The sequence below is a fragment of the Lampetra planeri genome, chromosome 64 (assembly GCF_965212315.1).
Source record: "Lampetra planeri chromosome 64, kcLamPlan1.2.h2, whole genome shotgun sequence".
In the NCBI taxonomy this organism is placed as follows: Eukaryota; Metazoa; Chordata; class Hyperoartia; order Petromyzontiformes; family Petromyzontidae; genus Lampetra; species Lampetra planeri.
This window is the reverse complement of record NC_136170.1, coordinates 748,819-813,033: the sequence shown is the minus strand read 5'-3', so window position 1 is coordinate 813,033 and position 64,215 is coordinate 748,819. Positions and strand designations below refer to the sequence as shown.

Sequence of the window (64,215 nt, the reverse complement as noted above, 5' to 3'; positions counted from 1 at the left end):
GCTGTCCCCTCGAAGGCGGTAAAGCTCGGTAAACGTAGAATGCTGGGCCAACGTGGGGGCCAAACGTCAGGCAAACGTCGGGCGAACGTTGGCCAACGTCGGGCTAACGTAATGCCAACGTGGGCCACCATCGTTGGGGCTGTGGTCAGGATCCCATCTGCGGCCTGGTGGCCGCTGTCGGGCGTCTCACCACAGGGAGGAGCCGTGCACGGCTGTGGCAGCGGCCGCCTCTTGTGCGCCTGGAGGCACCACAGGTTCGAGTCCGGTTCCCCGACGGAAAACCCGGACGGACTTGTTGCGAACATTCCCCCAACCCACCAACCCCCCCCCCCCCACGTCGGTTGTAAATAGTTTATTATTTATTTATTGTGTGTCTCTTTTTTTTTACCGAAGCCGTCGCTCACTCGGAATTCCAAATATGGTGATAAAAAAAATACATTCCCCGCCCCCCCCCCACTCCTGTCGTGAATGAACTAAGTTGGCCACCCGGGTAAACATGCCAACAACGTTGGGGTCAGACGTTGGGTCAACGTTGGGTCAACTTTTGGGTCAACGTTGGGGGTCAACGTTGGGTCAACGTTGGGTCAACGTTGGGTCAACTTTGGGGTCAACGTTGGGTCAACGTTGGGTCAACTTTGGGTCAACTTTGGGTCAACGTTGGGTCAACTTTGGGTCAACGTTGGGTCAACTTTGGGTCAATGTTGGGTCAACTTTGGGTCAACGTTGGGTCAACATTGGGTCAACTTTGGGTCAATGTTGGGTCAACTTTGGGGTCAACGTTGGGTCAACGTGTGGGTCAACTTTGGGTCAACTTTGGGGTCAACGTTGTGTCAACTTTGGGGTCAACGTTGGGTCAACGTTGGGTCAACTTTGGGTCAACTTTGGGTCAACTTTGGGTCAACGTTGCGTCAACGTTGGGTCAACTTTGGGTCAACTTTGGGTCAACTTTGGGTCAACTTTAGGTCAACGTTGGGTCAACTTTGGGTCAACGTTGGGTCAACTTTGGGTCAACTTTGCGTCAACGTTGGGGTCAACGTTGGGTCAACGTTGGCCCAACAAGTTCCATGTTTTACTGGGCAGGGGGGCTCGGCAGTGGTAGAGCGAGCGGCTCCGAATCGGAGGTTGCGAGTTCAGTTCCGGGTTGGTGGTGGTCTCCGCTCACTCGGCCCATCATCCCTCCAGGCCAGGGTCGATAAAATAGTCACCAGGTCACAGGGGTGGGGGGGGGGGGGGAAGATCGACATGGGTTTGTCCGACGGGTGCTGCATTCTTCCCCCGACCATAGTAATGTGGAATTTCCGGATCGTTTGAGCAGCAGGAAAGTCGCGCGTGGTGTGTCACGAGACCTGTGATTGACAGCCGTGGTGAGGTCACGTGACCCTGTCGTTCACAGCTGGATTGCTGCGGGCAGCCGAAACTCAACTACAACCAGCCAGTTGTCGACTTACTCTCTGTCCACCGGAGTACACCAAGGTAACTGTCGTCACACTCACACACAGCATTTTTATATGTCTAAGTACTAATTACAACCGGGCAGACTTTAGGTCAACATGTAGTGCATCAATTCAGAGACGCGACTATGAGTTTATTCTAGCCCTCACGGGCACAGGGATAACGACAGCAGGGTCAGGGACAGCCGGCACGCTGCCTGGCCTACGATGCCGAGGACAGGAGGGCCCAAGGGCGATGACTAAGACGTAGACCAGGGGGTGGGGGAACGTCCGGCCCCGTGGGCCGTACGAGGCCCGCAGAATCATTTGGTGTGGCCCTGCCAAGGCAACCGCAGACGGGACTCGAAATTCAACAAATCTCGGAGCAAACCTGGCAAAGCAGTTGCCAGTAGCAGGCAACATCATCAACACCAGCTCACATCACACGCCTCGCCAAAGAGAGAAGCTGTTCCAGCCATCGCATTAGGGGCGAGTTAATGAAAGATGTTTGACCAAAATATAACAGGCAAATTTTTTAAGTTGATAATTTTGTATGGCCCCGCGAATGATGTTGTAAATATCCAAATGGCCCTTGGCAGAAAACAGAAATATCCAAATGGCCCTTGGCAGAAAACAGGTTCCCCACCCCTGACGTAGACAATGTGTGCGTGTGTGCACGTGCATGCCCGCGTATGTTCTTGACTTCCTTTCTTTGCTCGCTTGCCGCAGAACTGCGTGGACGAAATCCGCAGCTTCCTCGGGACGAAGGTTTACATCGTGGCCGGCCTGGCGCTGGGGGTGGCAGTCATCATGGTGAGCACACGGGGGGGGGGGGTGAGGGGGGGTGTGGTGGGGGGGGGGGTGATGGTCTCACCCCAAACCGACGACAACAACCACAATAACAACAGCAACGAGGACAAACGTCGCGACGTAGTAACTAACAGGGATACGCGATCACCGAGGGATTTACGATCGCGGAAATTGAAAACAAGGTGAGGCCCCATTGAGCTGTCCAGCTCTTTGTCAGGAGCGACCTGCCTGTCGCAATGATAGCTCAACCAAGTGGCCTACCGTCATCATCGTCTGTAAAATTTATTCTAAATGTGGAATGGGAAAAACCGGAGGACCCGGAGAAAAAATCCACACAACCACGTTGAGCGAGAGAGACACGCAAACTCCAAATACACAGCAGTAGCAGCAGGCGTCAGGGTCGGGATCGAACCCACGACCTCCTGTATACCAGGCGAGGTAGTTAACATCTCCTAGCCACCGTGATGATGATGAAAGAGACACCCAAACTCCAAATATACAGCAACAGGAGTCAAGGTCGGGATTGAACCCACGACTTCCTGCAGACCAGGCGAGGTAGTTAACATCTCCTAGCCACCGTGATGATGATAAGAGAGAGAGACACGCAAACTCCAAATATACAGCAGCAGCAGGCGTCAGGGTCGGGATCTAACCCACGACCTCCTGTATACCAGGCGAGGTAGTTAACATCTAGCCACCGCGCAAGATGACGCCCCCACATGCAGTTCCCACCTCTTGCGGAATCGTGAGAATGCCGTGACCACGTCCCAGTTGTTTTTATCTCAAGAGGTGGCAACCCCTCGCCCCACCCACCCTGCTCACTTCCGCACGCGGTGGCCGCACATTTTTATTGTCGCGTTCCCGGTACGATTTCATCGCCACGACATCACCACTCGAAAATACAAGTGCCTCGTGCATTGGGGAAACTGGGTGGATGACGTGGTTCCTTGCGTGTGTGCGTGTGTTCGTGTGTGTGCGTGTGTGTGCGCGTGTGCGCGTGCGGTGTGTGCGTGCGTGTGTGCGTGTGTGTGTGCGTGCGTGTGTGTGTGCGCGCTTGTGTGTGTGTGTGCGTGTGTGTGCGTGTGTGCGTGCGTGTGTGTGTGCGTGCGTGTGTGCGTGCGCGTGTGTGCGTGCGTGTGCGTGTGCGCGCGCTGTCTTTTTTTTTTTTGCAGATCTTCGGCATGATATTCAGCATGGCCGTCTGCTGTGCCATCCGCAACGACAGCCCTTACTGAGAAGCTTTGCCAGCGTCTCGGCACCAGCTAGGCCAACATTGGCCCGGCAAGCTTTAGCCTGGCCACGGTCTGGCCTAAAGCCTCGCTTTATCTGGCTTGGCCCATCTCAGCCCAGAAACGTCATGCCCAGCCGCGTTCGTCCCAGCCCTAGCAAAGCCAAGCTCAGCCTAAGCCTGGCCTGCCGAAGCCTAGTCCAGGCCGGACCAGTGTTGACAACCGAACAATTTTTTGGCACTAGATTTAAACGACTATATGAGTTTCGATAGCAACAAAAAATTTAGTTCTCGTCAGTCTACCGAGTGTAATACTGCGCGGAATATTGTCGAGCGACACGGTTTCCAATGAAGGTATCCCTTAAGGATCCCGCATCATTTTACCTGTCACCACATTCTCCGGATCGTGTGACACTTTTCGGAAAGAAACGCCCAAGTTTGTTCCCAGTCAGAGATGAAATTACGCGGATCTGGTCACGCACACACACACACGTGTACTAGCAAACACACGTGTACTAGCTAACACACGTGTACTAGCAAACATACGTGTAGATGCAAACACACGTGTACGCACACGCACACACAAACATACTCACACACGTGTACGCCCCCCCACGTGTAACACGCAAACACACGTGTACATGTAAACACACACACGTGTAGATGCAAACACACACGTGTACGCCCACCCACATGTACACCCAAACACGCACATCTGCCGGATTGCAAGGCGCACCACCAAACGTTTCCTCTGGAACACAGGAAGCAAGTGCGTGTTGTAATCTGGAGAATGCGGTAACGCTGCCTCAGTCGTCAGCCGGCGTTGCTGGCAACTTGAGAATGCCTGCCTAGCGACGTCAAATCAGCTGCCTGAGGATCACTCGGCGACTTCCTCAGCCTTGTCAAGACCACCGACTCAAAAGAACTGAATGTGCCCCATTGTCGTATTAGTTTATCGTCATTTGCAGATTGTGATTGGTCGTTGCCCCCAGGGCCGTTTGCGAGTGGGGTTCCCGGAGTATCATGGCCGGAGCCTTCTCCACACGCGGGGCCTCCCAGAGGCGCATGACAGCGGCTAACGACTCGTGCCTGTGCCGATGAGTCCCGGTGAGGATGCAGCCGATTAGCGCGGTTGGCTACGTTCGGTGCGAGATAACTTGGGACGTGCATTCTGCAGGTTGCTTGTGTCTTTGTTTCACTTCTATCCGCGGAATGGCCGTGTTATCCCAACTTATTTCTTCTAACTGCTCGTTGTTGTTGTTGTGGTGTTTAATTTGTTGTTCTGCCCCCTCCCCGTCGCGCCTCCGATTTGGCCACGGTTGCCTACGTACGGCGCGCAAGATGACTAAACGGGCCACGCATTCGGTTATTTTGGTGGTGACGGCGGTTCCGGACACAGCCTTCTTGCCCGTTGTTCAATCTTATTTAAGCAGTTTCGCAAGGGGGCTGCCGGGGTCCTGAGCAAAGCGAGCAAAGCCGAGGCAGCCAGCCAGCGTTGTCGGCCGAGCAGCCTCGGAACAAACTTTTAAATTTAGTGTTTTTATAGGAAATGGACTCTACCGATATGCTGAGTAACGGGAGAGGAAATCTAGAAACGCAACTGCGCAGCAGCAAATGTTGCTTTGCGACAAAACGAGAAAGAAAAGTGCCTTTGCCGTTTTATTTTTTAAGAAACTCGAGTCCCGATGAATCTTGAAAGCATATAAATGATGTATACGATTGTTTGCACGGTGCTGTTTTGTGCGTGCGTGCGTGTGACACCGAGAGCGGCAGGCAAAATGTTGCCTTAAGTTTCTGTTTATTTTTGGAACGTTTTTAAAGTTGGGTGCCCCGTGACCCGAGGGTGAAATATAACTTGACCCGAAAGGTCAAGTGGGGGTGGGGGAGAGGGGCAAACGTCTAAAAATAATCTTGATTTGAAGTTTTCGTGACTACAGGAATCCATACTCGTTGGTTCTTTCGGTAAAGTCACGTGGGTAGAAATAAAATAAAAAATAAATCACGACGTTTCGATTGCAACACATGCAATCGTCATCAGGTGGTAAAACCACAGGAAAAAAAAGGTTTCCCCCCCAATATATATTATTACGGCCTTGCCACCACCACATCACCACCACAACCAGCATCACACCACCACCTTCAACTCCCCACCACCACCTTCACCAACTCCCCACAACAAGCCCCACCACGTTCACCACAAGCACCACCACCACACCACCACCACCTTAACCAACTCCCCACAACCACCACCACACCACCACATTCACCAACTCCCCACCACCACACCACCACCACACCACCACGTTCACCATCACCACTACCACGTTCACCACCACCACCACACCACCACGACGGCGACACGAGGCACGGAGCCGCAGACTCGCCCACGCCCCAAGCCGGTGGCGACGTCTCATCGGGGGCGACTCGCACACACATACATACATACACTCACATACACACTCATACACACTCACATACACACACACACTCACACACTCACTCACATACACACACTCGCACTCACACACGCTCACTCACACACGCGCACTCACACACGCTCACACACTCACACACACGCACGCACGCGCACTCACACGCACACACTCACACTCGCACACGCACTCACACACGCGCACACATGCTCACACATACGCACGCGCACTCACGCACACACACATGCACACTCACACAAACACGCACGCACACACTCACACGCACCCGCGCGTGTCCGAGGAGCGCCCTCGTGACTCCTCGCTCGAAGCCGTCGACGCTCCGCGAGCTGCCACGTGCCCCGCGTGACGCGCAGCTCTCGGCCCGCGTCACGTGCCCCACGTGACGCGCAGCTCTCGGCCTGGGTCACGTGCCCCGCCTGACGCGCAGCTCTCGGCCTGCGCGTCACGGGTGAGTCCCGCGGGGGGGGTGGAAGAACAGGATCGCGACGGCGCTGGGGGGGGGGGGTGGAGGTGGGGAGGGTGGGGGGGGGTGGAGGTGGGGAGGGTGGGGGGGGGGTGGAGGAGGTGGGGGGTGGAGGAGGTGGGGGGGGTGGAGGTGGGGGGGGTGGAGGAGGCTGGTGGAGGAGGTGGGGGTGGTGTTGGAGGGCAGGAGGAGAATGGTTGCGGCAGGAGCGATGCCCCCAAGGATGAGAGGAGGAGGGGGTGGAGGAGGGGGTGGTGAGGGGGTTGAAGAGGAGGTGGGGGGTGGAGGAGATGGAGGAGGTGAGGGGGTGGAGGAGGTGGTGGTGGGTGGAGGAGGTGGGGGGGGAGATGGAGGAGGTGGGGGGGTGATGGGGTGGAGGTGGGGGGTGGAGGAGGAGGTGGGGGTGGTGTTGGAGGGCAGGAGGAGAACGGGTGCGGCAGGAGCAATGCCCCCAAGGATAAGAAAAGGACGAGGGGGAGGGAGGAGGAGGGGGGTCCCTGACACCCCCCCCCCCCAGGTGCGTGACGTCATTTATGGACGGCCCCTTTTCTCTCCGGGCATTTGCCGGTCACTGCGACCCACAAGTCGATTGCCACATGGGGGGGAGGGTGGGGGTGAGAGAAAGGGGGGCTGGGGTTCCATTTTATTTTTAAAGCGAAACAAAAACAATCGCCAAGAGACGAGAATCTGCCTCGAAATAGAGAAAACACAATAACACGACAAGACGAGAGGTTTTATTTAAAAAATAATGTTTAAAAAATATATCAATTTTTACGATATAATATAGTGTTGTCGTCAGTGTGACATTAGTATACCAAGTTTGCAGTCGATACCACATTGGGAAGTGGGTTAAAATTGAGTTACAAGATTTGAGGCTACGACAACAACAGGCAGAGTGAGTTAATAAAACAGGAGAACGTCACCCTCTTCATTCATAGACGAGTTCCTGCCAGCATCATCGTCGTCCTCGTTGAAGAGGTAGTAGCATCATCATCATCATCTGTTAACATCATCATCATCGTTCTCCTTGTTAAAGAGGTAGTGACATCATCATCATCTTTTATCATCGTCATCAACGTCGTCATCAACATCGTCATCAGCATCGTCATCAGCATCGTCATCAACATCGTCATCATCAACATCGTCATCAACAACGTCATCAACATCGTCATCAACGTCGTCATCAACATCGTCATCAGCGTCGTCATCAACATCGTCATCAGCATCGTCATCAACATCGTCATCAGCATCGTCATCAACGTCGTCATCAACGTCGTCATCATCATCGTCATCAACATCGTCATCAACGTCGTCATCATCATCGTCATCAGCATCGTCATCAACATCGTCATCAGCATCGTCATCAACGTCGTCATCATCATCGTCATCAGCATCGTCATCAACATCGTCATCAGCAACGTCATCAGCATCGTCATCAACATCGTCATCAGCATCAACATCGTCATCAGCATCCTCATTAACATCATTAGCATTATTAACATCGTCATTAGCATCCTCGTTAGCATAATTATTAGCATCATCATTAGCATACTTAACATCGTCATTAGCATCCCCATCAGCAGCATTGTTAGCATCATCATCGGCATCATCATTAGCATAATTAACATCGTCATTAGCATCGTCGTCCGCCCTGTAGAAGAGGTCGCCGCCCCCGCTGCTGCTGCTGCCCCCCCGTCCAGAGACATCCACCCCGGGGGAGATTGAAGTCCTCCTCGGGGTGTCGCTGTTCGTTTGGCCTCACGTGGTGTGATGTTTTAACTCTCCTGTCCACCCGGCGGCACTCTCAGGGTGACGACGCATTGACGTGCACTGCAAGTCGATGGCTGGGTGGGGGGATTAGTGGGCTAGTGTGGGTGGGGGAAGGGTGAGAGGGTAGGTGAGAGGGTGGGTAGATAAGTGGGTTAGTGTGGGTGAGTGAGAAGGTGGGTGGGTGGTAAGTGGGTGGGTGGTAAGTGGGTGGGTGGTAAGTGGGTGGGTGAGAGGGGATGTGGATAAGTGGGTTAGTGTGGGTGGGTGGGCGATTAAGGGGATAGTGTGGGTGGGAGGGAGTGTGGGTGGGTGAGTGAGAGGGGAGGTGGTGGGTAGATAAGTGGGTTAGTGTGGGTGGGTGAGTAGGTGAGGGAGTGGGTGGGAGAGTGAGTGAGAGGGTGAGTGGGAGAGTGAGTGAGAGGGTGAGTGGATACGTGGATTATTGTGAGTGGGCACAGGTAAGTGATTGGATGGTCCATGGATAAGTGTGTTTGTAAATGGATGAGTGACTGAGTGGGTGGATAAGTGGTTAATGAGTGTGAGTGGGTCGGTGAGTAGGTGAGAGGGTGGGGGGGAGTAGGTTTGTGAGTGGGTGGGTGGCTGCGTGGGAGTGGTTCAGCGGCTTCGTGTGAGTGGGTGAGAGAGTGAGTGGGTGTTTGGCTGGGTGGATGGGTGAGTGAGTGAGAGGGTGAGTGGCTGGGTGAGTTAGTAAGGGTGAGTGGGTGTTTGGCTGGGTGGATGGGTGAGTGAGTGAGAGGGTGAGTGGGGGAGTGAGAGAGTGAGTAGGTGGGGTGAGTGGCTGGGTGAGTGAGTGAGTGCCTGGGTGAGTGGCTGGGTGAGTGAGTGAGCGAGAGGGTGAGTGGCTGGGTGAGTGGGTGGGGTGAGTGTCTGAGTGAGAGGGCGAGTGGGTGAGTGGCTGGGTGAGTGGGTGGGTGGGTGAATGGGTGGGGTGAGTGGCTGGGTGAATGGGTGGGGTGAGTGGCTGGGTGAGTGAGGGTGAGTGTGGGTGAGTGGGTGAGTGGCTGGGTGAGTGAGGGTGAGTGGATGAGTGTGAGTGGATGGGTGGGGTGAGTGGCTGGGTGAGTGAGTGAGGGTGAGTGGGTTAGGGTGAGTGAGGGTGAGTGTGGGTGAGTGATCGGGTTGACACCTGTCCTAGTTTTCCCACGATCGTCCTATCGAGTGAGGCAGCTGCTGCCCATTTACATCACGCGCCTTGTCAGTCGTGTAAAAGTAATAATTCACCACTCAAGCCAAAGACAAAGATCCCCCGTATAGTCTTAGCAGACTTTTAGGGCAAGCGCTGTTGGCGTGTGGCACCTATGAAGGCGGACACAGTACAAGGAAGGGGGTGGGTGGCCAGCACCACGCCCGGCCGCCTTTGTCTTCCCAGTGGCGATGTTTACACCACACCGCAACAGGTACACATTTGAGGCCGGGGAGACCCATGACTTTAGGGGAGACCCATGACCGATTCAGATGATCGTCACTGCTGTTGGTCGCAAGGTGCGCCACCACTCCACACTTAAGTTCACACAAACTCCACTCACTCACTCTGTAGAACAGGGGGAGATCATACAAACTACACTCACTCTGTAGACCAGGAGGAGATCATACAAACTCTACTCACTCACTCTGTAGAACAGGGGGAGATCATACAAACTCCACTCACTCTGTAGAACATGGGGAGATCACACAAACTCCACTCACTCTGTAGAACATGGGGAGATCACACAAACTCCACTCACTCTGTAGAACATGGGGAGATCACACAAACTCCACTCACTCACTCTGTAGAACAGGGGGAGATCACACAAACTCCACTCACTCACTGTGTAGAACAGGGGGAGATCACACAAACTCCACTCACTCACTGTGTAGAACAGGGGGAGATCACACAAACTCCACTCACTCACTCTGTAGAGCAGGGGGAGATCACACAAACTCCACTCACTCACTCTGTAGAACAGGGGGAGATCACACAAACTCTACTCACTCACTGTGTAGAACAGGGGGAGATCACACAAACTCCACTCACTCACTCTGTAGAACAGGGGGAGATCACACAAACTCCACTCACTCACTGTGTAGAACAGGGGGAGATCACACAAACTCCACTCACTCACTGTGTAGAACAGGGGGAGATCACACAAACTCCACTCACTCACTCTGTAGAGCAGGGGGAGATCACACAAACTCCACTCACTCACTCTGTAGAACAGGGGGAGATCACACAAACTCCACTCACTGTGTAGAACAGGGGGAGATCACACAAACTCCACTCACTCACTGTGTAGAACAGGGGGAGATCACACAAACTCCACTCACTCACTCTGTAGAACAGGGGGAGATCACACAAACTCCACTCACTCACTCTGTAGAACAGGGGGAGATCACACAAACTCCACTCACTCTGTAGAACATGGGGAGATCACACAAACTCCACTCACTCTGTAGAACATGGGGAGATCACACAAACTCCACTCACTCACTCTGTAGAACAGGGGGAGATCACACAAACTCCACTCACTCTGTAGAACATGGGGAGATCACACAAACTCCAATCATTCTGTAGAACATGGGGAGATCACACAAACTCCAATCATTCTGTAGAACATGGGGAGATCACACAAACTCCACTCGCTCACTCTGTAGAACAGGGGGAGATCATACAAACTCCACTCACTCACTCTGTAGAACAGGGGGAGATCACACAAACTCCACTCTGTAGAACAGGGGGAGATCATACAAATTCCACTCACTCACTCTGTAGAACAGGGGGAGATCACACAAACTCCACTCACTCACTCTGTAGAACAGGGGGAGATCACACAAACTCCACTCTGTAGAACAGGGGGAGATCATACAAACTCCACTCACTCACTCTGTAGAACAGGGGGAGATCACACAAACTCCACTCTGTAGAACAGGGGGAGATCATACAAACTCCACTCACTCACTCTGTAGAACAGGGGGAGATCACACAAACTCCACTCTGTAGAACAGGGGGAGATCATACAAACTCCACTCACTCACTCTGTAGAACAGGGGGAGATCACACAAACTCCACTCACTCACTCTGTAGAACAGGGGGAGATCATACAAACTCCACTCACTCACTCTGTAGAACAGGGGGAGATCATACAAACTCCACTCACTCACTCTGTAGAACAGGGGGAGATCATACAAACTCCACTCACTCACTCTGTAGAACAGGGGGAGATCACACAAACTCCACTCACTCTGTAGAACAGGGGGAGATCACACAAACTCCACTCTGTAGAACAGGGGGAGATCATACAAACTCCACTCACTCACTCTGTAGAACAGGGGGAGATCACACAAACTCCACTCTGTAGAACAGGGGGAGATCATACAAACTCCACTCACTCTGTAGAACAGGGGGAGATCACACAAACTCCACTCTGTAGAACAGGGGGAGATCATACAAACTCCACTCACTCACTCTGTAGACCAGGGGGAGATCATACAAACTCCACTCTGTAGAACAGGGGGAGATCATACAAACTCCACTCACTCTGTAGAACAGGGGGAGATCACACAAACTCCACTCTGTAGAACAGGGGGAGATCATACAAACTCCACTCACTCACTCTGTAGAACAGGGGGAGATCACACAAACTCCACTCTGTAGAACAGGGGGAGATCATACAAACTCCACTCACTCTGTAGAACAGGGGGAGATCACACAAACTCCACTCACTCACTCTGTAGAACATGGGGAGATCATACAAACTCCACTCACTCACTCACTCTGTAGAACATGGGGAGATCATACAAACTCCACTCACTCACTCTGTAGAACAGGGGGAGATCACACAAACTCCACTCACTCACTCTGTAGACCAGGGGGAGATCATACAAACTCCACTCTGTAGAACAGGGGGAGATCATACAAACTCCACTCACTCTGTAGAACAGGGGGAGATCACACAAACTCCACTCTGTAGAACAGGGGGAGATCATACAAACTCCACTCACTCACTCTGTAGAACAGGGGGAGATCACACAAACTCCACTCTGTAGAACAGGGGGAGATCATACAAACTCCACTCACTCTGTAGAACAGGGGGAGATCACACAAACTCCACTCACTCACTCTGTAGAACATGGGGAGATCATACAAACTCCACTCACTCACTCACTCTGTAGAACATGGGGAGATCATACAAACTCCACTCACTCACTCTGTAGAACAGGGGGAGATCACACAAACTCCACTCACTCTGTAGAGTCGTACCCACGCCACCTTCTTGGCACAAGCGTCACCGCCGATGTCGACCGTGACCCCCAGCCGGTGCGTGGGTGCCAAACGTTGCCAAAACGTTGGGCTAAAAGGGCAAATCGCAGCACGCTTGGTCTGGTCGGCAATGCTTGGAGTTTGACTGTCGGTCCGTGAAGTCGTTAATCCCGCAGCCTAAGCAAACTCGAACGCTTTTGTCCGCTCTTGAATTATTCTTCTTGGTTCGTTCGGTAAAGTCACGTAGAAGGGAAGTAATAAAATAATAAAAATAAAACATAATAAAACAATTCTCACGACGTTTCGGCCACAACGCAAGCAGCCGTCCTCAGGCGAAGAATGAGACATTATCAAGCTAGGAGCTTATATAGGTGTAGCGAGGAGGAGCGCCTACACCTATATAAGCTCCTAGCTTGATAATGTTCTCATTCTTCGCCTGAGGACGGCTGCTTGCGTTGTGGCCGAAACGTCGTGAGAATTGTTTTATTATGTTTTATTTTTATTATTTTATTACTTCCCTTCTACGTGACTTTACCGAAAGAACCAAGAAGATGAATCCCTGCAGTCACGAAATAAGCTTTAAATCGAAATCTTGAATTATTGTGGCGCGTTTAAAAAAAAACCCAAAAAGTTAACCCGTAAAAACAAAGTTTTTCACTATAAATCCTTCATATGCGTGGCATCGGTTTTGTTTTATTATTCATTTCTGTTTTTCTTGAGTAAGAGTTTCATTTTTATCACATTGGTATTTTAAATTAAATATGAAAAAAAAAATCCTAAAAGGTGGAAAATTTTGGGAAAAAAATTTCACGAAAATAAATTGTCACGCACAACGAGTCTGTGTGCAAAATGTCTGCTCGATTGGATCACGGGAAGTGGGTTAAAAAACGACCGAAAGATTTGCACGGTCGTAAGCGCGCAAGCAAGCAAGCAAGTGAACTTAATATAAAGGATTTAAAAAACACGATTCCAGTTGTGAGCAACTTTCTCGCAACTGGTTGCGGAGACGCCCACGTCACGAGCGATTCGGGTTGCGTGCAACTGATCGCGCGAAGTCTGCTCGCTTACGGGCAACTTTTGACGCAACAGTCAGTGGAAGGCCCTGCAGGGGGTGGGGATCGTTCGTTGTTGACTGACCAGGCAGCCACAATGTTGTGATGCTGCTGCTGCTGCAACACAATGTTTAATGGGACCTCCTTTGCAAGTATCATCTGGTCGAACACCATGTGAGACGAGGCTCTAAAGAAAGCTGTCTCTGGTGTGGACCAATCAGTTTCAAAGACAATGCATATATTATCAGAGTGTTGTTTTTTGTTTGCATTTGACTGCGAGTATTGTGGTTAATGTAGTAAGCATGATTCCTTGCGAAAGGTGTCAGTTTTGTTGCCAGAAAAAAGGGGGAAAACCCTATTAGTTACAATGTTGTTCACCATCACGTGGTAAAGCAATTAATTTACACGTTACCCCCCCCCCCCCCCCCCCCCCCATTTAATGATCTTAAGCTGAATATTTTCCCCAGTGAGGTTTATTTAAAAGAAAAATGAATAAGCGGTGGGAAAAAGCATGTTCGGGGTAAAATTCATTGGTGGTGGGTGGAGGGGTCACAACACATCTGGACCAGTCTGGCACGTGGCCCCCTGCTGCCTGCTGCCATCTGCTGGCTACTAAAGAGTGGAACCTCAAAGCGACACAAATGTTGTGTCTGACGAAGGGGGGGGGGTCAAAAGTCATCCAAAATCGCGTGACGTCATTTATGGACGGCCCCAAGTATACAGCAGCAGCAGGCGTCAGGGTCGGGATGGAACCCACGACCTCCTGTATACCAGGCGAGGTAGTCAACATCTCCTAGCCCCCGTAGCGCCCCTAATAACCCTAAAAGTATACCTAGTAAACCATCCCATCCCACAATTGCAACCCTGTCTCTTATCTACTACTCACTTACAGTTAAACAAAAAACATAGTTCAGTTTGAGTTCATATTCTGGGTTATTTCGGTAAAGTCACGTAGAAGGGAAATAATGAAATAATAAAAATAAAACAATAAAATTCTCACGACGTTTCGATTGCAAAACAAGCAACCATCATCAGGTGTGAAAACCACAGCAGCCGCAAGAACCAAGAATATGAATCCCTGCAGTCACGAAAGCTTTAAATCGAAATGTAGTTTTGAGTTTAATCATTTTTAGTGATTTGTTCACATTTCCTATACTTTGCACTCTTATCGGTGTATTTTTTGGTATCGTTTGTTGTCGTAACGCGCTGACCCCGTGCCTCTACTGGACATCTGTGAGGAAAAAATAATAATCTTTGTAGCTCATCGGATTTCTGCAGGATCGAGAAAAATATAAAAGTCAATCTCGTAACTCGTTACGTCTCCCGCGGTGACGTCATCACGCACACGCCGCGGTGACGTCACGCAGCGGCCTGCTGGGAACGCGGTGACGTCATCACGAACGTGGTGTACGTGGTGACGGCATCGCGCAACCCCGACGCCTCGAACGGTAGGAGCGCGGGGACGTCATCGCGCACGGGCCTGCGGAGCCGTCATGACGTCATCGCGCAAACCGCCCCCCCCCTCCACCCCGTCTCGCGTACGTGGCGATATCATCGCGCTCCCGCCTTTCGACGCGGGGGGCGGGGCGGAGGGGGTTTGCGTGACGACGTCACCGGCCCTGCGCGCGAAGACGTCACCGCGTTAGCGCGTGATGACGTCAGCGCGACGACGTCATCACGTTAGCGCGCGACGACGTCACCGCCCCTACGCGCGACGACGTCACCGCGTCCGCGTGCCTGCCTCGTCGCCGTGGCAACGCGTCTCGCCGTGCACGGGGCCGAGGTGTCCCTGCGGCCTGCAGCAGAAGTAGCAGCAGTAGTAGTAGCAGTAGTAGCGGCAGTAGTAGTAGCAGTAGTAGTAGCAGAAGCAGTAGTAGTAGCAGCAGTAGTAGTAGCAGCAGTAGTAGTAGCAGTAGTAGTAGCAGAAGCAGTAGTAGTAGCAGCAGCAGAAGTAGCAGCAGTAGTAGCAGCAGTAGTAGTAGCAGAAGCAGTAGTAGTAGCAGAAGCAGTAGTAGTAGCAGCAGTAGTAGTAGTAGCAGTAGTAGTAGCAGAAGCAGTAGTAGTAGCAGAAGTAGCAGCAGTAGTAGTAGCAGAAGCAGTAGTAGTAGCAGCAGTAGTAGTAGCAGTAGTAGTAGCAGAAGCAGTAGTAGTAGCAGAAGCAGTAGTAGTAGCAGCAGTAGCAGTAGTAGCAGTAGTAGCAGCAGCAACAGCAGCAACAGCAGGAGCAGCAGCAACAGCAGCAGCAACAGCAGGAGCAGCAGCAGTAGTAGCAGCAGAAGCAGCAGAAGCAGCAGTAGCAGCAGCAGTCAGCAGACGATGACGACGGCGGCGACGGGGAGCGGCGGCGATGGATTCGGGTGGACGACTTGGTGGGGGCTGAGCCCGGCGCTCGACTTGCAGATGCAAGGTGCGTTCACCCAGCAGTGGAGCGAGCGTGGCTGGTGGGATGGCGGACGTCTGTGGGACGTCGTCGTCGCTGGCGCGCATCGATCACCCCGTGCCCCTAATACAACTCAACGTTCATCCCACAAAGTCCCATCACGAGGGAGAGACACAAAGATAAAGATCCCCCGTATAGCTTCTTGGTTCTTTCGGTAAAGTCACGTAGAAGGAAAATAATAAAATAAATAAAATAAACATACAATAATTCTCACGACGTTTCGGCCACAACGCAAGCAGCCGTCCTCAGGTGAAGAATGTAACACCACCAAGCTTGGAGCGTATATTTAAGCTGGGTTGGAGGGGGGAAGAAGAGCGCCTTGACAAAATAATTTGCATATCAAGAGGAATTTAGCATATTTATGGGAAATGCGTAACGAAATATGTCAATGGGAGAGTGGTGAAAGGAGACTTGCAGCGGAGCAAAGAATCCATTCCCTGTGGAGAATACAAGATACACAGTCAATGCCAGTGAGTGGACTGCGGTCTGAAAATCACCGTAAACGTGAACACAATCAGTTAAGATCCGAAATGGTTTATTACGTCCTTCCAATGATTGCTGAGCCAGAATCCATCTTCTCGGTTGAAATTGTCTCTGTGTTTGTATATGTGGATCGCCTCATGAACGAATCTCTCATGGTAGCCAGATGGCTTGCAGAGAACCTCTGTCTTGGAGAAGTCAATGTCATGTGAGGTAGGACAAACACCTCAGCCGTGGCAGATCACTGTTACAATTCAGTGGGCTCACATGACATTGACTTCTCCAAGACAGAGGTTCTCTGCAAGCCATCTGGCTACCATGAGAGATTCGTTCATGAGGTAGGACAAACACGGGGGAACTTTGTCTTTGCTGCTGCTCACAATCATCATCATCTTTTATTTTAGACTCGCCAACAGCACTTGCCCCCAGTCTGCCAAGGCTATACGGGGGAACTTTGTTTTCGCTGCTGCTCACAATCATCATCATCATTTATTTTAGACTCGCCAACAGCACTTGCCCCCAATCTGCCAAGGCTATACGGGGGAACTTTGTCTTTGCTGCTGCTCACAATCATCATCATCATTTATTTTACACTCGCCAACAGCACTTGCCCCCAGTCTGCCAAGGCTATACAGGGGAACTTTGTCTTTGCTGCTGCTCACAATCATCATCATTTATTTTACACTCGCCAACTGCACTTGCCCCCAGTCTGCCAAGACTATACGGGGGAACTTTGTCTTTGCTGCTGCTCACAATCATCATCATTTATTTTACACTCGCCAACAGCACTTGCCCCCAGTCTGCCAAGGCTATACGGGGGAACTGTGTCTTTGCCGTGTGTCTCCCTCTCTCTGGACAGGCCACAGCAGCAGCATGGAGGGCCGCAGGGCCGACGGGCCTGGCGGCCTGCCCCAGCTGCACGTGCTGGTGGCCGGGGCCTCCGACGGGCGCCACCTCCTCAAGACGGTGGCGCAGGCCCACCGGTGGCCCCGAGCGCGGATCCACGTGAGCGCTGCCATCGTCATCGTCGTCATCACGACCAGCGGCATCATCATCATCACTGCCATCATCATCATCATCATCACTGCCATCATCATCATCACTGCCATCATCATCATCATCACTGTCATCGTCATGGTCACTACCATCATCACAACTACCATCATCACTACCATCGTCATCACTACCGTCGTCATCATCATCACTATCATCTCTACCATCATCATCACTGTCATCGTCGTCGTCACTACCATCTTCACAACTATCATCATCACAACCATCGTCATCACTGTCATCGTCATCATCACTGCCATCATCACAACTACCATAATCACTACCATCGTCATCACGACCATCATCATCACGACCATCATCATCTCTACCATCTTCACAACTATCATCATCACGACCATCGTCATCACTACCATCATCATCATCATCACTGCCATCATCATCACTGTCATCGTCGTCGTCACTACCATCTTCACAACTACCATAATCACTACCATCGTCATCATCATCACTTTCATCACTAGCATCATCATCACCACTATCATCACAACAAACTATGGGTCTCTGTGTGAGTCTATGGATCTCTGTGTTAGTCTCTGTTTGAGTCTGTGGGTCTCTGTTTGAGTCTATGGGTCTCTGTGTGAGTCTATGGGTCTCTGTGTGAGTCTGTGGGTCTTTGTGTGAGTCTATGGGTCTCTGTGAGTCTATGGGTCTCTGTGTGAGTCTATGGGTCTCTGTGTGAGTCTATGGGTCTCTGTGTGAGTCTGTGGGTCTCTGTGTGTATGGGTCTCTGTGTGTGTCTATGGGTCTCTGTGTGAGTCTATGGGTCTCTGTGTGAGTCTATGGGTCTCTGTGTGAGTCTATGGGTCTCTGTGTGAGTCTATGGGTCTCTGTGTGAGTCTATGGGTCTCTGTGTGAGTCTGTGGGTCTCTGTGTGTATGGGTCTCTGTGTGTGTATGGGTCTCTGTGAGTCTATGTTTGTATGTTGAACTTCTTTTGCACCACTGTACGCAGCCAGCCGTGCTAATCGCCGGGAAGGACAACAAACTAAACACACAACAACAACAACAGAGTTTGCCAAAACTCGGCGATATACGTATAACAAAAACAGCGCTAACGAGTGTCCCGCCGTTGTTGTCGACCGCGTGTGGACGCAGTTCTACGTCTTGGAGAGCTTCCTGGAGCTGTACGGGAGGCAACTGCTGCTCCTCACCCTTGCCCTGGAGGCTCCTCACCGCATGGGCCTGCAGGGTGAGCCACGTGGCCTCCTGCGTCATAACCCTACCGCTGTGTGAAGTCACAACGACGACAGTAACAATGATAACAGCGGTCCCCTATAAACGCCGTATTCAGTTTTTGTGACTGCAGGAATTACTCTTTGGTTCTGTCGGTAAAGTCACTTGGGTTTTAGAAAAACACATTCCTGCGGAGGGAGCTGGTAGGAACACGTTGGGTTGCTCGGTCAATGGCCAGGGTCAACGGCGGCGTGGTGTATTCCGCAAATATGGCCGACTGTGAGGGCGGGCACAAGCCGGCGTGAGACGGACACAATAATCCCCTGTGGGCTGGTGTGACCAGGAGGTTCCTACCAGTATAACACCATGTTAACATGTTTTCAGTCAATCGTTGAGTGTTGCCGGGTCTGGCGGAGGTTAAAAAGCGATGCGGTGCGGTGGCTCCAGTGGCTTTGGCCACGATGATCGCTCTTTGAATGGGTGAGTATTGAGTGAGTGAGTTGGTTAGTGGGGAAACTTAGTGAGTGGGTGGGTGGGTGAATGAGTAAGTTGCTAAATGAGTGGGCTGGTGAGTGAGTTGGTGAGTGGGTAGGTGAGTGAGTGGGTCTATAAGTGAGTGGGTGAGTCCTCCACGGGGAGAGAGACACGCAAACTCCAAATATACATATTCTTGGGTTTTTTCGGTAAAGTCACGTAGGTAAAAAATTTAAATTAATGTTATTTTATTTTATTATATTCTTTTATTTTATTTTACTTGTATTACTTTTAATTTTAATTTTTTACCTACGTGACTTTACCGAAAAAACCCAAGAATATGAATCCTTGCAGTCACGAAAGCTTCAAATCTAGAATCCAAATATTCAGCAGGCGCCAGGGTCTGGATCGAACCCACGACCTCCTACATACCAGGCAAGAGGTAGTTAACATCTCCTAGCCACTGCGGCTCCACTGGGACTTACAGCAACATCGCCAGTCTCACGTGAAAAAGCTTGTCGGGACCCTCCTGAAAGAGAATCAGAATCCGCGTGTGTTGATGTACGTTGAACTTCTTTCGCACCGCACGTGGCCGACCGCGCTAATCGGAGGAACCCGTTAAGCCACGAAGCTCTGTTCTCACAGATGCCCAGTAAATGGGCGGGTCGTCAAAGAGCCTTGGGGCTCGGTGCACGAAAACAACAACAACAACGACGACAACAACAACAACACTGGTCAACAACAAAAAATTTGTTTTTTCTGGCCTGGACTTTTGCAGCTGTTTAGACTAATTTCAGGGTGCTGATTCCAAATCTGATCTCAGATTTGCTCTATCACATCTCATTTTTATGCTATCGGCATACCCCATTTTCATTGATTTTACCCAAAATTAACTCCGTCACTTATGATTCGAAGTTGTTGCGAGTCAGTGACTGCTTTAGTGTTAAAATACGGTGCTGTATTTTTAGGATAGTGTGTTTTATAATATCATGTTATGTAGATATCCACATCTACTTAATATTTTTCTTCCGCAGTTTTTATTGAAAATGCAATATTTGATATCTCAAAAACCTGATGTGATGGACAAAAACCGATGCCAGATTTGGAATCGGCCAGAAAAAGTGTGTTGACCAGCGTAACAACAATTGCCTTGCAGAGAAGAGCGAGCTGTTTGTGGAGCTGTTTGGCAACAGCCTGCTGCGTCCGCACACCGCCACCTACCTACGCCAGCAGGCGCAGCTGCTCGTGGAGGTGGTCACCGACCAGGAGCTGGCTGCCCGCCGGCTGCCCTGGCTCGACTTGTCGGCCCTGAAGGTGAACGCACTTTGTCTACGTCTTTGTCTTCTTCGTCCTCTCGAGGGTGACGCGATGAGGCCGAGCGGTCGCGGAGCTCGCCAGCTTGGTGCGTCTCGGGGCTCTGGGCAAGGGCGGCTCCCGCCTGCTGGTTTCTTGCGGGTGTCGTCATCGTCACACGCGACATCATCACACGCGGCGACGTCACTCGCGACGTTGTCACACGCGACGTCGTCACACGCGGCGACGTCACACGCGGCGACGTCACACGTCGCGTCGTCACACGTGACGTCATTAACGGCAGCGTCGTCACACGTGATGTCATCACACGCCACGTCGTTACACGCGGCGACGTCACACGCGGCGTCGTCACACATGACGTCATCACACGCGGCATCGTCACACGCGACGTCATTAACGACAGCGTCGTCACACGTGACGTCATCACACACCTCCCCTGCCCTATCCCCCACGCACCCCTCTACCGTGACCACCCATTCCTCATCCCGTGCACGCCCCTGTCCATCTAAATAGTCGATTTCGTTCGTACCTCGTAGCATGGCCCCAGCTCACGATGTCACCTCGTCTGTTGCCCTTCACCGCGCCTCCGGTTGGCTCCGGTTGGCTCCGGTTGGCTACGCGCGGCGCCAAAAAAGTCACCGTGCCAGACGGGCGAGAGTTACGATGGAAAGGTGATCAGAGGGGAGGAGAGGGGGCAGTCAACAGGACGTGAGGTGGTGCAAATGAGATTACAAGATTTTGGAGAATCAATAAATTGTGCTTTATACAAATTAGATACGAAAGCAACATCTGGGCCGCCTCCTCTTCACCAGACCACACTAACCAGCGTGGGGAAGTACGGTCAAACAGACCTGCGTGACCACCTTACCCAGTGTGGGCGAGATCGTCATCCATCTAGCAGTGGATTGGCAGAGGGCTGTTATTATTAGTTTCGTTGGTGCCTCGCCCGAGAGAACGAACTCGGGAATCGTCGCAATCGATCGGTCGGGTCACATCAGCCTGCTCCTCCCGCCCGGCAGTTCAAGGAGCGAGACCGCCTGGAGGGCATCTTCACCTTCTGGCGGCGGGGCGAGGCGAGCGCCTTCCGGCCGGAGCGCCTGTGGGACGCGCGCTGCCGGCGGTACCTGGGCGCACGCTACGACGCGCGGCACGGAGCGTACGACTGGGACCTCGCCATGAAGCTGCACGAGCGTGGAGTGAGCGGATTACGCAGAGACCACGACGACACCCACCCACCCCACACACCACCTCACCCACACCACCCCACACACACACCCACACACACACACCCACCCACACACCCCACACACCACCTCACCCACACACACACCCACACACCCACACACCCCACACACACACACTCACCCCACACACACACACACACCCACACACCACGCACACACCACCCACACACACCCACACACACACACACCCACACACCCCACACACACACCACACACATCCACACATACACACACCTACACACACCCACACATACACACCCACACACACACCCACACACACACACCCACACACACACCCCACACACCACCCCACACACACACACACCCCACACACCACCCCACACACACACACCCATCCACACACCCACCCACACACACCCACACACCCCACACCCACGCACCCACCCACCCCACACCCACCCCACACCCACCCCACACCCACCCCACACCCACCCCACACCCACCCACCACCCACCCCACACCCACCCACGCACCCACACAGACACACCCAGCACCCCCCACACACTCACCCACCCACCCCACACACACCCCACACCCACACACCCACCCCACACACACACACCCACCCCACATACACACACACACCCACCCTACACCCACCCACCCCACACCCACCCCACACCCACCCACACCCACCCACCCCACACCCACACTCACCCCAGTGAGTCTGTGGGTCTCTGTGTGAGTCTATGGGTCTCTGCGTGAGTCTGTGGGTCTCTGTGCGAGTCTGTGGGTCTCTGTGTGAGTCTACGAGTCTCTGTGTGAGTCTATGGGTCTCCGTGTGAGTCTATGGGTCTCTGTGTGAGTCTATGGGTCTCTGTGTGAGTCTATGAGTCTCTGTGTGAGTCTATGGGTCTCTGTGTGAGTCTATGGGTCTCTGTGTGAGTGGGACTCTCCGCCGTGTGTATTTGGACTCTGACCTTCGCCCCCCCCCATGCCCACTGCAACTCGTCCCTCAGGCGGGGGTCATAAGCAGCCGTGAGTACTGGCGCTGGAGGGAGCGGGGCGTGGCGTTCGAGGCCAGGGAGGGCGTCTACGACGTGGCCAACAGGACGCTGGCGTCCGACCTCGTCGTCAGCCAGGTGCGGTGACCGCACGGCTCGCGGGTCAGGGGTCACCGGCCACGGGTCAGGGGTTACGGGTCAGGGGTCACCGGCCACGGGTCAGGGGTCATGCGTCACAGGTCACCGGCCACGGGTCAGGGGTCACCGGCCAGAGGTCACGGGTCACGCGGCACGGATCCCGGGTCGCAGATCACGGGTCACTGTTTCACGGATAACGGGTCACGGGTCAGGGGTCACGGATAACGGGTGAGGCGTCACGGTTTCACGGGTCACGGGTCACGGTTCCATGGGTCACGGCTTCCCGCATGCTGGACGTGGTGTGCCGGGCGCGTGTCAGCGGGGGGAGAAGGTGGTGGCGCGCGGCTACTGGGGGGACATCGTGACGGGGCCCTTCGTGGCGTTCGGAGTGGACACGGAGGAACGCCGACTACTCCAGACGGCCAACGGGATCCACACGCACGTGAGTGTGCGTGTGTGTGTGAGCGTGACTGTGTGCGTGTGTGTGCGTGTGAGCGTGACTGTGTGTGTGTGTGCGTGTATGTGTGTGAGCGTGAGTGTGTGTGTGAGCGTGACTGTGTGCGTGTGTGCGTGTGAGCGTGACTGTGTGTGTGTGTGCGTGTGTGCGTGTGTGTGTGTGAGCGTGAGTGAGCATGTGTGTGTGTGTGCGTGCGTGTGTGTGTGAGCGTGACTGTGTGTGTGTGTGCGCGTGTGTGCGTGTGTATGTAATCTTGTGTGTCGGTGACGCAGTGATTAGCGCTACGCTGCGCTACGAACCCGGCAATCCGAGTTCGATTCCCGCTCGCGGCCAACACCAGTGACGATTATTTGAACCGATCCTGGGCCTCCCCTAGATCGACTCAGCCTCAAATGAGTACCTGGTGCAGTGGTGTGTAAACATCGCCACTGGGGAGACAAAGGCGGTCGGGCGTGGTGCTGGCCACCCACCCCCTCGTGTGCCGTGCCGGCCTTCATAGGTGCTTCTTGCTAACAGCACTTGCCCCCTGCAGTCTGTTAAGGCTACGCGGGGGATCTTTGTCTTTATCTTTGTGTGTGTGTCCATCCGTCCGCTAACACGGTATTCAATTCTTCACGGCTCACAGCTCACACTCTTATAGATCCGATCAATACAGATCAATGCTCCTTACAGTGAGTGGCGTGCGTAGCTGATTAACTGTTGAAGGCACCGGGTAATTGAGATATTGTCCATGTAGCTGGGTCCTGTACACACACGCGTGTGTGTGTACAGCACCCAGACACACACACACACGCGTGTGTGTGTGTGTGTACAGGGCCCAGGCGGTGGTCAGAGGTCGCAAACGGGTTTTGATTCCTTACCCATACCCGTACCCGGCCGCACCAGGGTCGCAAACGGGTACCCGTACCCGTACCCGGCCGTACCCGTACCCTACCCGTACCCGGCTGGGTACGGGTAGGGTACGAGTATCGGGTACCTGATTGCGACCTCTGGGATGAAGCCATGTTGCAGGCGCGGGTGGGTTGATTCTAGGAACTTGAATTGTGAGAAGAGACAAGACGTTGGGAAATGAGTGACAAACGGTGACTCACCGGTGACTCACGGCCTACCCGTACCCGGCCGCACCAGGGTCGCAAACGGGTACCCGTACCCGGCCGGGTACGGGTAGCCGGGTATCGGGTAGGGTACGGGTATCGGGTACCGGGTTGCGACCTCTGGCGGTGGTGCAGCGGTTTAGCGCTACGCCCCGCTACGACCCCGGGCCGCCCAAGTTCGATTTCCACTCACGGCCAACACCGGTGACGATTACCTAAACCGGTCCTGGGCCTCCCCTAAGTCGACCCAGCCTCAAACGAGTCACCCCCGGTGCAGTGTGCAGTAAACACCTGCCGCCGGGGAGACAAAGGCGGCCGGGGCGCGTGGGGTTGCTGGCCCCACGCCACACCCGCCTCGGGTGCGCGGGTCGTAGGTCGGGGGGGTGTCATGGGGTCAGGGGGTCACGGGGGAGGCTGCCTCTTAGCGTCCTCGTGTCTGCGTGCGTCGTGGCCGCCGCAGACCTCCCAGGAAGTGTCGCTGCACAACCTGACGGCGGCCTTCCACGAGCTGGCCACGGGGCGCCGCTACACCACCACGCACGAGGCGGCAGCAGCCGCCCCCACGGAGGTCAAAGAGGACCAGGTGGAGGAGGTGGAGGAGGAGGTGGAGGAGGTGGAGGAGGAGGTGGAGGAGGGCGACGGCGATGGTGGCAAGAAAACGGAGGAAGCAAAGGAGGATGAGGTGATACCGTCGCTCCCGTCGTGATGAGTCGGCATTGTCCGGCAGCTTGCCCCTCGCAGAGGTCGCGGGGGAGGAGGTTAAAGAGGAGCGGGATGTTGATGACAAAGATGATGATGATGATGGTGGTGGTGGTGATGGTGGTGGTGATGGTGGTGGTGGTGATGGTGGTGGTGGTGGTGATGGTGGTGATGGTGGTGGTGGTGGTGATGGTGGTGGTGATGGTGGGGGTGGTGATGGTGGTGGTGGTGGTGATGGTGGTGGTGGTGGTGATGGTGGTGGTGGTGATGGTGATAATGGTGGTGATGGTGGTGGTGATGGTGGCGATGGTAATGGTGGTGATGGTGGTGGTGATGGTGGTGGTGGTGGTGATGGTGATGGTGGTGATGGTGGTGATGGTGATGATGATGATGATGGTGGTGATGGTGGTGGTGGTGATGATGATGGTGGTGGTGATGGTGGTGATGATGATGATGGTGGTGGTGATGGTGGTGATGGCAAGAAAGAGGAGGCTCGTGAGGTGACAGCACTTGCCCAAACAGTCCGTTCGAGGGTCTCTGGTGACGTGAGTCTCATTTTCAAGGTGGCGGAGGTGTCAACCGAGGAGGTGGTGGATGAGGGGGTGGATGACTCGAAGGAGACAAACGAGGTGGAGAAGAAAGGGGTGGACAACGCGAAGGACGATGAGGTAGTGGACGAGGTGGTGGTGGGTGGAACACCTGAGGATGGGAGTCGACAGGATCCAGGTGAGCTGGAATCCAGAGACGTCTTGACCTGCATAGTCAAGTCAAGTGTGTTCTGCCTTACGCACCGTTGCGCCGGTCTGGCACAAATCTGCCACTGGAAGCACCATCACATTACAACTCAACTTAAAATGTAGACAATTCTATACAATGAGAAGATGTATATATATTGAAATACCATCTATAGTTCGTCTTGGTTTTTTTGGTAAAGTCACGTAGAATGGAAATAATAAAATAATAAAAATAAAACATAATAGAATATTATTATATTACTTTATTATGTTAAAAAATAATCTAATATTATTATATTATTTTATTATGTTTATTTTTTCTTATTTTATTGTTTCCATTCTACGTGACTTTACCGAAAGAACCAAGAAGATGAATCCCTGCAGTCACGAAAGCTTTAAATCGAAATTTATACCATCTATAGTTGTTTAAAATATATGAATGAAAGCAAGTTGTGGCTCTCAGTTGCATCTCTGATCAATCATAATTGTACCAATGTAGACGATGTTCCAGCTGACTGAAGTCTCTCTAAAGCAGCTCAAGCCTCCAGTGGACCACGTGACTCCCACGTGGCCACCCCCACCCTGAGCCCCTCCTCCCCTGTCCCCGCCCGCTGTGAAAACAGACGCCGCTCCTCCTCCTCCTCCTGCAGCTCCCTCCCGCTCGCTCCTTCCCTCTCTCTTCCCGCCTCCCCTTTCATCATCATCATCACCACTCTCTCATCACCACCACCACCACCCTCATCATCACCACCACACTCTCATCACCACCACCACACTCTCATCACCACCACCACCACTACCACACTCTCATCACCACCACCACCACACTCTCATCACCACCACCACACTCATCACAACCACCACCACCACCACCACACTCTCATCACCACCACCACCACACTCTCATCACAACCACCACCACCACACTCTCATCACCACCACCACACTCTCATCACCACCACCCTCTCATTATCACCACCACCATCCTCTCATCATCACCACCACCACCATCCTCTCATCATTACCACCATCCTCTCATCACCATCACCACCACCCTCTCATCACCATCACCACTCTCATCATCATCCCACCACCCTCTCATCCTCTCATCATCACCCCACCACCCTCTCATCCTCTCATCATCACCACCCTCTCATCATCACCACTACCCTCTCATCACCACCACCACCCTCTCATCATCACCACCACCCTCTCATCACCATCACCACCATCACCATCCTCTCATTACCACCACCCTCTCATCATCATCGTCACCACCACCCTCTCATCATCATCGTCACTACCACCCTCTCATCATCATCGTCACCACCACCCTCTCATCATCATCGTCACCACCACCCTCTCATCATCATCGTCATCGCCTTTCACCACCACCGATATCTTGGCCCGATCATTCCTTCCCCTCCTCCTCCTCCTTCTCCTCCTCCTCCTCCTCCACCTCCTCCACCTCCTCCACCTCCTCCACCTCCTCCACCTCCTTCCCCTCCTCCCTTACTGCACCGGCGCTCCGCTTCCTCCTCTCTCCCCGCTGCTCATCTCGACCCGTGCCCTCCTTCTCCTCCTCCTCCTCTCTGTCATCCGTCTCGGGGACATCCGTCCCGGCCTCCCTTCCCTCTCCGGTTCCTTGATCTCTAATCCCTCACGTTCATCACAACCTTCCCGCACGGTGGCGGTGGGTGCGCGTGCGACAGATTGTACGTACGCGCACACAACACACAATGACCTGAGCGAGCAGAGTGAATGGACGGGTGGCGACGTCGTTCCCTGGCCTCTGTCTCTCTCTCTCTGCTGCTCACAGACTGCGACTACATCAGCATTGGGGACGTGCGGGTGAGCCTCCTGCCCTTGAACGCGCTGCAGACCCTGCACCAAAAGGCAAAGTTCCGGAAGCTCTTCAACGTCATCTACTTTGCAAACAGGTGAGAGAGAGAGCGGGTCACGGCTGAGGGGCGACGTGGCAGACCGTGGCAGACCGTGGCAATGATTGCACGCGCTGAGCGACGGCGAGAGGAGACACGCGCGTATGCACGCGTGTCTGTTGAACTTCTTTGGCACCGTACGTGGCCAGCCGCGCTCATCGGAGGTGCAGATTGGGTGGGTGGATGAGTGGGTGGGTGGGTGATTTAGTGGGTTAGTGTGTTGTTGAGAGTGAGTGAGTGGGTAGCTGAGTAAGTGGGTGGCTGGGTGGTTGGGTGGTTGAGTGGATGAGTGTGTGGGTGGATGAGTGAGCGAGTGAGTGGGTGGTTGGCTGAGTGGTGCGTGAGCGAGTGGGTGGGTGACTTAGTGGGTTAGTGTGTTGTTGAGAGTGAGTGAGCGGGTAGCTGAGTCAGTGGGTGGCTGGGTGGGTGTATGGATGAGTGGGTGGGTGGGTGGATGAGTGAGCGAGTGAGTGGGTGGTTAGCTGAGTGGTGCGTGAGCGAGCGGGTGGGTGACTTAGTGGGCTAGTGTGTTGTTGAGAGTGAGTGAGTGGGTAGCTGAGTAAGTGGGTGGCTGGGTGGGTGGGTGGGTGGATGAGGGGGTGGATGGATGAGTGGTGCGTGAGCGAGCGGGTGGGTGACTTAGTGGGTTAGTGTGTTGTTGAGAGTGAGTGAGTGGGTAGCCGAGTAAGTGGGTGGCTGGGTGGGTGTATGGATGAGTGGGTGGGTGAGTGAGTGAGTGGGTGGGTGACTTAGTGGGTTAGTGTATTGTTGAGAGTGAGTGAGTGAGTGGGTAGCTGAGTAAGTGGGTGGATGGATGAGTGAGCGAGTGAGTGGGTGGTTGGCTGAGTGGTGCGTGAGCGAGCGGGTGTAGTGTATAGTGTAGTGTATAGTGTAGTGTGTAGTGTATAGTGTAGTGTATAGTGTAGTGTATAGTGTAGTGTGTAGTGTAGTGTATAGTGTAGTGTATAGTGTAGTGTATAGTGTAGTGTATAGTGTAGTGTGTAGTGTATAGTGTAGTGTATAGTGTAGTGTATAGTAGTGTAGTGATAATCGGAGGTGCGGTGCTGTTCCTGCAGCATGGTCCATCAGCTGGCGCCCGCCCTGGAGGAGGTGGCGGCTGACAAGGCCACCCTCATTGTGGAGACCGTCAAGTGAGTTGTCCCTAGCCCACAGCGCTTCTCGCTGTGTGTGGGTGCCACTGTGTGTGTGTGTGTCTGTGTGTGTGTCAGTGTGTGTGCGTCCTACGATCCATCCTGGGTTTAACCAGGCTGGATTGTGTGAGGAGCTCACAAATCCTTGAAAGATCTGGGCAAAGTCCCATTGGTGAGCTTCTCCGGCAGGCAAGGCTGCGTTGGCTGGGTCATGTAGCCCACGTGCCCAGCCACCGCATGCCTAAACAGCTTTTGTTCGGGCGGATCGAGGGGGCTAAACGGGCGCGGCACGGGCTAGAGAAGAGATGGAGTGATGTGGTACAGGAGGACGTGGAGCTGAGTAGACTTGCCGATGACTGGTACCAGCGGTGTCAAGATCGGCCTCTGTGGAGGAGGCTCGTGAAGGACGCTAATGGGCAGTTGGAGGCAGTCGCCCTCCAACAACAACAGAGGGCGGAGGAGCGACGCTCACAACAACGAGCGGAGCGCCGGGTGGCTAAAGCACAGCAAGTTGGCACAGTAGGGGGCACAGGTGGTGCATCAGCCAGTCATCTCGGTCATCTCGGTCAGTCGACCCGTGGCACCTGCTGGGTCTGCCCCGTGACCTCCTGCCAGCGGGCGTTCGACACTTCACGTGGCAGCCTCAAGGTGCACTTGGCCTGGCCCAAGCGTCGTGGTGACGTCACCGCCACTTAGTGGCGAATGGCGGTTGTTGTTGTTGTGTGCGTGTGTTTGCGCGTGTGTGTGTGTGTGTGTCTCTGTGTGTGTGTGTGTGCGTTTGTGTGTGTGCGTGTGTCTCTGTGTGTATGTGTGTGTGCTGGACATGAACGTGCAGGTTCGTGCTGGACCTCAATGCGAAGGCCGCGGCTGGCTACGTGGAGCGAGTGACGGAGTTGGCCGGGGCCGCCGGCTTCGCTCCGCTTGGCACCTGCGACGGCACCAAGGACGCGACCGCCCGCTTCCTGCTACAGCCGCAGCAGCAGCAGCAACAGCAAGCGCAGGAGCAGCCACAGCAGCAGCAGGAGCAGCAGCAGCAGCAACATCAGGAGCATCAGGAGCAGCAGCAGCAGGAGCAGCAGCAGCCGCAGCAGCAGCAGCAACAGCAGCCGCAGCAGCAGCAGGATGAACAGCAGCCGCAGCAACAGCAGGCACAGCAGCAGGAGCAGCAAAAACAGGAACAGCAGGAGCAACAAAAACACCAACAGCAGGATCAGCAGCAGGTGCAGCAGTCACAGGAACAGCAGCATCAACAGCAGCAGGAGCAGCAGTCACAGGAACAGCAGAAACAGAAAAAATCGGAACAGTAATTGCAGCAAAAACATCAGCAGCAGCAGCAGTAGCAACAAGATCACCATCATCATCACCATCATCATCATCACCATCATCATCATCACCATCATCATCATCATCACCACCATCATCATCACCATCATCATCACCATCATCATCATCACCATCATCATCATCATCACCACCATCATCATCACCATCATCATCACCATCATCATCATCACCATCATCATCATCATCACCACCATCATCATCACCATCATCATCACCATCATCATCATCACCATCATCATCATCATCACCACCATCACCATCATCATCATCATCACCACCATCATCATCACCATCATCATCACCATCATCATCACCATCATCATCACCATCATCATCAACACCATCATCACCACCATCATCATCATCACCACCATCATCATCACCATCATCATCACCATCATCATCAACACCATCATCACCATCACCTATAGCTGAGCCCACAGCCAGCGGGAGAATCGAAAGCAACTGACACTGACCCCGAGTGACCCTGACACTGACCCCGAGTGACCCTGACCCCGAGTGACCCTGACCCCGAGTGACCCTGACCCCCGACCGGCGTGGTGAAGTATGGTCAAACAAGGGCCCCGGGGGGGGGGGGAAGCCTTCCGCCCAGCGGTGGTAGTTGGGTGTCGTGGCGAACATTTTTGTGTGCGCGCTACTCTCGTGTTGGCCACGCGGCAAACCCTTGGGACCAGCCGCGTGGCAAACCGCGGGTCGGCGGTTTTCTTGTTTTTGCGCGCAGAAAATCCAACGCTGCTGCTGCCGCTGCTGCTACCGCTGCTGCTGCTGCGTTGTTTAGGTGACGAACCTCACCGGCTGTTGCTTCGGGTGGTGGCGGGTTTAATGACACACGATTTTTATATTTACGCGATCTCACCAAAAAAGCCTCTATTATGGATGATATTGGTCGCGAAAGCTTGCCACGTGTTAAACGAGGAGACGTAACAATGGGGGATTACCCTTCTCTGTGTTCAGATGTCCAAACCCCAAATGGATTCTATCAAGTCACAGCGTCAACCACCACAGGCTACTTGCGGTGGACATGCACACACGCATGCCGTGACAACAGATGCGGCATCGTCTTTGAGACTGATTGACCAACCCCAGAGGCCTCGTCTCACCAGCAGTGACAGGCCAGAGAAGGACGCCAAAAGACGAACGGCACCAGGACAATGCCACTCTCAGGGGATGTGTAGCTCGGCATGAGCAGCTACAGCATGGGATACCTTCTACTGGTAGGAACCTCCTGGTTACACCAGCCCACAGCGGATTATTGTGTCCGTCCGTCCGTAGTGAATCCAAAAATGGGAGGTGTGGGGCTGGGTGGAGAGGGGAGGGTTGGGTGGGGAGGGTGGGGAGGGGCTGGGTGGGGAGGGTGGGGAGGGGCTGGGTGGGGCTGGGTGGGGGGTGGGAGGGGTGGGGCTGGGTGGGGGGTGGGAGGGAGGGGTGGGGAGGGGCTGGTCACCCAGTGGTGCCCTTATAAAACTCAACGTTTAACCTACTCATGCCGGCTTGTGCCCGCCCTCACAGTCGGCCATATTTGCGGAATACACCACGCCGCCGTTGACCCTGGCCATTGACCGAGCAACCCAACGTTCCTACCAGCTCCCTCCGCAGGATTGTGTTTTGCCAGTATCAAATTACGAAAAATAAGTTTCAAAACACAACGCCATATTAATTATATTATCAGTGCATGTTTGTTTGCTACCACAGGTACTGTGTGGTGGTTAACGCAGTCCATCATGCCTTGAAAAAGGTTTCTATTTGGTGTTAGAACATCGTAACACAACTCCAGAAAGGGTAAAACCTCTTCCTATTTTTCATTTGTTGACGACGCTGTCAGCAAATCCGACGTGGTTAATGACACTCTCACCTCTGTCTCGCTGTCTCTCTTTCGTTGAATGTGTTTTGTCATTAAAGAGAAAAGTCGAGGTTGAAAACTCACGTTCTTCAGAACTGCTTCCCGTTGTTGTTGTGTTTAGTGTATTGTCCTTCCCCCCTCCCGCACCTCCGATTAGCGCGATTGGCTACGTACGGTGCGAAAGAAGTTCAACATACATAGACTCGCACAGAGACCCATAGACTCGCACAGAGACCCACAGACTCACACAGAGACCCACAGACTCACACAGAGACCCATAGACTCACACAGAGACCCACAGACTCGCACAGAGACCCACAGACTCACACTGAGACCCACATACTCATCACACAGAGACCCACAGACCCACAGACTCACACAGAGACCCACAGACTCACACAGAGACCCATAGACTCACACAGAGACCCATAGACTCACACAGAGACCCATAGACTCACACAGAAACCCATAGACTCACACAGAGACCCACAGACTCACACAGACACCCATAGACTCACACAGAGACCCATAGATTCACATAGAGACCCATAGACTCACACAGAGACCCATCGACTCACACAGAGACCCATAGACTCACAAAGACCCATAGACTCACCACACAGAGACCCATAGACTCACACTTAGACCCATCGACTCACACAGAAACCCATAGACTCACACATGATGACATTGATGCTTAATATGATCATAATAGTGATTTGATGATCATGATGACAGTGGTGGTGTTTGTGCGAGAGATGGATAACGACGATGATGGTGACTGTGATGATGATGAGTATCGTTACACCACCACCTCATCACATCCACGGCACTCATTCCGTTCTCTAAGTAGAATATGATTGTCATTTCTCTTGGTTCTTTCGGTAAAGTCACGTAGAAGGGAAGTAATAAAATAGTAAAAATAAAACATTCTTCACCTGAGGACGGCTGCTTACGTTGTGGCCGAAACGTCGTGAGAATTATTTTATTATTTTTTATTTTTTATTATTTTATTACTTCCCTTCTATGTGACTTTACCGAAAGAACCAAGAAGATGAATCCCTGCAGTCACGAAAGCTTTAAATCGAAATGATTGTCATTCTTATCTAAATCTAGTCAATAAGAATTGTAACTCTTGAAAATGGAATGTGTCATTAAAATATATCTATGGGTGTCTATGGGTTCATTTTACGGTCCATAGTGTGGCTCACCACTGCAGCTATTTCTTTAATGTTCCATTCTAAACTATAAACTAAACGAAGGTAAGGCCCCGCTGAGCTATGTAGCTCTTTTTCAGACGCGACTTGGCTTTCACAAATGATCGCTCAACCAAGTGGCTTGTCATCATCATCGTCGTCGTGTGGAAATTTATAGCAGCAGCGGCTATAAACCGGAGGAGGACCCGGATAAAAAAAATCCACGCGACCTTGGGGAGAGAGAGACACACAAACTACAAACATACAGCAGCAGCAGGCGTCAGGGTCGGGATCAAACCCATGTACTCCTGTATACCAGGCGATGTGGTTAACATTTCCTAGCCGCCGTGCTACTGATGATGATGTGAGAGACACACAAACTCCAAATATACAGCAGGCTTCAGGGTCGGGATCAAACCCATGTACTCCTGTATACCAGGCGAGGTAGTTAACATATCCTAGCCACCGTGATGATGATGAGAGAGAGAGACACGCAAACTCTAAATATACAGCAGTAGGCATCGTCAGGGTCGGGATCGAGCCCACGACCTCCTGCAGACCAGGCGAGGTAGTTAACATCTCCTAGCCACCGTGATGATGATGATGAGAGAGAGAGACACGCAAACTCCAAATATACAGCAGTAGGCATCGTCAGGGTCGGGATCGAGCCCACGACCTCCTGCAGACCAGGCGAGGTAGTTAACATCTAGCCACCGTGATGATGATGATGAGAGAGAGAGACACGCAAACTCCAAATATACAGCAGCAGGCATCGTCAGGGTCGGGATCGAGCCCACGACCTCCTGCAGACCAGGCGAGGTAGTTAACATCTCTGGGCGGGGCTGCACAGACGAGACGGAGATTCTTACGGTGGGGCAGCAGCAGCAGCATCGGGGTGGTGTGGGGGGAGTTTCTGTTGTGGGTGTCTCTCTGGTGGGTGTCTCTCTGGTGGGTGTCTCTCTGGTGGGTGTCTCTCTGGTGGGTGTCTCTCTGGTGGGTGTCTCTCTGGTGGGTGTCTCTCTGGTGGGTGTCTCTCTGGTGGGTGTCTCTCTGGTGGGTGTCTCTCTGGTGGGTGTCTCTGGTCGCAGCTACATCTCCATCTCCACCAGCAGAGGGGGCCAACTCCCTACGACTCACATCGCGCTCCGTAGGCTGATGATGATTGTTATGATAGCTGCCGCCGCTGCTGATGATGCAAATTATTGGGTGATTGTTATTCTTGACGAATTTGTTGAGTGATTGTGTGTGTTTTTTTTGTAAACAGCGGATCGTTCTTCTGATGTTTTATTAGTCTGTATTTTTCTAAACCGTGGATTATTCTTCAGATTTTTTTATGTCTGTGTTTTTTTTTAAACCGTGCATTATTGTTCTGATTTTATTTTATTAATCTGCTTTTTTTAAACCGCGGATTATCTTCTTATTTTTTTGTTAGTCTGTGCTTTTTTAAACCCGTGGATTATTCTTGTGATTTTGTTAGTCTGTGTTTTTTTAAATCGTGGATAATTCTTCCGATTTTTTTTTATTATACTGTTTTTTTAAATCCGTGGATTATTCTTATGATTTTTTTAATTAGTCCACTCGTTTACAGGAGAAAGCCTCACTGAGTCTCAGGGATCATTCTTTGAGCAGGATACTGCCAGGCTGCAGCATCAATCAATCTATCAACAAGTGTCCCGTGACCCCATGCACCTAGCCTGGCACAATAGTCAACCCATAACCCCCGCGTCTGTCCCGTGACCTCATGCACCTAGCCTGGCACATCAGTCACCTTATACCACCCGCGTCTGCCCCGTGACCTCATGCACCTAGCCTGGCACAATAGTCAACCCATAACACCCGCGTCTGCCCCGTGACCTCATGCACCTAGCCTGGCACAATAGTCAACCCACACCACCCGCGTCTGCCCCGTGACCTCATGCACCTAGCCTGGCACATCAGTCAACCCACAACGCCTGCGCCTGCGCCTCGCTGGAAGTGATGATGCCTTTGATGATGCTGTTGATGTTGATTATGATGATGATGCTAATGCGTGATGCTGCTGATGTTGCTGCTGCTGCTAACAATGATGACAATGCCGCTGCTGCTGATGATGATGCTGCTGATGTTGATTGTGATGATGATGCTGCTGCTGATGATGATGCTGCTAACAATGATGACAATAACGCTGATGGTGCTGCTGCTACTGCTGATGATGCTGCTGATGCGAGTTCCTCCCCCACGTGACTCCAGCTACAACAATGCCACGTGGGGTGGGGGGGCGAGGGTGGAGAATGGGCGGGAAGGGAGCCAGTGGGTGGCATCATTCTCGCCACGATGATGAGACGCGCCTCCCCCTCCCCCCAACAGCTTAAAGTACAAGTTGTGGGTGGGGGGTGTGCGTCTTATAATCCAGTAGGTGATTGTGTGTGTATGTGTCTGTGTGTCTGTATGTGTGAATGTGTGTGTATGTGTCTGTATACATTTAGGCTGGCCTGCCTACGATCCATCCTGGGTTTAACCTGAAGGCTGGATTGTGTGAGGAGCTCACAAGTCCTTGAAAGATCTGGGCAAAGTCCCATCAGTGAGCTCCTCCGGCAGGCAAGGCTGCGTTGGCTGGGTCATGTAGCCCGCATGCCCAGCCACCGCATGCCTCAACAGCTTTTGTTCGGCCGGATCGAGGGGGCTAAACGGGCGCGGCACGGGCTAGAGAAGAGATGGAGTGATGTGGCACAGGAGGACGTGGAGCTGAGTGGACTTGCCGATGACTGGTACCAGCGGTGTCAAGATCGGCCTCAGTGGAGGAGGCTCGTGAAGGACGCTACTGGGCAGTTGGAGGCAGTCGCCCTCCAACAACAACGGAGGGCGGAGGAGCGACGCTCACAACAACGAGCGGAGCGCCGGGTGGCTAAAGCACAGCAAGTTGGTACAGTAGGGGGCACAGGTGGTGCATCAGCCAGTCATCTCGGTCATCTCGGTCAATCGACCCGTGGCACCTGGGTCTGCCCCGTGACCTCCTGCCAGCGGGCGTTCGACACTTCACGTGGCCTCAGGGTGCACATGGCCTGGCACAAGCGTCGTGGTGACGTCACCGCCACTTAGTGGCGAATGGCGGTTGTTGTTGTTGTATGTGTCTTTATGTGTGTGTATGTGTGTGTAAGTGCGTATGTGTGTGTCTATGTGTCAACTTTATTGACGTTTTGTACAACTTTATTGACACTCGGCACAAGTTTGTGGTGCGTCTTATATTCCGGAGTGGCTCATGATCCGGTCAATATCGTGTGGGGGAGGGGGCTGTTGGGGGGAGGGGGGGGGCGGGGGGGACAGAGGAGGGGGGGGGACAGGAGAGGGGCTATTGGGGGGATAGGGGAGGGGCGGGGGGGATAGGGGAGGAGCTATTGGGGGGATAGGGGAGGGGCGGGGGGGATAGGGGAGGGGCTATTGGGGGGAGGGGGTGATAGGGGAGGGGCTATTGGGGGGAGGGAGGAATAGGGGAGGGGCTGCACAGACGCGACACAAAGAGCGTGGGCGGAGCGACTACGTGGGGGAGGAGAGAGAGGGGAGGGGGTAGCAGAGATAAGGGGGGGGGAGGAGGGGGGGAGGAGGAGGAGGGGGGAGGAGGAGGAGGGGGGGGAGGAGGGGAGGGGGGAGGAGGAGGGGGAGATACGGGGGAGGGGAGGGAGATAAGGGAGAGTTCCTCCAGAGAGGAGGAGGGGGCGAGAGAGAGAGAGAGATCAGCTGGGGAGAGAGGAGAGGCAGCTACCGAACACGAGGAGGAGACAGAGAGGAGGAGGGGAGAGAGACCGAGAGCGAGAGAGGAGGAGACAGAGGGGAGAGAGGGGGGAGGAGGAGAGAGAGGGGGGAGTGAGTGAGCGAGAGAGGTGGGGAGTGAGTGAGCGAGAGAGCTTCTGGGCAAGGGAGGAGGAGGAGAGTGCGGATACGCGACGAGAAACCGAGAGAGTGGAGGAGGAGGAGGAGAGAGTGGTGGTGGTGGTGGAGAGCGGGCGGGCGAGCGAGCGAGACGCAGAGGAGGGAGAGGTGGGAGCAGGACGCAGCAGGAGTAGGACGCAGCAGCAGCAGCAAGCGGCAGCAGCAGCAGCAGGAGGAGGAGGCGGCAGTGTCGAGGTGGCTGGCTCCGAGGCTCCCCCGAGCCGCGGGCGTCGTGATGGCGGACGAGCTGCGGCGCTGCAAGCTGCCCGACCCCTGGTACTTCGGGGTGACCCGGGATGGCCGCGTCTTCTTCATCAAGTGAGTGGCGGCGGGCGGGCGGGCGGGCGCGACGGTTCGCCACCGGGGCCTGTCGCAGGACGTTGCTTTACGCAGCGTGAACACCACCGGGCAGCCAGTCGCTACCCACCCCCCTCACCACCTCCCTGTCCCAGCGCGCTGCGTTGTTGCCTGGTGGTGGTGGTGGTGATGTGGTGATGGTGATGTGGTGATCGTGATGATGATGTGGTGGTGATTGTGATGATAATGTGGTGGTGGTGATGTGGTTGTGGTGGTGGTGGTGATGTGGTGGTGATGATAATGTGGTGGTGGTGATGTTGTGGTGACGTGGTGATGATGGTGATGTGGTGGTGATGGTGATGTGGTGGTGGTGGTGATTGTGATGATAATGTGGTGGTGGTGATGTTTTGGTGATGTGGTGGTGATGTGGTGGTAGTGGTGATTGTGATGATGGTGATTGTGGTGATGGTGTTGTGGTGATGGTGTTGTGGTAATGGTGTTGTGGTGATGGTGTTGTGGTGATGGTGTTGTGGTGATGGTGATTGTGGTAATGAGGATTGTGGTGATGGTGTTGTGGTGATGGTGTTGTGGTGATGGTGTTGTGGTGATGGTGTTGTGGTGATGGTGATGAGGATTGTGGTGATGGTGTTGTGGTGATGATGTTGTGGTGATGGTGTTGTGGTAATGGTGATGGTGTTGTGGTGATGGTGTTGTGGTAATGAGCATTGTGGTGATGGTGTTGTGGTGATGGTGTTGTGTCTGGTGATTGTGGTGATGAGGATTGTGGTGATGGTGTTGTGGTGATGGTGTTGTGGTGATGGTGTTGTGGTGATGGTGTTGTGGTGATGGTGTTGTGGTGATTGTGGTTGTGGTGATTGTGATGATGGTGTTGTGGTGATGGTGTTGTGGTGATGGTGTTGTGGTGATGGTGTTGTGGTGATGGTGTTGTGGTGATGGTGTTGTGGTGTACTTGTGTACGAGTGTTGGTGAGTGTTTGTGTTTGCTTGTGTGATTATGGATGCGTTGGTGTGTGTGTGATTGGGTGGTGTGTGTGTGTGTGTGATGGTGTGTGTGTGTGGTGTGGTTGGTGTGTGTGTGTCATTGGGTGGTGTGTGTGTGATGGTGTGTGTGGTGTGTGGGGTGGTTGGTGTGTGTGGGGTGGTTGGTGTGTGTGTGTGTATGGGGTGGTTGGTGTGTGTGTGTATGGGGTGGTTGGTGTGTGTGTGTATGGGGTGGTTGGTGTGTGTGTATGGGGTGGTTGGTGTGTGTGTGTGGGGTGGTTGGTGTGTGTGTGTGGGGTGGTTGGTGTGTGTGTGTGGGGTGGTTGGTGTGTGTGTGTGGGGTGGTTGGTGTGTGTGTGTGGGGTGGTTGGTGTGTGTGTGTGTTGTGTGGTTTGTGTGTGTGTGTGTGTTGTGTGGTTTGTGTGTGTGTGTGTTGTGTGGTTTGTGTGTGTGTGTGGGGTGGTTGGTGTGTGTGTGTGTGGGGTGGTTGGTGTGTGTGTGTGTGGGGTGGTTGGTGTGTGTGTGTGGGGTGGTTGGTGTGTGTGTGTGTGTGGGGTGGTTGGTGTGTGTGTGTGGGGTGGTTGGTGTGTGTGTGGGGTGGTTGGTGTGTGTGTGGGGTGGTTGGTGTGTGTGTGTGTGTGGGGTGGTTGGTGTGTGTGTGTGTGTGGGGTGGTTGGTGTGTGTGTGTGGGGTGGTTGGTGTATGTGTGTGTGGTGTGGTTGGTGTGTGTGTGTGTGGGGTGGTTGGTGTGTGTGTGTGGGGTGGTTGGTGTGTGTGTGTGTGTGGGGTGGTTGGTGTGTGTGTGTGTGTGGGGTGGTTGGTGTGTGTGTGTGTGTGGGGTGGTTGGTGTGTGTGTGTGTGTGGGGTGGTTGGTGTGTGTGTGTGTGTGTGGGGTGGTTGGTGTGTGTGTGTGTGGGGTGGTTGGTGTGTGTGTGTGTGTGGGGTGGTTGGTGTGTGTGTGTGTGTGGGGTGGTTGGTGTGTGTGTGTGTGTGGGGTGGTTGGTGTGTGTGTGTGGGGTGGTTGGTGTGTGTGTGTGTGGGGTGGTTGGTGTGTGTGTGTGTGGGGTGGTTGGTGTGTGTGTGTGTGGGGTGGTTGGTGTGTGTGTGTGTGGGGTGGTTGGTGTGTGTGTGTGTGGGGTGGTTGGTGTGTGTGTGTGTGGGGTGGTTGGTGTGTGTGTGTGTGGGGTGGTTGGTGTGTGTGTGTGTGGGGTGGTTGGTGTGTGTGTGTGTGGGGTGGTTGGTGTGTGTGTGTGGGGTGGTTGGTGTGTGTGTGTGTGGGGTGGTTGGTGTGTGTGTGTGTGGGGTAGTTGGTGTGTGTGTGTGTGGGGTGGTTGGTGTGTGTGTGTGTGGGGTGGTTGGTGTGTGTGTGTGTGGGGTGGTTGGTGTGTGTGTGGGGTGGTTGGTGTGTGTGTGGGGTGGTTGGTGTGTGATGGTGTGTGTATGGGGTGGTTGGTGTGTGATGGTGTGTGTATGGGGTGGTTGGTGTGTGTGTATGGGGTGGTTGGTGTGTGTGTGTGGAGTGGTTGGTGTGGTGTGTGGGGTGGTTGGTGTGTGTGTGTGGGGTGGTTGGTGTGTGTGTGTGGGGTGGTTGGTGTGTGTGTGTGGGGTGGTTGGTGTGTGTGTGGGGTGGTTGGTGTGTGTGTGTGTGGGGTGGTTGGTGTGTGTGTGGGGTGGTTGGTGTGTGTGTGTGTGGGGTGGTTGGTGTGTGTGTGGGGTGGTTGGTGTGTGTGTGTGTGTGGGTTGGTTGGTGTGTGTGTGTGGGGTGGTGTGTGTGTGTGATGGTGTGTGTATGGGGTGGTTGGTGTGTGTGTGGGGGTGGTTGGTGTGTGTGTGTGGTTGGTGTGTGTGTGGAGTGGTTGGTGTGGTGTGTGGGGTGGTTGGTGTGGTGTGTGGGGTGGTTGGTGTGGTGTGTGTGTGTGTGATGGTGTGTGTGATGGGTTGGTGTGTGTGTGTGATGGTGTGTGTGTGATGGTGTGTGTGTGTGTGATGTGTGTGTGTGTGAGTGTGTGATGGGTTGGTGAGTGTGTGATGGGTTGGTGTGTGTGTGATGGGTTGGTGTGTGTGTGATGGGTTGTTGTGTGTGTGATGGTGTGTGTGTGATGGTGTGGTGTGTGTGTGATGGGTTGGTGTGTGATGGGTGTGTGTGATGGGTGTGTGTGTGTGTGATGGGTGTGTGTGGGTGTGCGCGTGCTTGCGCGCGATGCTGATGACAATGATGGTGATGATGATGATGGTGGTAATTATGTGATTTACCTGCAGCATATGTGTGACGTGTGTGTTGTGTGTGTGTGCTTGCGTGTGACGTGTGTGTGTGTTGGTATGCGTGCTCGCGAACAGCACTTGCCCCAACAGTCTGTTAAGGCTATAAGGGGGATCTTTGCCTTTGTTTGTGTATTGATGTGTCGGTATGTGTCGGTGATAGTGTGTGTCGGTGTGTTGGTGTGTGTGTGTGTTGGTAGCTGTGTGTGGGGGGAGCTGTGTGTGTGTGTTGGTAGCTGTGTGTGTGTTTGTGTGTTGGTAGCTGTGTGTGTGTATTTGTGTGTTGGTAGCTGTGTGTGTGTGTTTGTAGCTGTGTGTTGGTAGCTGTGTGTTGGTAGCTGTGTGTTGGTAGCTGTGTGTTGGTAGCTGTGTGTTGGTAGCTGTGTGTTGGTAGCTGTGTGTTGGTAGCTGTGTGTGTGTGTGTTGGTAGCTGTGTGTGTGTGTTGGTAGCTGTGTGTTGGTAGCTGTGTGTTGGTAGCTGTGTGTTGGTAGCTGTGTGTGTGTGTTGGTAGCTGTGTGTGTGTGTTTGTGTGTTGGTAGCTGTGTGTGTGTGTGTTTGTGTGTTGGTAGCTGTGTGTGTGTGTGTGTTGGTAGCTGTGTGTGTGTGTGTGTTGGTAGCTGTGTGTGTGTGTGTTGGTAGCTGTGTGTGTGTGTTTGTGTGTGTGTTGGTAGCTGTGTGTGTGTGTTGGTAGCTGTGTGTGTTGGTAGCTGTGTGTGTTGGTAGCTGTGTGTGTGTGTGTTGGTAGCTGTGTGTGTGTGTTGGTAGCTGTGTGTGTGTGTGTTGGTAGCTGTGTGTGTGTGTGTTGGTAGCTGTGTGTGTGTGTTGGTAGCTGTGTGTTGGTAGCTGTGTGTGTGTGTTTGTGTGTGTGTTGGTAGCTGTGTGTGTGTGTGTGTTGGTAGCTGTTGGTAGGTGTGTGTGTGTTGGTACCTGTGTGTGTGTGTGTGTGGGGAGCGGTGGTGTAGTGGTTAGCACACTGCCCTAAGAACCCGGCGACCCGAGTTCGATTCCCGCTCACGGCCAACACCGGTGACGATTATCGGAATCGGTCCTGGGCATCCCCTAGGTCCACTCGGCCTCAAATGAGTACCTGGTGCGATGTGTAAACATCGTCACTGGGGAGACAAAGGCGGTCGGGCGTGGTGCTGGCCACCCACCACCTCGTGTGCCGTGCCGGCCTTCATAGGTGCTCGCTAACAGCACTTGCCCCAACAGTCTGTTAAGGCTACACGGGGGGACTTTGATTATATGTTTTGATTATAAGAATGTGTGTGCTTTAGGGTGTGTGTGTGTGTGTGGTACATGTGTGTGTGTAATTGTTTATTGATGTATACAGTGCTGAATTGTCTCAGTATTGATGTATGTCTGTCTCTGTGTGGCTATTTTGTGCCATTGTGTGTGTAGATGTGTATGTTTTAGTGTGGTGGTGTGTGTGTGTGTGTTGGTGTGTAGATGTGTGTGTGTAGATGTGTGTGTGTGTGTAGATGTGTGTGTGTGTGTGTGTAGATGTGTGTGTGTGTGTGTAGATGTGTGTGTGTGTGTAGATGTGTGTGTGTGTGTAGAGGTGTGTGTGTATGTTGATGTGTGTGTGTGTGTGTAGGTGTGTAAAGGTGTGTGTGTATGTAGATGTGTGTGTGTGTATGTGTGTGTATGTTGGTGTGTGTGTGTGTGTAGGTGTGTAGGTGTGTAGATGTAGGTGTGTAGATGTGTGTGTGTATATGTAGGTGCGTGTGTATGGAGGTGTGTGTGTGGGGTTGTGGTCTTAGGTGACGTGCGGCATAGCGGGGGGGGCTGCGACAAGGGGTGGTGGATGTCCTCTGGGCTCCCCCTGCAATTGTTGAACTCAACAACAACAAGAAAAATGTTCGGCCACACAGTTCGAGAAACCTCCCCCACCCTCCCTTCTCCTCGGCTTGCCAAACGTGGACCCCTCTAATGGAACATCTGCGCCGGTTTGAAACCTCCTGGCTGACATGCCTGCGATCCATCCTGGGTTTAGCCAGGCTGGAGCGTGCGAGCTGTTCATAGGTCCTTGACAGATCTGGACACGGTCCCCATCACCGGTGAGCTCCTCCGGGCAAGCGAGGCCTCGTTTGTTGGGTCACGGAGCCACCACAGGCCCAGCCACCGCCCTCCCCCAAGAAGCTTCCGGATAGAGGGGGGCTAAATGTGCGCGGCATGGGCTGGAGAAGAGATGGAGCTGATGTGGAGCTTAGTGGACTTGCCGATGACCGGTACCAGCGGTGTCCAAGACGGCCTCAACGCGGGTGAAGGAATCGATGAGTGAAGTTTACGGGGAAATGGCAACCATGGTAACAGTAAATAAAGAGTGATTTGATCAATGAGCGGATGGATGGGTGCGCGAGTGTGTGGGTGAGTGGTTGGATGAGTGAGTGGGTGGGTCAGTGCGTAGGCGAGGTGAGCGGTAGTTTGGATGTGCGGGTCAGTGAGTGTACAGGTGAGCGTGTAGGTGAGTGTACAGGTGAGTGTGTAGGTGAGCGTGTAGGTGAGTGTGTAGGTGAGTGTACAGGTGAGTGTGTAGGTGAGCGGTAGTTTGGATGTGCGGGTCGGTGAGTGAGTGAGGTGAGAGCCGGTGGTTGAGTGCATGTTCATGTGCAGGTGAGTGTGCAGGTGTGTGTGTGTGTGTGTAGGTGAGTGTGTAGGTGAGTGTGCAGGTGAGTGTGTAGTAGAGCGCGCAGGTGAGTGCGCAGGTTTGGGTGCAGGTGAGTGTGTAGGTGAGCGTGTAGGTGAGCGTGTAGGTGAGCGTGTTGACGAGGTGTGCTGCGTGTGTGTGTGCGCAGCGATGAGACGAGGACGACCACCTGGCTCCACCCACGCAGCGAGGACCCCGTGTGCACCGGGCACCGCAAGCGCGCCGGTGAGCGGCGACACTCACCCCTACACTCACCCCTACACTCACCCCTACACTCACCCCTACACTCACCCCTACACTCACCACTACACTCACACCTACACTCACCCCTACACTCACCCCTACACTCACCCCTACACTCACCACGACAATCACCCCTACACTCACCCCTACACTCACCACTACACTCACCACGACAATCACCCCTACACTCACCCCTACACTCACCCCTACACTCACCACGACAATCACCCCTACACTCACCCCTACACTCACCCCTACACTCACCCCTACACTCACCCCTACACTCACCACGACAATCACCCCTACACTCACCCCTACACTCACCCCTACACTCACCCCTACACTCACCACTACACTCACCACGACAATCACCCCTACACTCACCCCTACACTCACCCCTACACTCACCCCTACACTCACCACTACACTCACACCTACACTCACCATGACACTCACCACCACGCTCACCACTACACTCACCCCGACACTCACCACGACACTCACCACGACACTCACACCTACACTCACCACCACGCTCACCACTACACTCACCACCACACTCACCACTACACTCACCCCTACACTCACCACTACACTCACCACCACGCTCACACCTACACTCACCACGACACTCACCACTACACTCACCACTACACTCACCACGACACTCACCCCTACACTCACCCCTACACTCACCACCACGCTCACCATTATGCTCACACCTACACTCACCACCACGCTCACCCCTACACTCACCACGACACTCACCACGACACTCACACCTACACTCACCCCTACACTCACCACGACGCTCACCACCACGCTCACACCTACACTCACCACTACACTCACCACGACACTCACACCTACACTCACACCTACACTCACCACGACACTCACCACGACGCTCACCACCACGCTCACACCTACACTCACCACTACACTCACCACTACGCTCACCACCACACTCACCACCACGCTCACCACTACGCTCACCACTACGGGGAATAGGGGGCTGGGGGGATGCAGGAAGCTCCGATCGATTAGGGGGTGGGGGGGGGAGAGGAGAAATTTGAGCGGATTCTGAGAGGCCCCCAGAGGGGGGGGGGGGTGGGAGTTGGGGGGGGGGGCGCTCCCTCCAGAGCCCCCCAGCACTGCCCCCCCCCCATCCTGCCAACCTTGTCCCACCCCCCCCCCCTGAACCCCCCCCCCCCATCCTCCCCCCCACGTGTTCGGCTTTCACAGCACCAGATGCTGCCCCCATTAGCGGACTGCCCCATTAGCGGCGATCGTTAGCCACCCGGAACGGCCACTCCTGGAAAGGGGCAAAAATGTAATCCAGATCTCATCGAGTCTGTAGAGAAATAGTTTTGAAACGATAATTGCCATGGCCACCATCGCCACCATCACCGCCACCATCGCCATCATTGCCACCAACACCACCATCACCACCATCACCATCATTGCCACCATCACCACCATCACCATCATTGCCACCAACACCACCATCACCACCATCACCATCATTGCCACCATCACCACCATCACCATCATTGCCACCAACACCACCATCACCACCATCACCATCATTGCCATCATCACCACCATCATCGCCACCATCACCATCATTACCATCATCACCGTCATCACCATCATTGCCACCATCACCACCATCACCTTCATTGCCACCATCACCACCATCACCATCATTGCCACCATCACCACCATCATCGCCACCAACACCACCATCACCACCATCACCATCATTGCCACCAACACCACCATCACCACCATCACCATCATTGCCACCATCACCACCATCACCATCATTGCCACCAACACCACCATCACCACCATCACCATCATTGCCACCAACACCACCATCACCACCATCACCATCATTGCCATCATCACCACCATCATCGCCACCAACACCACCATCACCACCATCACCATCATTGCCATCATCACCACCATCATCGCCACCAACACCACCATCACCACCATCACCATCATTGCCACCAACACCATCATCACCGTCATCACCATCATTGCCACCATCACCACCATCACCTTCATCACCATCATTGCCACCATCACCACCGTCATCACCGTCATCACCAACATCACCATCATCGCCACCATCACCGCCATCACCGTTATCACCGTCATCACTACCATCATCACCACCCTGTGTGTGTGTGTGCACACACCCTGTGTGTGTGTGTACACCCTGTGTGTGTGTGTGTACACTGTGTGTGTGTGTGTGTACACCCTGTGTGTGTGTACACGCTGTGTGTGTGTGCGTGTGTGTACACCCTGTGTGTGTGTGTGTACACTGTGTGTGTGTGTACACTCTGTGTGTGTAAACCCTGTGTGTGTGTGTACGCCATGTGTGTGTGTGTGTGTACACCCTGTGTGTGTGTGTACACCCTGTGTGTGTGTGTGTACACCCTGTGTGTGTGTGTACGCCGTGTGGTGTGTGTACGCCCTGTGTGTGTGCTTGTGCGTGGACGGGGCGTACACACGTGTCCTGTCACAGAGACGCTGTCTCGATGATGACTCATCAACTTGGCAGTCTGTCGGCATTGCTGCTGCTGCTACTACTACTGCTGCTGTTACTACTGCTGCTACTACTACTGCTGCTGTTACTGCTGCTGCTGCTACTGCTGCTGCTACTGCTGCTACTACTACTGCTGCTACCAATACTGCTGCTGCTGCTACCACTGCTGCTGCTACCACTGCTGCTGCTACTACTGCTGCTGCTACCAATACTGCTGCTGCTGCTGCCACTGCTGCTGCTGCTACCACTGCTGCTGCTGCTACTACTGCTGCTGCTACTACTATTACTACTACTGCTACCACTGCTGCTGCTACTACTACTACTGCTGCTACTACTACTGCTGCTGCTACTACTACTGCTGCTGCTACTACTACTGCTGCTGCTGCTACCACTGCTGCTGCTGCTACTACTGCTGCTACTACTACTATTACTACTACTGCTACCACTGCTGCTGCTACTACTACTGCTGCTGCTACTACTGCTGCTGCTACTACTACTGCTGCTGCTACTACTACTGCTGCTGCTACTACTACTGCTGCTGCTACTAACTACTACTGCTGCTGCTGCTACCACTGCTGCTGCTGCTACTACTGCTGCTACTACTACTATTACTACTACTGCTACCACTGCTGCTGCTACTACTACTACTGCTGCTGCTACTACTACTGCTGCTGCTACTACTACTGCTGCTGCTACTACTATTACTACTACTGCTACCACTGCTGCTGCTACTACTACTACTGCTGCTACTACTACTACTGCTGCTGCTACTACTACTGCTGCTGCTACTACTACTGCTGCTGCTACTACTACTATTACTACTACTGCTACCACTGCTGCTGCTACTACTACTACTGCTGCTGCTACTACTACTGCTGCTGCTACTACTACTACTGCTGCTGCTACTACTACTGCTGCTGCTACTACTACTACTGCTGCTGCTACTACTACTGCTGCTGCTACTACTACTGCTGCTGCTACTACTACTGCTGCTACTGCTACTACTACTGCTGCTGCTACTACTACTGCTGCTGCTACTACTACTACTGCTGCTGCTACTACTACTGCTGCTGCTACTACTACTGCTGCTGCTACTACTACTGCTGCTACTGCTGCTACTACTGCTGCTACTGCTACTACTACTGCTACTACCACTACTGCTGCTACCACAACCACTACTGCTGCTGCCGGCGCCGTGCGGGCTGTGACCACGTGTGTCTCCGTCTGTCCCCCGCGTGGCAGACCTGCCGCTGGGCTGGGAGGAGGCGTTCACGAGGGAGGGAGTCAGCTACTTCATCAAGTGAGTCGCTCGCGCTCCTCGCCGCGGCTCTCTCCGCCGCGTGTCTCCCCCCCCCCCCCGTGGCTTCCGCTGTCTCTCCGTGTGCTCACCGTGTCTCCCCCCCCCCCCCGTATCTCCTCGTGTTCCCCGTATTTCCCCGACGAACTCCGCGTGTCCCCCCGCTTCTCCCCGCGCGTCTCCGTGTCTCTCTCTGTCTCTCTCTGTCTCTCTCCGTGTCTCTCTCTGTGTCTCTCTCTCTCGCACGCCCTCCGTTTTGCGGGCGCCACGCTCGCGATGGCCACCGCTCTCCGTGTCTGCGGTGGCCGACGTGACCGCCGGGATGCGTCGCCCGGATAGACGCGCGACAGAGAGACAGAGAGACAGAGAGACAGACAGAGAGACAGTGAGACAGAGAGACAGAGAGACAGTGAGACAGTGAGACAGAGGGACAGACAGTGAGACAGTGAGACAGTGAGACAGTGAGACAGTGAGACAGTGAGACAGAGACACAGAGACACAGAGACACAGAGACACAGAGACACAGAGACACAGAGACACAGAGACACAGAGACACAGAGACACAGAGACACAGACGAATAGACTCGCGACAGACGGACAGACGCACAGACGGACGGGATGGCCTGGCTGGCGATCCCCTCGTCCAGACGTACAGCGACGACGTCGTCACGAGCGTCACGAGGGTCAGGAGCGTCACGTGCTCTCGCTCCCCCTTGCTCCTGGCTGGTCGATCGCCGTGCGTCGATTTGCCCCGCGACTCGCAGATGGCGGTGAGGCAGCGCTCGCCTCGGATGTCGGTTCCCGTTACCGTTGGTTGATGATTGATCGCTGTCCGGCTCGGGTTCGGCTGTCTTTAAACAACAACAACAACAACAATGCAACAACAACAATGCAACAACAACAATGCAACAACAACAATGCAACAACAACAATGCAACAACAACAATGCAACAACAACAATGCAACAACAACAATGCAACAACAACAATGCAACAACAACAATGCAACAACAACAATGCAACAACAACAATGCAACAACAACAATGCAACAACAACAATGCAACAACAACAATGCAACAACAACAATGCAACAACAACAACGCAACAACAACAACGCAACAACAACAATAATGACACCAAAGCCGGGTCGTGTTTTGGGAGAGAGGGGGCAGTTTGTTGTTTCGCACGGTTTCCGTCGGCTAGAATTGGGAGGAGCGGTGGGACGAGTGATCGGACGGTGAGAGGATGCGGGATGCATTGTACGTCGCCCCCCACCGCCCCCCCCCCCCCGCGTGAGTGTCCAGTTGTTTACGAGGAGGAATTCGTTTTCTTCTCGGCAGCCCAGAGGGGCGCTGTGTTTGGTGCCTTGAGATTCCATCGTGGGTCTTCTCATTTCGCAGCAGCTTCCGTGATTGGAGCCGTCTCCAGATCTCTGCTGTGCTTCTGAAGGAGGGCCATTGTCCGAAACGTCGGTCCAGTGTTTCTTGTATTCCTTCTAAGGCTCCCCCCCCCACACACACACACACACGTGGTATTGTTACGGACACGGAACGTGTCGCGTCGACGATTGCGCGCGTGCCAAGGGCAGCTTGCAGCATCGGCGAGCTCGGATCGGTGTGGTACTTTTTGTTGCGGCCTGCGATTGGTTGCCGGGAGGGGGTGGTGGGTGTCACGTGGTGGGTGTCACGTGGCGGGTGTCACGTGGCGGGTGTCACGTGGCGGGTGTCACGTGGCGGGTCTCACGTGGCGGGTGTCACGTGGCGGGTGTCACGTGCGTAAGCGCGACCCGCGCCTCGGGCTACCCCGTGGTCTATCGGAGTTCGTCACGTGCGCGGGCGGTGGGGGTAGGTCCCATCGTCCGACGCTGCAGCCGCCTCCGAAGAGTTGTCCGTCATGGGATGGAGTCTCTCCGCGATTCAGGGCGCGCAACCCCTGGATGAGGAGCCGGCCGTGATTGGCCGGAAGTTTCCGCACGTGGTCGCGAGTCCCCGCGCGGCACGCACCGTCCAGATAGCGTCGGTGCCCGTGGGCGGAAACTCGCTGCCGCGGCCGTCTGGAACGCTCCTTCCGCCCGATGTTAGAAAGCGAACTGGGAGCTACGCACTTTTGAAGCATCGTCATCATCTCATTGCAACTGCTCTTGGTGTTTACTTTGTCCCTCCCTCCCCCCCGCACCTCCGATCAGCGCGGCTGGCTCCGCACGGCGGTGCGATGAGAACCTCTGCCCTGCTGACGAGGCGCCGCGTGTCGAAGCCGGCCCAGGAGCCGTGCTCGCGCCGGGACCGACATTTGCCGCTGAAATGAAGCGCTCCAGCAGGGAAGAAGGGGGGAGGCCATTGGGGGGGGGGGGGGGTGGGAGGTCTTTCTGCTGGGGGTCCCCACCTCAGCTGCTGTGCGGTCGCGGCCCCAACGGGGGGCGGCTGGCGGCAGTCAATGCCCCTGCAGGCGCGTGGGGCTCACTTAGCGGCGGGTGGCGCCTGTAATCTTCGTTGTTGTTGTCGTCGTTCTGCTGCTGCTGCTGCTGCCCCCACATCCTCCCGTCACCCCGAGCCGCTCTTTGTGTTTGACCGATGACGGCGGCCGGCCGAACGCGCGACAATGACACATGTAGCAGCTACTACATGTGTAGCAGCTACTACATGTGTAGCAGCTACTACATGTGTAGCAGCTACTACATGTGTAGCAGCTACTACATGTGTAGCAGCTACTACATGTGTAGTAGCTACTACATGTGTAGTAGCTACTACATGTGTAGTAGCTACTACATGTGTAGTAGCTACTACATGTGTAGCAGCTACTACATGTGTAGCAGCTACTACATGTGTAGCAGCTACTACATGTGTAGCAGCTACTACATGTGTAGCAGCTACTACATGTGTAGCAGCTACTACATGTGTAGCAGCTACTACATGTGTAGCAGCTACTACATGTGTAGCAGCTACTACATGTGTAGCAGCTACTACATGTGTAGCAGCTACTACATGTGTAGCAGCTACTACATGTGTAGCAGCTACTACATGTGTAGCAGCTACTACATGTGTAATAGCTACGGGCCCCGCACTTTCCAGGGCCCCGTGCTAAATGCTGTCAAGCTATCAATCCTGGTTCAGTGATTCTGCACTTGCTCTATTACTATAGTACTATACCTCCTTCAACTTTTACGAACGACCGGGTGTTTAGGGTTAGCGATTTGTCGTACTATCTGGCTGAATAGCAAATTAAAAAATACAATTACTTTACTACACAAGTTACAAATTGGTGCTTTAATATTTACGTGTTTTTTTTATTTAGGGCCCCGTTATAACAACACGTGCTCCAGGCCCCGCACTCGCTTCATCCCGCGCTGCTGCTACTCGCTAATGTCAGCACTTGCCCCCAGAACTCTGCTGAAGGCACCACGTGGGGCTGTCTCCGTGTGTTTGTGCGCCGTGCGTGACGCCAATGAGGAATTCCGTCTCAAGGGGTTGATGATTGCAGTTTGCGATATCTTAAATCTTCTCCTGCGTGCGGCTGATGATGCTGATGATGATGGAGGGTAGCAGCAGCAGCTGTGATGTTACATCACGGTGGTTGACCAGCCGCGTGACTGCGTCCGGAGTAGCGGAATTGTCGCTGCTGTGACGACGACGATGATGATGATGACCGTGAGCCCACTTCGTAGGGCCATCATTTCTGACACCCGCCCAGGTCGCTTCTGAGAAAGATCTCCAGTGAAGCGGCTCTGTGGTGGTGCCATTACACCTGGTAAAACAATTAACATTTTTAATAGAAAGTAATCGAATTATAACATCCACCTTGGCTCTGTGTCGTGGCCTCCCGGGAGCCACTCTCCCAGCTCTTTACAGGTGGGGGGGAGATAGCTTCCTCCTTGCGGGTCGATCGGAGGCCAAGCTCTCTCCTCGCTCTCTCGCTCTCCTCGCTCGCTCGCCCGCCCGCTCGCTCTCTCTCTCCTCGCTCGCTCGCTCTCCTCGCTCGCTCCTCGCCCGAGACTGGAAGTCAGCCAAAACATGAAAGTGGGAAATGAAAAAAGAAAACTCCTCTCTGATGAGTTGCAAGTTTTGTGTGTGTGTTTGTGTTTTAAATCGTGCAGTCATGTGTGACCCTGTGCCCCAGACACCCGTAACAAATTGCTTCACTTGGAGAAAGCTGGCTTGGTGACTACTCAGTTGGGGTCTATGGGTTTACGTGCGAGTCTATGGGTTTCTATGCGAGTCTATGGGTTTCTCTGCGAGTCTATGGGTTTCTCTGCGAGTCTATGGGTTTCTCTGCGAGTCTATGGGTTTCTCTGCGAGTCTATGGGTTTTTCTGTGAGTCTATGGGTTTTTTCTGCGAGTCTATGGGTTTCTATGCGAGTTTATGGGTTTCTCTGCAAGTCTATGGGTTTCTATGCGAGTCTATGGGTCTCTGTGCGAGTCTGTGTCTGTATGCGAGTCTATGGGTCTCTGTGAGTCTATGGATCTGTATGTCATCATTGATAGACCATGGTGACGATTGCACACAGAGAGAGAGAGGAACACGTGGGCTAGAGAGCACACGCCGGCTTCATGAATGAGGTGGGTAGGATGGGGTGGGGGAGATTGGAGGGAGTGGAGAGGGGGGGGAGAGATGCAGGGAGAGGGAGTTGGGGGTGAGGGAGTGGGGGGTGAGTGGTGAGGGTGGGGGAGAGATTGGGGAGAGAGTGGAAGGAGATGGTGGGGAGAGGGAGTGGGAGGAGTGAGTGGTGAGGGTGGGGGGGAGATTGGGGAGAGAGAGGGGGTGCATGGTGAGGGAGGAGGAAGAGCTGAGATTGGAGAGAGAGAGGGGAAGGAGTTGGTGGGAAGAGGGAGAGATTGGGGAGAGGGTGGGGGAGAGATGAGAGGGAGGCAATGGAGAGGGAGGGGGGCTGGAGGTGGGGGGGGGAGGAGAGTGCAGAGAGAGGGGTGGGGGGGAGCACAGCGGTGGGGAGAGAGTGAAGAGAGAGAGAGACGAGGGGAGTTGCCCTCCCCGCGTGATTGATGCCCGCGCGCGCTCTCTGTGCGCGCTGCTCGGACAGGAAGCGAGGCCCACGTGGGGGGGGGGGGTCCCAGCCCGCTGCTGTCTCTCTAGTGGGCGTGCTGTGTGTCTAGTAAGCTATGGCTAGGGGGGTGGACTGTCTGTCTGTCTCTGGCTAGTAAGTTGTGTTTCTGTCTGTCTGGCTAGTAAGTTGTGTGTCTGTGTGAGCTGTCTGTTTGTCTGGCTAGTAAGTTGTCTGTCTGGCTAGTAAGTTGTGTGTCTGTGTGAGCTGTCTGTTTGTCTGGCTAGTAAGTTGTGTGTCTGGCTAGTAAGTTGTGTGTCTGTGTGAGCTGTCTGTTTGTCTGGCTAGTAAGTTGTTTGTCTGGCTAGTAAGTTGTGTGTCTGTGTGAGCTGTCTGTTTGTCTGGCTAGTAAGTTGTTTGTCTGGCTAGTAAGTTGTGTGTCTGGCTAGTAAGTTGTGTGTCTGTGTGAGCTGTCTGTCTGTCTGGCTAGTAAGTTGCCTGTCTGGCTAGTAAGTTGCCTGTCTGGCTAGTAAGTTGCCTGTTTGGCTAGTAAGTTGTGTGTCTGTGTGCGCTGTCTGGCTAGTAAGCTGTCTGGCTAGTAAGCTGGCTAGTAAGTTGCCTGTCTGGCTAGTAAGTTGCCTGTTTGGCTAGTAAGTTGTGTGTCTGTGTGAGCTGTCTGTCTGGCTGTCTAGCTAGCTGTCTGGCTTGGCTGGTGTCTAAACCCACTCACTCGAGCCGTGTAGTATCCCTGTGAGCTGGCTCGCCCTCTCTGTACTCAGCACTCGAGACCTCGCACACGCACACGGACTTTATCACTGGCTGCCTAGCCAAGAGATCGGCTACTCAATACATTATCTACCCACTAGATGAATCGAATGTCTAGCCACTAGAATATCTAGCCACTAGATGACTAGAATGCCTAGCCACTAGAACGTCTAGCCACTACACTGCCTAGCCACTACACTGCCTAGCCACTGCACTGTCTAGCCACTGCACTGGCTCGCCAGGAGACCGGCTCGCCGGTCCGCTGACCTGTGACCTGTGGTCGAGCGGCTGGTCAGTAGATGAGCTAACCTCTGACGGTGTCGAGCACTCGTGTTGAGCTACTGACGTGTGGCGGTTGTGGTGGCGGTATTGGGCTTGTACGTGGTGCCAGGTGGTGGCTTTGTTGTGGCGTTGTTGTTGTTGTGGTGGTGGTGGTTTTTGGGGGTGATGGTTTCGGTGGATAATGGTGGTGGTTTTGGTAGTGATGGTAGTGATGATGGTTTTGGTGGTGGTGGTTTATGGTGGTTTATGGTGGTGGTGGTTTGCGGTGTTTCGGGGTCCCTGCGGGCCCGGCTACAGGAAACAATCGAGTGCCGAGCCGGGCCCCGCGGAGCGACGCGGGGAGGGGGAGGGGAGGGGAGGGGAGGGGCCCTGCCCCATCCTCCCCCCCCCGCCCCCCTTCCACCCCCGCCCCCCCCACGGCGTCGCGTGCCGGGCCCCCCCCCAGCAGCAGGGCCCCTCCCCCACTCCCCGCGGGGCTCGGGGACCCGGAAGCGGCGTTTCCCGTCACCCCCCTCCCCCTCCTCCACCCCCCCCCCACCCCACCCTCCCCCCCCCCTCCCCCCCCCCCCCTCCACCCCCCCCTCTCCATCACCTCCCCACCCTCCACTCCACCCCCCCCTCCACCCCCCCCTCTCCACCACCCCCCCCTCCACCCCCGCCCTCCATCCCCCCCTCCACCCCCCCTCTCCACCACCTCACCCCCCCCTCCCCCCCCCCCTCTCCATCGCCTCCCCCTCCACCTCCCCCTCTCCCACCAATAAACAACAACAACAGTAACAGCAGCAGCAGCAGTGGTAACAATGATGATTACGACGACGAGGATGATGATGAGGATGATCAGCAGGCTGCTTGCTTGCTAGTGAGAGTGAGCGCGCGACTGCGTCTCCGTCTGGGCTGGCGACACGCCCCGGGCCCCGCGCCTCCTCCCCTGGGGGGGGGGGGCTCAGGAAAGCGGTCCGAGAACTTGAGAGAGGACGACTCTAAAGCCGGGCTCGGGGATTGATCAATATTACACAGCGAGCTCATTGTGAGTCTGTGGGTCTCTGTGTGAGTCTGTGGGTCTCTGTGTGAGTCTGTGGGTCTCTGTGTGAGTCTGTGAGTCTCTGTGTGAGTCTGTGGGTCTCTGTGTGAGGTCTGTGAGTCTCTGTGTGAGTCTGTGGGTCTCTGTGTGAGTCTGTGGGTACACCACACGTACCCACACGTACACACGTACGTACACACACACGTACACACACACGTACACACACCGCGTACACACACACACGTATACACACACACACGTACACACACACGTACACACACACGTACACACGTACACACACACGAACACACACACGTACACACACACACGTACACACACACAAGTACACACACAAGTACACACACACACGTACACACACACACCGTACACACACACAAGTACACGTACACACACACACGTACACACACACACGTACACCACACACACGTACAATCACGTCGCGCGCGTGGTGGTGCCTACGGGACGAGATCCGCGGTGTCTGAGCGGGGGGGGTCAAAGGAGGGCAGCATCAGCAGCAGCGGCGGGCAGCAGCAGCGACTGATGCTGCTGCTGCTGCAAGCCCCGGGGGGAACACCGCGGCACATGCTCGCTGCACATTTGCACCCGGACGCGAGTTTCCTCCTCCTGCCTGCTGCGCTGCTGCTGCGTTTCAGCGGTAGTTGCTGAGTAACAGACTCGAGGGGGCCGCAACGTGAAACGTCCAGTAACAAACAGCACCGACGTGGTTATGCAACGCAGTAGTAGATGAGAGTGAACATGGTTATGCAAGGAGATGAGAGCCCATGGGGGTCCCCTGGCTCTATGAGCCACGGAGATTAACACTGAACCCTGTGGGAGTCTTAGTCTGGCTCTGTGAGCCCACGGAGATTAACACTGAACCCCAGGGGAGCCTGAGTCTGGCTCTGTGAGCCACGGAGATTAACACTGAAACCCCCAGGGGAGCCTGAGTCTGGCTCTGTGAGCCACGGAGATTAACACTGAACCCCAGGGGAGCCTGAGTCTGGCTCTGTGAGCCACGGAGATTAACACTGAACCCCAGGGGAGCCTGAGTCTGGCTCTGTGAGCCACGGAGATTAACACTGAACCCCAGGGGAGCCAGAGTCTGGCTCTGTGAGCCACGGAGATTCACGCTGACGCAGCGCCAGGGGTGACTTTGTCGGGAGGTGCTGGGGGAGGGGGAGATGAAGAGAGATGGGGAGGGAGGGAAGGTGAGGGAGGGGGAGAGAGGGGTGCCCCCCCCCCCATACCTGGGCTACCTGAAGCCGTTACCCGGGCCGACGTCAAGGGGGCGGGGCGCTGGTGAGGAAGCGGGGGATCGTTTTAAAGCCCCGCCCCCCCCGTCACCACCACCTCCACCCCCACCACCACCCCCCCACCACCGCCACCACCCCCCCCACCACCACCCCCACCCCCCACCCACCCCCCCCCCCCACCGCCACCACCCCCCCCCACCGCCACCACCCCCCCCCCACCGCCACCACCCCCCCCCCCACCGCCACCACCCCCCCCACCACCCACCCCCCCCACCACCACCCCCCACCCCCCCCCACCCCCCCCACCACCACCCCCACCCCCCCACCCCCCCCCACCCACCCCCCACCCCCCCCCCACCCCCACCACCCCCCCCCCACCACCACCACCACTCCGGGCGCTGACTCAGCGTTGGCTCAGGCTATGAGTGCCGCCTGCTTCGGGGGTTGCCCACCTCTCCGGGTTTTCTGGACTCGCAACCTTGCCTGGCCGCCTTTGTCTCCCCGGTGCCGATGCTCTCACACATCGCACCGGTTACTCGAGGGTTGCCCACCTGGCAGGGGTTTTGATCTTTGACACAGAGAGTCTGGAAATCTGCGCCTGGGTTCGCGTGGCAGCAGGAGTTGATTTGTACCGAGATGTGGTACACGTGTGTCGCTGTGCGGAATCTTACGATCACAGGAGACCGCACAGGGTTGAGCATAGACTCACACATTCACACACCCACCCACCCATTCACACACCCACCCACCCATTCACACCACCCCACCCACTAACACACCCACCCACCCATTCACACATTCACCCACTCACTCATCCACTCACCCACCCACTCATTCACCCACTCACTCACACCACTCACTAACTCACTCACTAACTCACTCACCCACCCATTCACTCACCCCACTCACCCACCCACTCACCCATCGACTCACTCACACACTCACTCGCCCACTCACCCACCCATCCACCCACTCACCCACTTACCCACCCACTCACTCACACACCCACTCATCCGCCCACTCACCCACTCACCCACTCACTCACCCACTCACTCACCCACTCACTCACCCACCCACTCACTCACCCACCGGCCCACTCACTCACCGACTCACCCACAGCCAAGTCAGTAACCCACCCACCCATCCACTAATGGTTTACACCTGTCCAGGACTTGGCATCTGTTTTCTGGCAGCATGAATTTATTTGTAGTGAGTTCCGCTACTGGTGTTGCCGCGTTAAACTTCATCATCTCAGGAGGCTACGCGGTCTGGATTAGAGACCTGCCGCTGACTGGGAAAAGTGTCTCCGACTAAGGCTCCCTCAGGGTTCAGTGTTAATTCAAGAGACTCATAGAGCCAGACCAAGGCTCCCACAGGGTTCAGTGTTAATTCAAGAGATTCCTAGAGCCAGACCAAGGCTCCCACAGGGTTCAGTGTTAATTCAAGAGACTCATAGAGCCAGACCAAGGCTCCCCTAGGGTTCAGTGTTAATTCTAGAGGCTCATAGAGCCAGACCAAGGCTCCCCCAGGGTTCAGTGTTAATTCAAGAGGCTCATAGGGCCAGACCAAGGCTCCCCTAGGGTTCAGTGTCAATTCAAGAGGCTCATAGAGCCAGACCAAGGCTCCCACAGGGTTCAGTGTTAATTCAAGAGGCTCATAGAGCCAGACCAAGGCTCCCCTAGGGTTCAGTGTTAATTCAAGAGGCTCATAGAGCCAGACTAAGGCTCCCACAGGGTTCAGTGTTAATTCAAGAGGCTCATAGAGCCAGACCAAGGCTCCCCCAGGGTTCAGTGTTAATTCTAGATGCTCATAGAGCCAGACCAAGGCTCCCCCAGGGTTCAGTGTTAATTCTAGATGCTCATAGAGCCAGACCAAGGCTCCCCCAGGGTTCAGTGTTAATTCTAGATGCTCATAGAGCCAGACCAAGGCTCCCCCAGGGTTCAGTGTTAATTCAAGATGCTCATAGAGCCAGACCAAGGCTCCCCCAGGGTTCAGTGTTAATTCAAGAGGCTCATAGAGTCAGACCAAGGCTCCCCCAGGGTTCAATGTTAATTCAAGAGGCTCATAGAGCCAGACCAAGGCACCCACAGGGTTCAGTGTTAATTCAAGAGGCTCATAGAGCCAGACCAAGGCTCCCCCAGAGTTCAGTGTTAATTCAAGATGTTCATAGAGCCAGACCAAGGCTCCCACAGGGTTCAGTGTTAATTCAAGAGGCTCATAGGGCCAGACCAAGGCTCCCCCCTTAGCTATCGAGGGCGCAGGCGGTGCAACTGCGCCGTTTCACCGGCACAGCGCAGACTTTGGGGTCATCCAAGGTCGTGGGGGCTGCGGGGGAGGGGGGCGAGGGAGGGGGCCGGGGGAGGGGGTGCGAGCCCCCACCCTCCCCCCTCCCCCCGCGTGACACGTGGTCCAGGAATTCCACCGTGCCCCTCTAATTGTGATTGCCGGAATTCTTTCACGGTCATCGCCATGGGAATGTGGAATTTCCACCGGGGGGCACGGCTCGGCGGGGGGGGGGGTCAGGGGGGGCGTAACGAACGTGGTGAAGTATGGTTACCAGTAGGGTAACGAGCGTGGTGAAGTATGGTTACCCCTGGTAACCAAGCGTGGTGTAGTATGGTTACCAGTAGGGTAACTAGCGTGGTGAAGTATGGTTACCAGTAGGGTAACGAGCGTGGTGAAGTATGGTTACTCCTGGTAACCAAGCGTGGTGTAGTATGGTTACCAGTAGGGTAACTAGCGTGGTGAAGTATGGTTACCAGTAGGGTAACGAGCGTGGTGAAGTATGGTTACCCCTGGTAACCAAGCGTGGTGTATGGTTACCAGGAGGGTAACGAGCGTGGTGTAGTATGGTTACCAGTAGGGTAACGAGCGTGGTGAAGTATGGTTACCAGTAGGGTAACGAGCGTGGTGTAGTATGGTTACCAGTAGGGTAACTAGCGTGGTGAAGTATGGTTACCAGTAGGGTAACGAGCGTGGTGAAGTATGGTTACCCCTGGTAACCATCGTGGTGAAGTATGGTTACCAGGAGGGTAACGAGCGTGGTGTAGTATGGTTACCAGTAGGGTAACGAGCGTGGTGAAGTATGGTTACCAGTAGGGTAACGAGCGTGGTGAAGTATAGTTACCAGTAGGGTAACGAGCGTGGTGAAGTATGGTTACCAGTAGGGTAACGAGCGTGGTGAAGTATGGTTACCAGTAGGGTAACTAGCGTGGTGTAGTATGGTTACCAGTAGGGTAACTAGCGTGGTGAAGTATGGTTACCAGTAGGGTAACGAGCGTGGTGAAGTATGGTTACCAGGAGGGTAACGAGCGTGGTGAATCTTCTTGGTTCTTTCGGTAAAGTCACGTAGAAGGGAAGTAATAAAATAATAAAAATAAAACATAATATTTTTATTATTTTATTACTTCCTTCTATGTGACTTTACCGAAAGAACCAAGAAGATGAATCCCTGCAGTCACGAAAGCTTTAAATCGGAGCGTGGTGAAGTTATTTGATTTTTGTCATTTGCTATACGGCCAGATAATACGACAAATCGCTAACGTTAAACGCCCGGTCGTTTGTAAAAGTCGAAGGCGGTATAGTACTATAGTAATAGAGCAAGTGCAGAATCGCTGAACCGGAGTTGATAGCTTGAAATAATTTAGCGAGGGGCCCTTGAAAGTGCGGGGCCCGTAGTAGCTACATGTGTAGCTACTACATTGTGTAGCTACTACATTGTGTAGCTACTACATTGTGTAGCTACTACATTGTGTAGCTACTACATTGTGTAGCTACTACATTGTGTAGCTACTACATTGTGTAGCTACTACATTGTGTAGCTACTACACGTGTAGCTACTACATTGTGTAGCTACTACATTGTGTAGCTACTACATTGTGTAGCTACTACATTGTGTAGCTACTACATTGTGTAGCTACTACACGTGTAGCTACTACATTGTGTAGCTACTACATTGTGTAGCTACTACATTGTGTAGCTACAACATTGTGTAGCTACTACACGTGTAGCTACTACATTGTGTAGCTACTACATTGTGTAGCTACTACACGTGTAGCTACTACATTGTGTAGCTACTACATTGTGTAGCTACTACATTGTGTAGCTACTACATTGTGTAGCTACTACATTGTGTAGCTACTACATTGTGTAGCTACTACATTGTGTAGCTACTACACGTGTAGCTACTACATTGTGTAGCTACTACACGTGTAGCTACTACACGTGTAGCTACTACATTGTGTAGCTACTACATTGTGTAGCTACTACATTGTGTAGCTACTACACGTGTAGCTACTACATTGTGTAGCTACTACACGTGTAGCTACTACATTGTGTAGCTACTACATTGTGTAGCTACTACATTGTGTAGCTACTACATTGTGTAGCTACTACATTGTGTAGCTACTACACGTGTAGCTACTACATTGTGTAGCTACTACACGTGTAGCTACTACATTGTGTAGCTACTACATTGTGTAGCTACTACATTGTGTAGCTACTACACGTGTAGCTACTACATTGTGTAGCTACTACATTGTGTAGCTACTACACGTGTAGCTACTACATCGTGTAGCTACTACATTGTGTAGCTACTACATTGTGTAGCTACTACATTGTGTAGCTACTACATTGTGTAGCTACTACATTGTGTAGCTACTACACGTGTAGCTACTACATTGTGTAGCTACTACACGTGTAGCTACAACACGTGTAGTAGCTACACGTGTTGTAGCTACTACATTGTGTAGCTACTACACGTGTAGCTACAACACGTGTAGTAGCTACACGTGTTGTAGGTAGCTACAACACGTGTAGCTACTACACGTGTAGTAGCTACTACACGTGTTGTAGCTACTACATTGTGTAGCTACTACACGTGTAGCTACTACACGTGTAGCTACTACATTGTGTAGCTACTACATTGTGTAGCTACTACATTGTGTAGCTACTACATTGTGTAGCTACTACATTGTGTAGCTACTACATTGTGTAGCTACTACACGTGTAGCTACTACACGTGTAGCTACTACACGTGTAGCTACTACACGTGTAGCTACTACACGTGTAGCTACTACACGTGTAGCTACTACATTGTGTAGCTACTACATTGTGTAGCTACTACATTGTGTAGCTACTACACGTGTAGCTACTACACGTGTAGCTACTACACGTGTAGCTACTACACGTGTAGCTACTACACGTGTAGCTACTACATTGTGTAGCTACAACATTGTGTAGCTACTACACGTGTAGCTACTACATTGTGTAGCTACTACATTGTGTAGCTACAACATTGTGTAGCTACTACACGTGTAGCTACTACATTGTGTAGCTACTACATTGTGTAGCTACAACATTGTGTAGCTACTACACGTGTAGCTACTACACGTGTAGCTACTACACGTGTAGCTACTACATTGTGTAGCTACAACATTGTGTAGCTACAACATTGTGTAGCTACTACACGTGTAGCTACTACATTGTGTAGCTACTACATTGTGTAGCTACAACATTGTGTAGCTACAACATTGTGTAGCTACTACACGTGTAGCTACTACACCTGTAGCTACTACATTGTGTGGCTACTACACGTGTAGCTACTACACGTGTAGCTACTACATTGTGTAGCTACTACATTGTGTAGCTACTACATTGTGTAGCTACTACATTGTGTAGCTACTACATTGTGTAGCTACTACATTGTGTAGCTACTACACGTGTAGCTACTACATTGTGTAGCTACTACATTGTGTAGCTACTACATTGTGTAGCTACTACATTGTGTAGCTACTACACGTGTAGCTACTACACGTGTAGCTACTACACTGTGTAGCTACTACATTGTGTAGCTACTACACGTGTAGCTACTACACGTGTAGCTACTACATTGTGTAGCTACTACATTGTGTAGCTACTACACGTGTAGCTACTACATTGTGTAGCTACTACACGTGTAGCTACTACATTGTGTAGCTACTACACGTGTAGCTACTACATTGTGTAGCTACTACACGTGTAGCTACTACATTGTGTAGCTACTACATTGTGTAGCTACTACACGTGTAGCTACTACATTGTGTAGCTACTACATTGTGTAGCTACAACATTGTGTAGCTACTACATTGTGTAGCTACTACACGTGTAGCTACTACATTGTGTAGCTACTACACGTGTAGCTACTACATTGTGTAGCTACTACATTGTGTAGCTACAACATTGTGTAGCTACTACACGTGTAGCTACTACATTGTGTAGCTACTACACGTGTAGCTACTACATTGTGTAGCTACTACATTGTGTGGCTACTACATTGTGTAGCTACTACATTGTGTAGCTACTACACGTGTAGCTACTACACGTGTAGCTACTACACGTGTAGCTACTACATTGTGTGGCTACTACATTGCGTGGCTGCTACACGTGTAGTAGCTGCTACACGTGTAGTAGCTGCTACACGTGTAGTAGCTGCTACACGTGTAGTAGCTGCTACACGTGTAGTAGCTGCTACACGTGTAGTAGCTGCTACACGTGTAGTAGCTGCTACACGTGTAGTAGCTGCTACACGTGTAGTAGCTGCTACACGTGTAGTAGCTGCTACACGTGTAGTAGCTGCTACACGTGTAGTAGCTGCTACACGTGTAGTAGCTGCTACACGTGTAGTAGCTGCTACACCTACTCACTCCAAGTTCGATTCCTGCCCACGGCCAACACTGGTGACGATTATCTGAAGCGGTCCTGGGCCTCCCCTAGGTCGACTCAGCCGCAAATTAGTACCTGGTGCGGTGCGTAGTAAACATCGTCACTGGGGAGACAAAGGCGGTCGGGCGTGGTGTTGGTCACCTACCCCCTCGTGTATCGTTTCGGCCTTCATAGGTGCTAATCGCTAACAGCACTTGCCCCAACACTCTATTAAGGCTACACGGGGGATCTTTGTCTTTGTGTTCATAGGTGCTACTCGTTCACAGCACTTGCCCCAGCATTCTATTAAGGCTACACGGGGGATCTTTGTCTTTGTGTGCGTAGGTGCTACTCGCTAACAGCACTTGCCCCAGCACTATATTAAGGCTACACGGGGGATCTTTGTCTTTGTATGCGTAGATGCTAATCGCTAGCAGCACTTGCCCCAGCACTCTGTTAAGGCTACACGGGGGATCTTTGGCCTCTCTTGGGGCAGTCGCTCCGGCCTGCGTGCGGCCCTCGACGCGGCCGGGACGCGTCTCCGTGGCCACCCGGGGCCCGCCACCCGGGGTTGTCTTTGGGCCTCGCTGGGACCCGTGCCAGACTCTCTCTCTTTGTCTCTGTCTCAGTCTCACTCGAGAGAGACAGAGGAGAGAAGAAGATGGGGGGGGGGGGGAGCGTTCGTGAAAGGGAGCGACTTTGAGAACGCTCCCCTCTGCTGTCTGCCAGGGCTGCGTTTGACCCCGACCACTCGCGCGGCCCTCCGTGAGAGAGAGCGAGAGAGCGAGCGAGAGAAGGGGACGCTGTGTGTTGGTGACGATTCTTTATTTTTTCATTCCGCCGGGTTGACCCAGGGGATACATCGCGTCACGGAGTCTCAGGGCTGAACGAGCCTCTTGAATGAACACTGAGCCATTGGGGGGAGACTTTGCTGCTGCGGTGGTGGTGGTGGTGGTGCCTTTGATCCCTTTGAATTCACACTGAACCCTCGGCTTCGTCTGGCTCTATGAACCTCTGGAATTCACACTGAACCCTAAGGGAGTCGTAGTCTGGCTCTGTGAGCCTCTGGGATTGACACTGAATCCTAAGGGAGTCTTAGTCTGACTCTACCAGCCTCTGGGATTGACACTGAATCCTAAGGGAGTCTTAGTCTGGCTCTGTGAGCCTCTGGGATTAACACTGAACCCTATGGGAGTCTTAGTCTGGCTCTGTGAGCCTCTGGGATTAACACTGAACCCTAAGGGAGTCTTAGTCTGACTCTACCAGCCTCTGGGATTGACACTGAATCCTAAGGTAGTCTTAGTCTGGCTCTATGAGCCTCTGGGATTCACACTGAACCCAAAGGGAGTCTTAGTCTGGCTCTGTGAGCCTCTGCGATTCACACTGAACCCTAAGGGAGTCTTAGTCTGGCTCTATGAGCCTCTGGGATTCACACTGAACCCTAAGGGAGTCTTAGTCTGGCTCTATGAGCCTCTGGGATTCACACTGAACCTTGAGGGAGTCTTAGTCTGGCTCTATGAGCCTCTGCGATTCACACTGAACCCTGAGGGAGTCTTAGTCTGGCTCTGTGAGTCTCTGCGATTCACACTGAACCCTAAGGGAGTCTTAGTCTGGCTCTGTGAGTCTCTGCGATTAACACTGAACCCAAAGGAAGTCTTAGTCTGGCTCTATGAGTCTCTGGGAGTAACACTGAACCCTAAGGGAGTCTTAGTCTGGCTCTATGAGGCTCTGGGATTGACAC

The 64,215-nt window shown here is 53.6% G+C and overlaps 2 protein-coding genes and 1 long non-coding RNA gene across 3 annotated transcripts; all 3 read left to right on the top strand.

Annotated features, from left to right (window-relative positions):
• The first annotated feature begins 111 nt into the window (after positions 1-111).
• Positions 112-5,187, top strand: LOC144737048 (CD81 antigen-like). Its single transcript, XM_078619697.1, has 4 exons — positions 112-265; positions 1,370-1,473; positions 2,160-2,243; positions 3,413-5,187. The coding sequence occupies exons 1-4, from the start codon at positions 112-114 to the stop codon at positions 3,473-3,475; spliced, it is 405 nt and encodes a 134-aa protein (XP_078475823.1). The 3' UTR covers positions 3,476-5,187.
• A 9,981-nt stretch (positions 5,188-15,168) lies between these two features.
• Positions 15,169-30,276, top strand: LOC144737078 (dynein axonemal assembly factor 3-like). The gene is made up of 12 exons (XM_078619739.1): positions 15,169-15,871; positions 17,244-17,389; positions 18,553-18,646; positions 20,261-20,418; positions 21,438-21,614; positions 22,643-22,765; positions 23,085-23,207; positions 24,777-24,998; positions 25,579-25,741; positions 27,569-27,689; positions 28,766-28,840; positions 29,676-30,276. The coding sequence occupies exons 1-12, from the start codon at positions 15,781-15,783 to the stop codon at positions 30,145-30,147; spliced, it is 1,965 nt and encodes a 654-aa protein (XP_078475865.1). The 5' UTR covers positions 15,169-15,780; the 3' UTR covers positions 30,148-30,276.
• Positions 30,277-37,076: 6,800 nt separating this feature from the next.
• On the top strand, positions 37,077-47,977 carry LOC144737065 (uncharacterized). The gene is made up of 3 exons (XR_013588864.1): positions 37,077-37,465; positions 43,504-43,580; positions 47,404-47,977. It is a non-coding gene; the product is annotated as an uncharacterized LOC144737065 (long non-coding RNA).
• The last annotated feature ends 16,238 nt before the right edge of the window (positions 47,978-64,215 follow it).

Bases quoted from the DNA above. Each gene is read 5' to 3' on its own strand.
- LOC144737048 (XM_078619697.1), top strand. From the start codon at position 112: ATGCCAACGTGGGCCACCATCGTTGGGGCTGTGGTCAGGATCCCATCT. The intron at 1,474-2,159 runs GTAACTGTCGTC...CGCTTGCCGCAG, and splicing joins GTCCACCGGAGTACACCAAG to AACTGCGTGGACGAAATCCG. The intron at 2,244-3,412 runs GTGAGCACACGG...TTTTTTTTGCAG, and splicing joins TGGGGGTGGCAGTCATCATG to ATCTTCGGCATGATATTCAG.
- LOC144737078 (XM_078619739.1), top strand. From the start codon at position 15,781: ATGACGACGGCGGCGACGGGGAGCGGCGGCGATGGATTCGGGTGGACG. The intron at 27,690-28,765 runs GTGAGAGAGAGA...CTGTTCCTGCAG, and splicing joins GTCATCTACTTTGCAAACAG to CATGGTCCATCAGCTGGCGC. The intron at 28,841-29,675 runs GTGAGTTGTCCC...ATGAACGTGCAG, and splicing joins CTCATTGTGGAGACCGTCAA to GTTCGTGCTGGACCTCAATG.